The following is a 72,089-nucleotide window of genomic DNA, read 5'->3' on the forward strand; positions in this document are numbered from 1 at the left end:
CAGCTGAAATATTGACAATTTAAGTCATGCTATGCAACAATGGGTTAGAGGACAACGATTGGCAAATCACCCTAGTTCGAACACTTTGGGTGCAAATTTTTTATTGATTGATGAATAAAAACTGTTAAGATACTTATCTTTCAAATTTTATTTTTACAGGTTGACAGAAGGAGCAAAAATTCCAAATCTGGCCCACGGCTTCTTGATGGAAGAAAACAGATGCGGCCAAGGAGTCAATCCACCGAAAAATCTTCGGCGCAAGCAATTCATTGAGTGTAATTTCGAGATAATTGCTGGACGATGCTGAGTGAAAATAGTCGGAAAATATTGTTTTTGGTAGCATGGAAGTATTTAAACAAGAATAGAGCAGGCCGAGCATTCAAATTTAGGTATATTTGAAGCACTATTAAATGGGATTAGGACTGTCATTTTTCATAAACGCCAAAAACAACGAAACGTTAGTGACAGAAGAAGAGAAGCTTCTCTGTTAAAGGAATAACATGAAAAAAACATGAAAAAAGACAGTAATGCTGAGCAACTCGGTCGTGACAGATTCAAATTGAAAGGCAAGGATTCAGGACTTCTAACTAAGTATTTATTACCAAGCAAATAATTTGAATCCGATGGATAGCTTTAATTATTGCTGTTTTGATACCTACAAATAAGTAACAATATTGTACAGTTATTGATTGTATTCTTTTTGTGGCATTCTTCCCTACTCTTGATTGTCTTCGTGAATTATGTGCAAATAAAAATAAACATTGAAAAAATAAAATTCTATATGTTTTTGGAGGAGAACTTAAAAACTAAAAAAATGGCAATCATGCAAATGACCAGATCCAGAAATGGTTTGAAAATCCATTTGGTGTCGGCCCGAAAACGAGTTGTTTTGGCATAAAAAATGCTCGATTCGTACGATTCCAATAATATGATTGATTTATTCTAATAGATCTTGCGAACCAATAGCTTTCGTTTGTGGGAAACGGCTCATTCCGAGGATAGTTTGTTCTATAAAAATCCAGGAAAATCGACAATTTGTATCATTCAGAATCGATAAAAATTCAAATTCAAGTATAAACAACCAGAAGAAAAGATGAGCACCTTTTTATATGATGTCTCTTTTTACATTGCATTGGTTCAATAAATCAATATATCTTGAAAAGTACCTATGGGTCCCCCCATTTTTTTGATGGAAAATTAAAATAAATTTTAAAGAAATATTTCTTATTTGTTAACCATTTTTAAGTTCTTTTGAATTAAAAGTTTTATGTCTTACAAAGAAAATTTTGAAATTTTATATCTCAAATTGAGCTCAGAATCCCGAAAAAAACGCTTCTTAATGCCAAACAATGTATTTTAAAGTTTTTATCCCAATGCTGAAATGTAAAAAACTATTTCTAAATATAGATTCCAGATCAATAATTCGAATATTTCGATATGAGCCAAGAATTGAAATTTGTTTCAGAGTCCTCCATCATCAATCTAGTTTTTATTTTATATTTGATAACTTGCGTTTCAATCTAGATTCATTATTTCTAGAGATGTACCGAATATTTGGCGCCGAATAGCGCCAAAAACCGTTAAACCAAATATTTGGCTCACCGAAAGTCGAGCTAAGTAATCGGCCGGGTTTTTATTTTTCAAATTAATGCAATAATATTATTGTCAAATTTTTCAAACGATTTAGAATAATTTGGAAAATAACCAAAAGTAATATTGAAAATGCTGCACAATCATCAAAAATTGTGGTTTGAGTAAACCATTTAAGGCGTATCCGTGTTTCTTTCTAGAGTGAATGCTGACAAGTATCGCTTTATACTTTGATTATCGTTTATTCGAGATAAATCAAATCTGTCCGGGATGCCCAGTTATTGTTCAAAACCTTCCGGATTTGGCCCGACTTAAGGGAGGAGTAGGGTCTAACATTTTCAAAAAATCGATTTAATTTTTTTTTATTTTCTTATTGTAAAACATTTCAAGAATGTTGTGTCAAATTTTCAAGTCAAGCAAAGCAAAACTGTAGAAATTATAGGCCTTTATCTTCTCTTATCTAATACTGGACTGCAAGTATCCAGCAAGCAGAAACTTCAAACGCGTTTTTCTCGAAAGCACATTTTTAAAGTCAGTGGACATCGTCATTTGAAAGCTACTTCACCGATTTTTTTCAAATTTGTAACATCTTTTCTACATATAAAATACCAAACCCCAACGTTTTTCATTTCTATTTTTTTTTTTACTTTGGGGTGATTTTACAGATAAAAATGGCAGATGTCTTCGTGAAAAATCGTTGATTTTACTTCAAACAGCCACAAAAATTTCATAAATTTTTATAAAGTTAAATAATATCGTTGAGGTCCAGAAAAACATCTATTAAAAATATTTTGCTCTGGTTTTTTGACTTCGGATAATTCTGTGCTGAGATACAGTGTCCACCGCAAATCTTGTTTTCTAAAAGGCATCCTCGAAAGTGCTCCGTAACCGGCCAGGGGCGGTCCTAGAGTTGGCCCTTGGGGGGGGGGTGATTTTTCCAAATTTTCAAAAATCAGTCAATGATAAGGATCGTAAATATCTGGCGAAAAAACGTTTATTTTAAGAAACAGAGTGAAGGAGGGGGAAGGATTTGGTTCCAGTTGCAACTAAGACTTGTATATTGTAGGTTTGTATAGCTATAGGTTTGTCATTTGAAAAATTTTAAGTTATAGAAAAATAGTGGATAATTTTAACAAATTTTCTCAATACATTAAATGTCTTTCATAAAACAATCTGCGAATCTTAGATGTTCACTGCGAAAAAGTGTTGATAAAAAGATATTTTTTCAATTGGTAGGTTATAAATTATAACTTTAAGAATAATTTAGAGAATTTTACCATATAAATGACATTTCACAAATGAAAATTAAACACACATTTTCGTAGAAGAAAATGTAAAAAAAATCTTCAAGTTATCTACAATATTTCAATGGTCATCTTCATATCAGCGTAAGAGCCTCACAAAATTTTTCATGATTCTCATTTTGCAACAATTCCAAAACAATAATGTGAGAAAAGTGTTTGTTAATTTTTGCTATGAGTTAAAATCTGAATAATTAATTATTTTTCTGAAGTATTTTGCTAAATCGTTGTTCGAAAGTATCGAATAATTATCTATTCTTGTTCCAATTCTTCAATTTTTTAATATAAATTAAATTTTACATGAGGTCATCAAAATCAACATTTATATTTATTTTTTTTTCTTGAATTTCAAGCTAACCATTTCTCACTTAATGAACTTAATGTTGAAAGTTTTAAATCAAAGAATGGATTTTTTTATAAAAACTTTTGATCAATATTAAATTGTTTAATTGTGATAACGGCTAAAAATGTATGAGGCTCTTCAAGTCAAAGTGCATAAAAGCTAATGAAAGACGTAAAATATCACAATAAACGAGCCTTCGAAAAAAGGGTAATTTAAAAAAAACTTATTTCGAGAAAACACATTTTTAATTTGATGTGCTTGGCCATTTTCCATTTGTTTATCTAAAATTTGTTTTTCTTTTTCAAACGTAAAAGTATGTAAACTTAAATTCTAAAAATTTGGAAAATTATCAAATAAAGCTTCTATAAAATACAAAGAAAGTCTTGTTTTACATCAAGTTTATTGAATTTCTCATTTTCTAGATTAATTTGAAGGATTTGGATAGTTTGTATAATTTGGACGGTTCCTACGGTTCGAACGGTTCGAACGGTTCAGATGGTTCCTACGGTTCGGAGGCTCCAGAAAATTAACCAAGACACAATTTTTCATCTGAGCTTCAGTGAAATGCAAAGAAAGTATTGTTTTACATAAAATTTATTGAATTTCTTAGTTTCAATATTAATTTGAAGGATTTGGATAGTTAATATAATTTGGACGGTTCCTACGGTTCGAACGGTTCGAACGGTTCAGATGGTTCCTACGGTTCGGAGGCTCCAGAACATTAACTCAAACACAATTTTTCATCTAAGCATCCATAAAATGCAAAAAAAGTATTGTTCTACCTTAAGTTTATTGAATTTCTTAGTTTTTACTGTCTGGACCAGAGGGGGCCAAACCTAAGCCCTCGAGTCCCTGGTCGTTCCTCTGGAGACTCAGTGGAGTGTGGGCACACAAGGCCTTTTTTTGTGGCTAGCTCAATCTTGAGCAGGAACGGAGCTCCTCAAGTTCGGCTTTTACAAGTTGCTGCTGATCAAGGACCCGTCGGATATGGTTAAACACGCTACCGCTGTAAAAATTAGATTTAATGTTTTTTATTTGGATACTGTAGGGACTGGACGTTTTCCGTGTTTAGCTGCACAACCTTTTGTGTCAAAATTCGTTTCTAAACTGACTGGACCTTTCCGACTTCGTTAAGCTACATTTTTCTCTTTTTCGCTCGTGCGGAATTCATCATCGTTTTTTCTCTCTCTCGTTCTCACATAAACGAAACCCGAAAGCGAAGACGTGTGTGTATATACAGTTTCTACCTACCGTTCTGCAGATCTTACCAACACTTCTGCATTTACTTTTACCTGACTGTTGCACCGTGCCAAATACGCAAGTTATATTTTCATAAATTTTCTTTTAATTATCTTTCTTTGCCTTATACTCTACATCCTTCCTCTCCCCTACTCTTGTGAATTGGAACTCAGTCACTTAACAGTGACATAAAATTTGGCTCTAGGCTCACAATTTTAATATTTAATAATCTTATATTTCCAGAATAAACCATCGAAAATCACGCACTCTCTACCAGATTTGTCTCTCGGAGCAAAATATTTTTCTTATTTTACTTGAATTACCCGTGATTCATTCAATTTTGCCTCTGAGAGTAAACGATATTTTCCAAAATTGACTGCTCGAGGTTTATTAGAATCACTCGGGAATTTGTTAAATTGGCCTATCAGAGCAATATATATGTTTCATGGCCGCTCGAGGCCTACTAAAATCATTCCCAACTCTTTCAATTCAGCCTCTCAAATACATTTTATAATTTTCTTTCCTTTCTCTAAAATGGCCTATTTAGCCCTATCATAGTCACCCAACCAAATTTGCCTCCCGGAGCAAAATACTTTTATATAAGCATCCACTCGAGACCTATAGAATCACATGAGATTCTCCACCCGAGGAAATCATTATTTTTTGAAATTACCGCTCAAGGCCTATCAAATCTCTCTATATTCTATGAATTCGCCTCTAGGAGCAACATTTAATGGCCGCTCCAGCATTTTAGGATAAGAATTCTTTCAATGTTGCCTCTCGGAGCAAACAAATTTAATGGCCGCTCGAATCCAATCAGAGTCACTCGAGATTCTTTTTGAATTTTGCCACTCGGAGCATAACTAAAAATTTAGTTTTTATGCATGAATCACTCAAAATTTTTGGTACTTGCCACTCGAAGCAAGTACTTGGCCACTCGAAGCCAATTAGAATCACTCGAGATTCTTTCAATGTTGCCTCTCGGAGCAAACATATTTTCAAAATAGTCGCTCAAGGCCATTGAGAATCACTCGAGATTCTTTTTAATTCTGCCACTCGAAGCAAAATTATTCATTTCTTATTCAAGAATCACTCAAAATTCTTGGTACTTGCCACACAAAGCAAGTATTCGGCCACTCGAAGCCAATTAGAATCACTCGAGATTCTTTCAATGTTGCCTCTCGGAGCAAACATAATTTCAAAATGGCCGCTCGAGGCCAGTACCAATAGTACACAGATTTGTGAGAAATTTAACAAACATTTTTCCACAATTGGAAAGAACCTGGCTAAAGAGATTCCAATAGACACTGAAAATGATCATTTGTCTCATATCGCACAGGTAGAAAATACAATCTTCTTACGACCCGCTAATGTAAACGAGGTTCGATTAGTTATTTTTTCACTTAAAAATAAAAAGGGTCATGGACCAGATGGCTTCCCTGTTAATGTCCTAAAAAACAACCATGAAACATTCTCGTACATACTCACACAATATTTTAACCTAATATTAGAGTCAGGAGTTTTCCCGAACTGTCTAAAAATTGCGAAAGTTATCCCTGTTTTTAAGGCTGGCGATTCGCTTGACGTCAATAACTATCGTCCTATCTCGACCTTAAGCGTTTTTAGTAAAGTGTTCGAGAAGCTTCTTGTTAATAGGATTGTAGACTTTCTAAATCAGAACAATATACTCTATAAACTGCAATATGGATTTAGATCAGGCTCGAGCACTCAAATTGCCATCTCAGAATTAGTGGAATCTATCATATGTAAAATAGAGTCAAAAAATGTTGTTGGGGCATTGTTTTTGGATCTCAAAAAAGCTTTCGACACTCTAAATCATGACATATTATTGTCCAAATTGCATAAATACGGGATAAGAGGAACAGCAAATAATATCCTTCGTAGCTACCTAGAAGATCGCAAGCAGTTTGTGGCTATTGAAAATACAAGAAGCGAATTAAGAAATATTGATATCGGTGTACCACAAGGGAGTAATATCGGGCCATTACTTTTCCTCTTATATGTAAATGATTTATGTAACCTTCAACTTAAAGGCACAGCACGTTTATTTGCCGATGATACAGCAATTTTTTATTCAGAAACTTCACCTGATATTATAATTCAGCACATTGAAGACGACCTAAAACTGCTTTCAAAATATTTCAATTCAAACCTACTTTCACTTAATTATACAAAAACCAAATACATGTTGTTTCGTTCTTCACATAAAAAACTGCCTCGTACTAATGACCCAGCTATGAATGGTAATACGATTGAGAGAGTTAGTTGTTTCAAATACTTAGGAATTTACTTAGATGAAACTCTTTCATGGAATCGTCAAATTGAACACCTGGAAAAAAAAATTACTCCTCTTTGCGGTGTTCTTTGGAAACTGAGAAATTTTGTTCCCCAACATGTTCTCTTTAAATTTTATTTTGCGTTTATTCACTCTCATTTGAACTACCTTGTTATGATATGGGGAAGAGCTTCTTTGTCTCACTTACAGAAACTTCAAACGCTCCAGAATAGATGCTTGAAAAACATCTTAAAACTCCCTTTGTTATTCCCTACCTTTCAGCTATACTCTTTAAGAACGCATAACGTTCTTCCAATATCTGAACTCTGTGATTTGCAAACTGTTATATATATCTATGATAATCTACACTCAACTGAAAATATTCAAAACCTCCATTTTACTACGGGGTTGCGAACTCATAACACTCGCCAGTCAGATTTCTTGCAACGAAGCCGATCCACAACATCATTAGGGCAAAAAAGAATTTCGTTTATTGGACCTACTAAATACAACACCTTACCAACTGATATTAAAAACATAACCAATCGTTCCATGTTCAAAACCAAAGTGATACAGCTTTTGAAAGAAAAATTGAACCATTAAAACAGTCGATCATCAACCAGTCTTTGTTTTGCTTACCTTTTGCATATTTGTAGCGTTAATTTCTAATATTATTATTCTTTAAAAAATTGTAGTTTGTATTTTTATCTTATTGAATTATTGAACATAACTTGATAAAATTAGTAAATATAATTAGTATAATAGTAAATATAGTATAATGAATCTCTTCAAAGGAAATTATTTTCCATTGAGATTCATATTGTTGTCAATTTAGTTAAATAATACATTTCCTCGCACGACATTAAACAATTTTGTGTTCTCAGCATGATTAAAATTTGCTCGCGTTAACTTTTATTATTCATTGCTGCCAGACATGCTGAGAACAGTAGCGTCCATTACCAGGGGGCTCAAAAAAAAAAAAAAAAAAAAAAAAAAAAAAAAAAAAAAAAAAAAAAAAAAAAATCACTCGAGATTCTTTTAATTTTGCCACTCGGAGCAAAATTATTCATTTCTTATCCAAGAATCACTCAAAATTCTTGGTACTTGCCACTCGAAGCAAGTATTTGGCCACTCGAAGCCAATTAGAATCGCTCAAGATTCTCTTTTATTTTGCCACTCGGAGCAAAACCTGTGTTCTTTCTTACCTCTATTCGAACCTACCAACTGTGCCATTGTAGTGACTGGACGTTTTCCGTGTTTAGCTGCACAACCTTTTGTGTCAAAATTCGTTTCTAAACTGACTGGACCTTTCCGACTTCGTTAAGCTACATTTTTCTCTTTTTCGCTCGTGCGGAATTCATCATCGTTTTTTCTCTCTCTCGTTCTCACATAAACGAAACCCGAAAGCGAAGACGTGTGTGTATATACAGTTTCTACCTACCGTTCTGCAGATCTTACCAACACTTCTGCATTTACTTTTACCTGACTGTTGCACCGTGCCAAATACGCAAGTTATATTTTCATAAATTTTCTTTTAATTATCTTTCTTTGCCTTATACTCTACAGATACCTGTGTGTGGTGTGTTTTCGTTGGGCCGGCCTTTGCTGCTGCTGCTCCTCGGGACGCTCTGGGATGTGGATATGTCGTGGCTAGGCAGTTGACGAGAATTGGCGATTACGATGCCAATTCCTCATCAGCTCCTCAGGCCAGAACAGAGAAAGGGCTCCGTTCAGCCTACCAATCCGTGGACTCCTATTGGGATGTCTCCTTCTACTCGGGCGGATCTTGGCTTACCAATCTGGTCCGAAGAGCAGACGCGTGGTACCAGATTGGAATTTGACCGAAGCGAATCAGTCCTAGATGGCATAAAACCTACGCACTGAACTTTTGGGTCCAGGAGGGATAAAGCAAGGCACATGTTTCCTTAGAGGACTACCATTTTCTCAAAAGGTTATTCAATTCCGCGCTTTTACCTGATCCGTTTATCGTGTTCGTAACTTCAATTCTTTTCCGTTGATTTTTACAATTACTGACACACTCTTTAACGGCTTAGTATACCACTATTTTGACGACTATTTTTGTAACACTCGATTGAGGTGTAGTAATCCTCGATCTTTACGTGCCAGCGAATCAAGCGAAAAAAACCCTTTTTTTTGTATTTCTGGTAGCTTACCTCCAAAATTTGTGCTTTATACCAGATTTTAAGCGACTAGACTAATCAGCTGTTTTAATTTGTGCGTTCTCAGTTAGCTCGTTCTAGTAATGCATTTTGTGTGATTGTTTCAGTGTACCTGTGTTAACATGTTGTGTTCTTGTGAGTCCTGTATTTTATTTAATTAAATCTATCTTGCTATGATGAACTAATAATTAAAATAATGAAGTAACATAGAACAATAAACAAATAATTTAAGTAAAAAAACAAATAACTAATAACGTTAGGAAAACTTTGCCGAGTTGAATTTCGCCACGGTAACAGTTTCTAGATTAATTTGAAGGATTTGGATAGTTTGTATAATTTGGACGGTTCTAACGGTTCGAACGGTTCAGATGGTTCCTACGGTTCGGAGGCTCCAGAAAATTAACCAAGACACAATTTTTCATCTAAGCTTCTATGAAATGCAAAGAAAGTCTTGTTTTACATCAAGTTTATTGAATTTCTTAGTTTCTAGATTGATTTGAACGATTTGGACGAGTGTGTTTTAATGATATTTTCAATCAATTACTGCATTTGTTATATTGCTAAAGTTTTTCTCATTCTTCATACTTAAAATTTTGTAATCCAGATAACCTTTTTATGAATCTTTATAAAAGTTGGTGATAATAATAATGATTGTTATGTCAGACCTTTCCGGGAATACATAAAACACTTCTTGTTCGGTGAACAGTCAATAGAAAAAAATGAATTTTATTTCGTCTGTATTTGAAATTTTTAATTTTCCCGCGAATGAAAACATCACACACACACACACACACACACACACACACACACACACACACACACACACACACACACACACACACACACACACACACACACACACACACACACACGCACACACACACACACACACACCCACACACACACACACACACACACACACACACACACACACACACACACACACACTTTTGAATAGAAGAAAAGAAACTTGGCAACATTATGGCAGTGGTTTAATAGTTCCGTTGCAGAGTATACTTTAGGGCGTTTAAGCATCACATTAGGGTGACCAATAGTACCAAGATCGATCAATGATGATAATTTCAGTGATAATACAGATTCAGATTGTTTTAAACTTTTCTTGTCAAACTTGTTTTTTGAATCATTTTAAATCATTTTGAGAAAAAGGTGTTTAAGATAACGGTAAATTAACAAAACCAGAAACAGAAAGTTTTTCGATATGTTTTTTTTTTATATTTCTCAGCAAATTGATTTTTTTGTTATAAACTCTCTGAACAAATTCCAGGGAAATAATACTATTCAGCTATTATTTTGCACAAAAAAAAAATCTAAAACCGTTGCAGTTTAAAAATCAAGTCAGCTTACCTCTTTTTTTTCGTGAAATTGTTCAATTTTCTAAGGAAAACAAACTGCGAATTAAGTTGGATTTTCAATCTCCGAAAAGATTAACTATCGTCAAACGGGGCATCATGCAACATCAGGGTTAGATGTAACATTTGTATACCACAACACTTATTCAATTCTAATTTTTATATAAGGCCTAAACATATTTTAAATCTTTCTTTTGACACTCGGAGTTGGAACATTTCGAGGGGGGAGGGGGAAGTAATAAATAAAACGAAAAACAAATAAATTGTTATAAATTGCACAAAAACTTGTATGCAACAACATTGCATACTATATCATTGCACAAAACATATGAATCAAGTAATTTTAAATCTAAAAATTCAATTAAATCAAAATTACAAATGGTTAAATAACTCCCAGCTTCTACAATTTATTTTTTGGTCTTGTCATCTATCGGATATTTGATTTTGTGTTTCGAAATTTAAAAATTTATATAAAATATTTGAAACTTTATTTATTCCCCCCTTTGTGATTTTTGGAAATTTAGAAGGGGGGGGGGGGTTGTTGCCAAAAGAAAAAAAAGAAATTTGTTCCAGCCTTATGTAATCAAGTTATCATAAAATGATAACAAAATGAGTTTCTAACATCGTGAGATAGTTTTTTTATAGTTTGTGATTCTCATGGAAAATTTTAAATATCGAGAACTATTTAGATGTACGAATTTTTATATTTTTCTATGCTTAAACAAACTTACTCAGTATGACGAATACACTTTTTTAATTGATTTTTTATCCTATACCTAACATCACTGATGGTGTAAAAATTTCAATTCAGATAACAGTCTGGGCTAAAATGTATCAAAATGTAAATTAAAGATTCACCTTTTAAATCTCGTTTCCACATGCTGGAATTTGATTGTTTTACATCACGCGTTTGTTAATTTCAAAATTTCATCCATCCAAACATTAATTTTCATGATTTCACTTGGTAGAATTTTTTGTAGTTTTTTTACCCCTGAATGTATGTAGCACCCTTTGGGTTTTTCTTTAAAAATAAAATTCAATTCGATCAAAACTAAAAATTGCTGCAAATGGTGTATGACACCACAAATATATCAAAAATTTAATATTTTCGTTTTTATTCGATTTTCTGATGTCCTTTTTAGTAAGAACATCTAATGACTATGAAAGTTCATAGACGGATAGAAAGTTAGAAGAATTGAAAGATGATGAAAATGAGCGGGTAGAATTAATGTTAAGCTTCCGTATGGGGTGAAAAAATAAAAATAAGCCGGAAGGAACATATTTCCGAGAAAAATGTCAATTTCGCTTCAGAATCAATGCAAATGCAACATTTTTAAGCTGATTTAACCAAAACTTGTCAGATTGCCCGATTTTACCCGGAGCTTGCTCGGATGTTTGATAAAAAGTCCGGATTTTTTCCAGATTTATTCACTGACAAATCTGATCCATCTAACAAAAATCTCAAATTGAGTCAATTTATTTTTGCGTAATAAAACGATTTTTTTTTTAGCAAATTTAAACCTAATCATTATGAACTGTTTTTGGATGCTTAAAAAATGTGCTAAAAATGAGTTCGAGTGTTTTTTTTTTTTTGCTGAATAGTTTCTAAACTTAGCCCATATTTCCTCGGTATTGTCTGAACTTTCTATTGGAAATTTTGAAATCAAATGCCCGGATATTGTTGAGTTTTTGGATAAAATTAAACCGGATTTGTATGGCCTGGGTACGTGCGGGAATAATTCTGATAACATCAATTTACCTCGTTATTTTGCTTTGTAAATTTTCCGACTTTATTACAGAACGTCATCTTAATCAAGAAAATATAATTATGTATGATATGTCTGTAAAAGTTTTGACATATCCAAAACAACTGAAGAGGTTGCAATGAAATATTCCATTATAAAATATTATTTTTATTTTTACCAGGAGAACGTCTTATTTTTAACTAATTAGTACCGTGAAAGGGGATTACATTGATCACCGGAATAACTGTGACCATCATGAAATTTTCCACATAAACATCAATAACTAAGTCTAAGCTTAAAAAATTTCAAAACTTTCCTCTACGTTAAAAACCTATAAGTTGAGCTTCAAACTGGGAAAAACTTGGTTCATTTTTGAAAATTTCAATTGTAGGTAAAAATTTTATTTCAAAATTTTGATTTATCTGCTTTTTCGAAGGCTCCCAAACTAACTCCCTTCCCGATAAAATCAAAGTGTTTAGAAGCAGCAGGTTGATTTATGTGAGGTTCTACTTTCTTCCTTAGTAAATGTACAGTTTTGGTGTAGTTTTCGTTGTAGTTTGTGGTAAATTTTTGATATTGAAAAAATAGGGACATTTTCCAAGAGTAAGCCAGTCTAGGACAAAAGGATAGAAACCCCTTTCAAATGGTAAATTTTTAAAGAAAAAATAAAAAGAGATAAGTGCAAGGGCTTAGGAAACTGATTGAAGGCTAAATTTCATTTGTGTTTGTGTTATAATTTTCTAAGTTATCTTATAAAATTTAGCCTCTTAATTTATGCAGCGTCATTTACCATCATTCAATTCAAATTGCACATGAAGGACCGCAGTTTTTATATTTTTTTTTGGACCGTGAATGAATCTAAACCTAGAACAACCGAAATTCAGCATTGTATATTTCAGAATTCACAGGACAAAAAGTTTCTAATTTATTATCTTTGAGCCACCGAAAGTGTCGTGTTCAATTTTGTACAGTTTCATGAATAAATTAATATCATTTGAGTTTATTCCGAACTGCCATAGCAATTGATAGACTTGCATTTGCAAATATAATAAAGTTGTTTTGTATCCTTTATGATCAAGAAAACTCCTTAAAATCGTCAAAATGAAGACTAATCAATGCTACTCCAAAGCATCAAATTCTAAACATTTTTTTAATCCAATTTTTAGTAGTTGAATGATTTTCTGTAAATATGTTTAACGTTAATAGACGTTCAGTACTGGTTTTAAAAAAAATTAAATATGCCACATTTCCCAGATCAGAAAACTTATCGAAAAATATTTTTAAAAAACGATCAATCTCACCCCGGATTACAGTATAAGACAACCATAAGTTCATTTAATTGTTTTTATTTATCGTTTAGAATGTATTGAGTTAGTTTCAGATTAGAATGATATAAACTTTGTAATTCCATGAGGATTTCAAAAATATAAAAAAAAGCAATTGGAAAATTTGGAAACGTTAGATATTCTGCTCTTCTTCCTTCCATACGTAGATGCTTAAAAACTGAACGAAATTCAGGGTAAAAATAAGGTCAACTTCGTCAAACTAAAACTCATAATTTGATCCAACTCTCAGAATCAGAAATCAGATATAGATATTTGATTCCATAACATCTTCGAACATAAGAACAAAGAAAATGTAAAATAATTAAAATTAATCATTTTTTTGAATTTCTTATCTGATTTTGAATGCAAGATCACAATGTTAAAAAATCCATAACCATTTGATTTGAAATAGCTGTGAGCAAAAATTCGATGAATATATTTTTTGTACTCAATTCCTTTGCTCATTTCTTAAGTATCCATATCTTGATAAATATGATAAAGATAAAATTGTTATAAAATGGATGATCATAAGGTCTGATCAGATAGCAAAATTTGTTCAAAAAATTAAAAAAATATATAAATATTTGCACCATTAAAAACGGGAAATTTCATACAATAAGAAGTATTGTTTGGAAACACTGTAAATAGTGTTCGCAAATTTGGCATACGATGAAAGACACTTCCAACATTATTTTAGCGAAAAAAGAAAGACAATTGATTGAAATTACTTAAAATGGCGACACTTTTCAACAAAAATTTGTTTGGGCACATCTAGGATCCTCTGTGAATGGAAAAATAATGTGAAACGGTAGGAAATTCATTTTTAAGTCAATCCCAGAAGATATTCGCTTTAAATTTTCTTCGATAATTTTTGCCCCTGAAGGTAGGCAATACCATTGACAATTTTTGGGTTTAATTAGCTTACGAAAATGGTTAAAACGGAGAATTGGAATAAACAAAATATTAAGAGAAAGCTTAACTTTGATTGGTTTAATTTCAATAACAGATTTGCAAAGCAAAAAACAACGCACTGATCCATGTTCAAGATGATGTTCTTAGAGTCCTCATACATGGTATGACAGAAATATTACGAAAAAAGTACAAAAACTGTTCCGATTCACTCCATTTACGGTACCATTTAAGTACCGTGTACCCAGATGATTATTAGCCTTTTTTCTGCTTACCTACTTGTAGCAACATTATTTTTGTAAAGTTCAAAGGCTCAACAAAGTTTGCATATCAGACATTTTATAATTGAAATTTCGGAGAAGAATCAGAAACTTTTATTTTTATTAATTTTTTTTTATTATTAGTTGAGTTCACAATTGATCAATCTCTCTTTCTAAAAAACTTACAATAGAATAATGTAGTTCCCATTATCATTCTCAGAATGGAAAACACACCGATTGACAGTGCTACGATTCGCATACGGGTGCGCTTAGGCGAGTACATACTTTGCGACAAGGAAGGTGCCCGATCATGCGAAGCTTGGAGTATCTTCAAGAATGTGAGTTTGAGCACTACAAGGGAGTGTGTTGGCTTTGTGCAGTGCGTGAACTGCGGATCCCTTTTCCGATTCCCGAAGGGCAACAGTACCTCGAACCTGAATCGCCACTTCGAGAGATGCAGAGCAGGTGCTTCTGAATCCGATCCTGAGTCTTCGGCTTCTGAAGTGGAACAGGAGAGTATTCCGGAAGGCCAAGCTTCTGCCCAAAGCGTACAACAGCACGTCAAGGACCAAATTTTTAACGCTTGCATGAAGTGGAAAGCCTTAGATCTGCGTCTATTTTGTGTGCTTAACAGACCAGGTTTTAGGAATTGGGCGCAGAAGCTTATCGAAGTTGGTGCGGAATTCAGGAATGTGGACCTCGAAAGTGTTCTGCCAGACCCATCAATAGTTTCGGGAAAGCGTGCGTCGTTGCAGAGAAGGTCAGAACGAAACAGTTGCCAGAAGTGAGGGAGGCTTTGAGAGCTAAATGCTGTGCTTGCGATGCTGATCTGTGGTCGGATCGGTATTCGGAATCAGCATACCTCACGACTACGGCCAAATACATAACGGAGGAGTTCGAGCTCAAATCGCTGGTGCTATTTACGACTGACCTCCCAGCGGATCAATCCGAAATCGCTGCGAATGTAAGGAGTTTTTCACATGCTGCAATTGAAAAACTCCAGATTTCCCAAGAGGACATTGCTGAAGTGACTCACATAACGGACCAGCGCTCAAATATTGCCAAAGCATTCGCCAATCGGAACTTTGTGTCCTGCATGGCCAATAATCTGGACACCTTTTTGAAACATGCATTGGATGGAAATTTTTTGAGAGACCATGCTCCATCGATCATGACATGCCTGCAAGTAGCAAGAAACGCTGTGAACTACTTGAACTAGTCAGGCTTTTTCAGTTTGCTGCCTTACACTGTGAAAGCAAAGTTTGAAGTCCGCTGGAATGCAGATGTCGATATGCTAGTTGATGTCGTTGATGTAATTTCAAAAATTAAGGATGTTCTTGGCCAGAAGGGAGAGCAACAGAGGTTGAATGGTTCAACACTATTCTATTTTGTTGGAATTAATTGTTGTCTCCGAGAAGACCACTTCATTGGAGCTGTACTGTGTCCAAACGTTCGTAAATTAACGAAATGCCCAAGAGAGGCACACCCAATTTCCTTGGTCCTATCCAGGATCTAAGATATCCGATGCTCTGAAAGAAAGATAAACTTAAATAATTATTCATATTCACAATTGGCGATAGGCAGCAAGACGATTAAATATGCGGCTTAATCTGGAAATCAACTATTTTTCAACTCAGCAATGATCAGATATTCGAGAAAATTACATGCAGGGCAATACAAAACAAAGTACAGGAATAATAAAATGGATATTAATTCAGGAATCAACCAAATCATCTGAAATTTTACACTGATGATTGGTGACTCAAAATGCATCGAAAAACGTATGGGAGCAAAAAGAGGAACTATATTTAATGTTATAAGACATAAATCACCGTTTTGTATGTTTGTTATCTAACCTATTGGCTTTATCGGTGAAAAGTGATGTCCTTTTTAGTAGAGGCATCTCAAAATTATGAAATTTAATAAATGGTTAAACGTCAGAAGAAATCAAAGATGGTGAAAATAAGCGGGTAAACTTTATTTAGAAGCATTATCATCACATACTAAATTTTAGTTCAGCACGGGCCAACTACTACGCACTGCCATATTTTTGCTTGTGGGGCGAACCGCACTTGGCCTACTTAAATGCAACTCTATCACTATCTACCATTTCATAATAGTTGGCCCGTGCTAAACAAAAATTTGATATGTGATGATATTGCTTCGAAATAAATTTCACTCGCTCATTTTCACCATCTTTGATTTCTTCTAACTTTCAATCCATCTATGAAATTCCATAATCTATAAATGTCCCTACTAAAAAAAAAACATCACTTTTCATCGATAAGTTAAATAATATTGATTTAATGTTCAATAATAATTACCTTCTCGACTGCTGAATGACAACCCAGAATGGAAAACACACCAGTAGATAGTGCTATTCGGGTGCGCTCAGGAGAGTACATCGTATGCGATGATAAGCAAGGTGCCGATCATCCGAAGCTTGGAGCATTTTCAAGAAGGTGTGTTTGAGCAGCACAAGGGAGAGTGTTGGGTTTGTGCAGTGTGCAAAGTATCAATCTCTTTTCCGGTTCCCAAAGGGCAATAGCACGTCGAATCTTAATCGCCACTTTGAAAGTTACAGGGCAGGGTTGTCAGTTCTGCTTTTAGGACGCAGGAATTAGTTCCTCGTCTTCTGGTTGCGAAGCTGGATTTGAAATACATGATCAGGAAAGAACTATGGAAGGCCAATCTTTGTCCAAAGTATACCGTGTGAAATGAGAAGCCTTTTAGTTGAGTCTACATTTGATCAATCTCTCTTTCTACTGAGCTTACAATAAAACCAAATTCTCCCATTATGGAAAACGCACCGGTTAACGCTGCTACCGTTCGCATCCGGGTTCGCTCAGGCGAGTACATCCTTTGCGACAAGGAAGGTGCCCGATCATGCGAAGCTTGGAGTATATTCAAGAACGTGTGTTTGAGCACCACAAGGGAGTGTGTCGGCTTTGTGCAGTGCGTGAACTGCGGATCCCTTTTCCGATTCCCGAAAGGCAACAGTACCTCGAACCTGAATTAACACTTCGAGAGAACCAGGTAAGGCGCTTCCGATTCCGATCCTGAGTCTTCGGCTTCTGAAGAGGAACAGGAGAGTATCCCGGAAGTGGCTTCTGAAGTGGAACAGGAGAGTATCCCGAAAGTGGTACAAGAGAGTATTCCGAGAGGCCAAGCTTCTGCCCAAAGCGTACCACAGCACGTCAAAGACCGGATTTTTTGATGCTTGCGTGAAGTGGGAAGCCTTGGATCTGCGTCCATTTAGCGTGCTTAATGGACCAGGTTTTAGGAATTTGGCGCAGAAGCTTATCGAAGTTGGTGCGGAATTCGGGAATGTGGACCTCGAAAGTGTGCTGCCGGACCCATCAATAGTTTCGAGGAAAGCGTGCGTCGTTGCAGAGAAGGTCAGAGCGAAACAGTTGCCAGAAGTGAGGGAGGCTTTGAGAGCTAAATGCTGTGCTTGCGATGCTGATCTGTGGTCGGATTGGTATTCGGAAACAGCATACCTCACGACTACGGCCTAATACATCACGGAGAAGTTTGAGCTCAAATCACTGGTGTTATTTACGACTGATTTTTCATCGGATCAATCTGAAATCTCTGCAAATGTAAGGAGTTGTTTTCTGCATGGTCAATTATCCAGACACCGTTTTGAAGCATGCATTGGATGGCAATTATTTGAGAGACCATGCTCCATTGATCATGACATGCCTACAAGTAGCAAGAAACGCTGTGAACTACATGAACCGGTCAGTCTTTTTCAGTTTGCTGCCTCACACTGTGAAAGCAAAGATCTTAGTCCGCTGAGATTCCAAAAGATATCGATTTGGGTCGTGAATGGATGAAAGTAGCAGTGGTATTCTAGCGCCGTAGGCAGAGCCGGAGCTGTACTTGCAATACGGTAGAAGGAATGACGACGCACCCGAAACACTGTTGAGCTTCCCTGTTTCCGAGACTGGCCACTCTGGCGAAACGCATCCTCACAATACCCGCTGCGGGTGATAACAGCGAGCAAAACATTAGCCTAGCGGGTGTTGTATTGAGCGACAAAAGGAGTCGAGTCTGTCCAGAAACTGTAGATCGGTTCCTAGTAATTCAAAACTATTTCTTAGGTCGAACTTTAGCAGTCCGTACAAATTTTCACTATTCATTTACTTTTTTTTCAGAGCCAGCCTGATAGCCAAATTTAAAATTATTGCCGCTGGCTGCTAATATCGTACTGCAGTTGTGAGCCTTTGACAGTGCTGCAGCTGTGCAGGATTACCCAGTAGACGCGTTCCTCCGGGTGAAGACAAAGTCAAGGCCAATGGAGTGACTGCCAGAAATTCTTCGTCAGATGAATTCAATGGTTGATTGATAACCAACAGTTGGCGCATTCATTCCAGCAGATGAAGTGTTGAGGCCATGCTTCTTTTTTATTTTCGAGAGTTTTTCCCATACAACTTTTTCTTGGGTCGTGCCTTCGAAGCGCAGTTTGTGCATATATTCGACGAAATCTGAAATTAAAAAAAAAAAAAGAAATGTAAAAATTTAAACACAAATTTCCTTTTAATGAAGGGGCAGGCAGCTGGGTAACCTCACTCAATAAAAAAGGAATTCAATATGCATTGGCTAAAAATAAAGAATAATAACTTTCGGCTTTATGCCCTAAGATCTTTATTTTCAATTTAAAATTATTTTATCATGCCTTTGACTTTGAACACTTAAATCAGATGATAGAACCTCGAAATACAACAGTACGAATATCGATCTCCAATGTGGCATGTGTCATATTTTTAAAACCAGAAATGGACTCCTATGAACGTAAAACACGGTTGCATACATATATAAGACTACTTTAATTTCGATTTAGAAATCGATTTAATCTCTGGTTAGAATTTGATGCTTTGAGGTAACATTGATCGGTCTTTATTTTGACGATTGTAACAAGTTTTCTTCATCATATAGAATACAAAACAACTTCTGAATTTCTGTTTTTCTTGGTTTTGATTTCTTTGGAGTCCAGAAAAAAAAACAACAACGTGGTCCTTAATTTGTTTAAGCCGAACAACAATTAAAAACGAAAGATAGACAATGATGCTGCATAAATTAAGGCGCTAAACTTTTCAACATTACTTATAAAATTTTAACTACCAAAACAAATGAAAATTAGCCTTCATTCAATTTCATATGCCCTCGCACTATTCCTTCAAAATGTACAATTTGATAGGGTTTCTAACCTTTTTTGTCCAAGACTGGATTACTCTTGGTAAATGTCCGTATCTTTGAAATATCGAAATTTACCGCAAACTACAACAAAATCTTCATCAAAACTAAACATTTACTGAGAAAAAAAAAGTTGACCTATCACATCAATAAACCTGTTTGCTTCTGAACGCTTTGATTTCATCAGGAAGGGTGCTCGTTGGCGAGCCTTCGAAAAATAGGTATTTCAAGATTTTTAAATTACATTTTTACATACATTTGAAGTCTTCGAAAACCAAACCAAGTTTTTTTTCCCAATTCGAAACTCAACTTATAGGTTTTCCATCTTAGAAAAAAATTTTGAGATATTTTAACTTTAGACTTAGTTATTTATCTGGAAAAATTACATGTTGATTAAAGCTACCCCAATGATCAATGTTATTATAAACACCAAGCACTTTGTTTGCACGAGAAAAAGATACATTATGCCTAATATTTTTTTATTTTCTACTTATACTTTTTTTAAATTTTTTTTAATTCATAACTTCAAAATCATATCACCATGTTTTACCATGTTTTACACTTCTGTAATAAATTTTAGTTTCTTGATGAAAAATTGATATAATTCAAAACGCTGGATAAAGCGCATATAAAAAGTGCTATAATTGTCCTGAAAAGACCGCTAAGCCGATACGTAACCTAGAAATTATTTCCGGTCGAACAACAAATTGATCAAAAAGGTGTTTTGAAATTGTTTTTCAAATTAGGATCTGCATTTTATTCAAAAAATTTTCCATAATTTTTGAGTCCCATATGCATTAAAAAAATATATATATTCCGAATATGGAAAAAAACACAATATTAACGCTATACTCATTCAAAATCCGGGAGGTTTTAAAAACTAATCGTTTGATCGAAAAGGATGAGCATTCTAGTGATGTTCCTTTAACTTATCATATGGTTGCAAGATTATCCGGTTATATCCGGAGTTTCCCTGATATTGAATACAAAATTCATTACACTGAAAAAATGCCTGGATTTAACCTGGATTTATTAACTTAATTCAGAAAATCAAACAAAAAAAAATGGTGATGTAATTTTTTTTTATTAACGCCTCCAAACGGGATGTTTTAACACATTAGTGAGTTAAAATTTTCAAGATTACTATTTCGTTGAGGAATCCAATTGTAAGAGAGCAGGCTTATAGTTTCGATTGTTATTTCAATTCGAATTTTCAAATTGGTTACCAAAGTCCATAGTATTTGATTTAAGGAATTCATTTTAACGAAATGTATGTACGGATAAGGAGATATGTAATATCCCGTAAATAAAATTAAAAATATCAAAATTGCAGTATAATCAAGAGCCAAATTTCAAACTTAATCTTGAATTTTGATCAAGATTGCAAACATCAGGTTTGAACTGAAAAACTTTAATCAATTAATTTTACTTTTAAAACTTATTTTATTTTCTTTAGTTGCTTAAATCTTTGACTTTGCTCGAGTGTTTGGTAGATTGCGCTCATTTGATTCAAGCATAGAATAAGTTTTTTTAACCATCGCACACAGGAGTTTTCGACCCAAAAACCTGGCCAAAACTAAAAATTTAAATTTCATTGGTTATTTTAATGTCAATGTTTATTTGATTCTTGAATTAATTTAGCACCATGTGCCGGTCGTTTTTTGACATCTTATTTGTTTATAAGCTGTAGCACCTGTCGAAACTTTAGTATTTTTATAAGATACAATTTTTCTACAAATCGTTGAATCAGCGCGACTAAGTCAAATCTATGAAATAAAGTTTCTTAAGTAACTAAAAATAAAAATTTGATATGGAGAACTTCAATGGAGGGATGTTAAATAATTTTGAGTATAATAGATAAAAATCGATGATAATAGGGCCACTGATAACTGCTTTGAAAATTCTTCTATTTATTTTTTATTTTAAACGTTGTTTTTTTTACAAAATTGTGTTTTTGTTAATGTTCCCAGCAAGTCCCGGCAAAACGTTTCATGTAACCTGGAAATTGATAACTTCAATAATCATGTGCAAAAGAAAAAAAATCGCGCAAACTCGCGCATTTTTTGATATTTTTAAGTTTGAAGTTTAAAAATATTGATAGATTACTTCCACAAAAAAGTCACCTAGAGCTTCGTTTATTTTAAACTAATGCTCGGTAAAATTTATGTTCTTTTTCGAATATTTTCAAATGTTTTGTAACTTTCAAAAACAAATAAAAAAAAATCTAGATTTTTTTAATTTTACAACTTTTTCAACCAGGGTTATCTACCATGTCATATAATTGTTAGAAAATTTCTAATGGAAAATTATGAAAAATTACGAAAACGGTGAAAAATATGTTAAATGATCTTAAAATCGTTTGATAAGTCAAAATAAACGTTTTTATTGATTTCAAACCACTAAATACTTTTGGCCAACTTTTCCTTCTACGTACTCCTGTGTGCATCGATGAAAGTAAGTTCTCTTATTTGTTGCAATGGGATTTCTTATAAAAATGTAGTTGACCATTTTACAGATTTTTGGATGTATTTTAAATTTTTTTGTCATGTAACTCTTAATAATGCACGAATGAAAGAAAAAAATATCAAATTATGTTTTTAACTGTATGATTATTTATTTTTGAGTACTTTTACATTAAATAAAAGTTTTCATTTTGAATCGTAAATTAAGAAAATAAGCAATGAAACTAAAAAAAAACTAAATGTTTATAAATAAACATTAAGTAACAAAATGTGGAATTCGCATTCATCAATGGTTAAAAAAATCTTTGAATTTGTTTGAAAGTATTGTGGATCAAACTTATTTGATTTGATCCTAAAATAAGTTATTTTAGGAGTGCTTTCGAATTCTTTGAAAAAAAACTTCTTCTAGGCTCAAAGCTATCAAGCTCAATCTTCCCAACTTATTTGCAAATTCAAATATTTTAACCCTTGAATGAAAAAGATCAAATTTTCAAAAATAAAAGTGATAAATAAATTTTGGATCAATTTTTTTTTTGATGCAAAATTGAGCCATAATAATAATCATTGCAATATTAATAATGTTAAGCAAAACACCGATTTTTTCAATGAAGATCAGGTACTGTCGATTTTTTTTCATTCAAATTTGGGATTTTTTTTTCATAAAACAAAACTTAGAAAACTAACTGAAATTCTAGTCTATAATAATGATTTTCAGCTGAATTGTGTGTACAACTCATTTTGAATGAAAAAATAAAACCTGAAAATTGAATTGACAAACCAACTCCTCAACAATTTTATGTTGATTGTAAAACCCACTTCCAAGCTTAATCTTTTTCTTTATTTTGAATCTGTATTCTGAATCTTAATTCAGAATCTGAATTCAAAAATTGAACTTCGAATCTTTTTTCGAGTTTCAATACGATCTATACGACCTATACGAATTTCTATACGATTTCTGAAATGTAAATGAAAATCAATTTCGGGATCTTAATTCTAGATCACAATTTTAAATATGAATTTCAAATAATTCCTCTATATCTTCATTCATCTTCATATAAGTTTTCAATTTTTTATCGTAATATTTGAATTTTGTTTAATCCAAGGTTTCACTTATCTGACTACTGCGGATTAGCGGGGTTTTACTGCATTTATTTCGAATCAAGAACAGAGAACTCGGAACTGCTTTTGTTGCTTTTCCATTTTATTAAGATCAACAAAAATGAAAAGACCCGGTGGTCAAAAGGTGTCAAATAAATTGTAATTATAGAAATAAAAATGGAAAAGCAATATTTTAACTAAAGCAGAACTATTCCGCTATATGATAGCTCCATACAATTTGTTCAAGACCATCAAATTCGAACATATATAAAAAAAATTTATGTTTTTCTATATTCGAAAACTATTATGAAAATATTGAAAATGCATATGAATTTAGAAAAATTTGATTCAAGTTTGATATGAAATTCAAAACCAAATTTCAATTTTTTTATTATTATTATTATTATTTTATTAAAGACACAATTTTTTTTTATGATTATTAAAAGTTCAACTCAAGAATTTAATATTCAGGCCTGAATTTCTATGAACAAGTGAGGAAATTTTGAAAAATTGTAGAAGAATTCTGAGCTTTGGATGGGTTTTCGAGATTTTATTGTTAGTTTCAGGTCTAGTTTGTTATTCTTAAATAATCTATCTCTATTAAAAAAAATTGATTATAAATTAAAAAAATTTGGGTGAAGAGTAGAAAACCTCGCTAGATTTTAAAGACCCTCATGGGGGGGGGGGTAGGTTTAACCCCCAAAACCGCCCCATTCCTACGGCCATGAACTGCATGTTTACAAAGTTCCTCACAAGTAATGTAAGTTATCAGTTATCTTGTAATTTTACATGACTTTTGTACTAAATGATAATGAGATTTTTTTTAATTTCACACTTTCTCTTTCTAAAAACTAACAAAAACTGTTATTTAATTAAATTTTGACGAAGTTAAGAAAATGTGACTCCAGTCACCGCAGAATCCGTAACATTTGTTTAATGAGAAGAAAATCTATCAAAATCAAAGCTTACGTTTGATTAGCTAGGACCCAATAAAATATATTTTTGATTCATAATCGGGAGAAATCGATTTATTGCAGAAGAAGCATGCCAGATCCCTCGGATGTTTTTGGACATGCCCAGGTTTTTAAAGTAAAGTGGACAAGTAAAGCAATCAACGGTTGGCAGAATAATGTTGAAAAAAAATTCGTATAACTTTACAAAAATTTGAAAAATAAAGATTATAAACAATCATTAATTTTCTAGAAGCACGCTGAGATGAAAGAAAAGAAGTATACATTTTTTTTTCTTTTACCTACTCTGTTAATAATGAGAGAATTAACGATATTTTTAAGTAAATGTAAATCAAATTGAATTTTGGATATCATTAAAACAGAAGTTAAATCGATTTTCAGTCTTCAACAAATTTGTTAATTATGATAAAACTTAAGAAATTAAGTAATGTTAGAAATACTTGATAAATTGAAATAATGATATCTTTTCGAATTTGTAAAAATTCTAAAATTCAACTTTTTAAATCAATTTTCCCTCTGCAGTTAAGCAAAATATTTGATTGAATGGACGAAAACAAACAAATTCTAAACCAATTTTTGACTCTCATATGGTTTGGTTGATTCATTCTTTATCAATGATTGATTTCAATAAGATCTGATTAATTTCAAACTAATAAAAACACCACAACAAGATTTGAAAAGCAAAATCTGACAAAAGCATCGAGTTCAGGAAGTTTTAATATTTCAAACTATAATCAGTAAAAAATAGGCACATAAAATTCTGTTAAATTTTATGATTTAGATTTAAAAAGGGTAAGACACTTTTATTAAAAAAAAAATTCTTCCAAAAACTAATCTTCTCCATCTACATTATGTTTATGAATTTCAAAACAAATTTTACCAAATCAGTCGTACCACTTTTAAAATTTCTGGATTTTTTAGATAAATTTATCTTTGTTTCTCAATTTTAAATATTTGTGTTCTGAGAACATAATTTTTTTAGAAATCATTCGAACTAACTTTTGAAAATAGAAAAATCATTGTATGTACTATTTGTACTTGACCTATTATTGAAATTGACAGCGACAACACATTCAAAACTTTATTTTTTTTTAAATTTTTATAAGTTAAATTTTTTGGTTATGGTGATCATTTTTTTTTCTATGACATTTCTGCTCAAAAATGCATGAATTGAAAAAATTAAAAATGCTTATAATTTTTTAAATACTATTTGATTATTCATTTTTAAGCTTGTATGTCTAGTTAAATAGGAACTAGTTTTTCGTGATAAATACTTCCTTAAATCTTTTAAATGATTTATATCAAGAATTCTTTAGCACCAAAATAGGAAACTTGCTTTCATCGGTGGTTGCAATCTTAAGATTGCATCAAAATTTAGTGAACTTAGCTTAAGATTATTTAAAACCTGGCAAAAATCGGACAATCAATTTTCAAGTTTTCAAATTACTCGGTCAATACTCGAGATCATTGTAAAAAAATCCAAAAAATATTCAACATAAATCAAGGAAAAAATCGACTAATTTTTTTTATTGAAAAATAAAACCAGATTTTGAATCGTATTTCAGTCTCTCGAAAAATCGTTTATGTTTATTTCAACAAAAAAGCTTATAAAATTTGATTTTAAGGCGACAAAATTGAAAGTTATGATAAAGCTTTTATTTTTTCTATTGCGCGATAAAAAGTGATAAAATGCGGAGTAAAAAAAATTTTTTTACAAAATCTGGGTGTCTCGACCTCTTTCTATTTTTTTTAAATTTAATATCCGGACCAGTCCGGGTAAAACCGGGTAGTCCGGCCAGCTTAATTCTGCTTATTTTTTTGTAAGCAAGCCTTCAATTTTCGAATGAAAATTCTAAAATAAATCCAATTTTCAAAGGTAAAAATTAAAGACTTAAATTTCAAAATACAAATCGGATTTATGCAAACTCGATTAAATTTTATTATTTTAGTTTGAAACTTGGTTCTTGAAAACACTGCAATATAAATAATGCTGAACAATACGCCAAAACATATGGAATTCCCAGAAATTTCTTGAAGAGAAGATACATGTTTCTTTATCATCAATCAATTTTCAATGAAAATCAATTCCTACGGAAGGAATTTTTACAAAATAAGTTATGATTCTACTAAATTCTACTGTCATTTTCAGTTGATTTGTGCAAGCGAACTGACTTTGGTTAAATTTTTAAATCGAAGTAACAAAAAAAATATCATCCTGCAATCTTTTGCAATTTGAATCCTTACCGAAATAGTCATCTTGATAATTTGATTTCGATTGTGGAACTCATTTGTGAGAATCTGAATTGAACTTGAATTAAAAATTTGAATGATCAATCTGTTTCGAAATTTCAATACGTTTTCTGAAATGTACAAAAAAAGGGTTTCTGATTTTAGAAATATGAGCCAAGAATTGAAATCAGTTTCATAGCCCTCAATCATGAATTTCTAATGTAAATACGGATTATTTGGGTTTCAATGATTATTCTTCATTTCTAAAATGTATTATTTATCCGATTTGCAAATCTAAATAAAAAAATCGCTATTTTGAGGCTTTGTTGTGTTTGCATTTATGCATATAAATGATGTTTATGAGCTTAGAATCTGACATAAAAAACAATTTTTTTCGTATGGGGAAAAACATTTGCTAAATGTAAATAAAGGGAATGAGTTTCGAAAATCATGAATCAAATTTTGTAGGAAATGTTAAACCAAATTTAAACGACGATTGAAAACACAGCGTTTTATTTAATTTTTTTTTTTTGATGATTCGAACCGATAAAAAGTTTCCTAAACCATAATTAAATTTAGTATTAAGAAATGAATTACTATCCATAAGTGAGAAAATTTTTGAATTTTTGAAAATTTTCAAAATCTGTAGCTGATTTCTGAACCTGGGATTAGTTTCGAGGTTTTGAAGTCAGTTTTGAGTCAAGATTATTACTATCTAATAACCTTACTCCATCATCAAGTTTGATTAAAAATTTATAATTTTGAGTGTAAAGTAGAATACCTCGCATGCTTTTGATGAACCCTCATGGGTTCCAACCAACCCCCCCCCCCCCCACCATTCCCTCGGCCATGTCAGTACATATAAGATTTCAATGATGAATTGAAAACAAGTTTCATTATAAATATATAACGTCAATATAGTGAATTGCAAAGACAAACGATTTTATTTTGATAAATGGAAGAATTAAATATTAAAAACGTTCAAAGACAGAGCGTTGAGCACTGATTTGTTCAAATAATTTTTTTTATTTTTATCGTTTCAAATTTTTATAAATAAGCTACTGTGTTTTGAGTCATCTCTCTAAAATTCAATTTGGATTTAATTTCTTTTTAAATCTGGTTTAATTTTTAATGTTATCTTTATCTAAATGGATTTGCATGTGCGAAGATTAAAATTCTTGTTATATTTAAATTTAAATTCGTGTTCGATTTCTAATGTTTCGCAAATTTTGAATTCAAGTTTGTTAACAAGACTGCTTAAAAAAATTTCAAATTAATTTCTAATTCAGAATAACGAACATCTATTTCAACAATTTATTAATGACTTCCGGAAAAAAGAATTGATTTGAATATGTGACTCTGTTTCATTTTGGATTATTACAAAAAAAAATTATTTACTTAAGTTTGTGTCATGGTCATAAGAATAGTTTGAGAAACCAATTTTCTTATTCGTTGTACATTTTTGATATTGTTATTATTTCTAGCTAAATTTGAATTTCATTTGATCTCAAAGATCTCATAATAACCGTTCCGTAATAAAAATCAGCTTTTTTTACCACAAGTTGACTGAGCCTTGAAAGGTTTTTCAAATGCGCAACCATTGGTAAAAATCGGACAACGTTAGGCATAACATAAAATTAGTCTGTGCAATAGAGAAGAATGACCATGGCAGTAAAAACCCCTTAAAAAACAAGCTGTTTATAATGATTTTATAAATTTTTGAGGTCACTTTTTCGATCACTATTAGATCGTGTTGACGAATCCTGTGAGCGCAAATACGGTATAAAAACCAAAATGATGTGCTTATCTGTGCAACGATTGGCAAATCACCCGATGTACATCTCGTGATGAAGGCAAAAAAACCTTCTCAGTTGCTCAAAATAAAAAAAAAATTCTAAATTAAGAATCACACAAAGATGTAAAAACGTTATCAACCAACAAACAGAAAAAAGAAAAAATGAATCAAAACAACATAAAATATTGAAAATCTCTTAATGTTTGACATACCTGACAAAAGCAATTTTATCACAGTTTGGTCCATGTGCCTCGCCGGACTTGTGAGCTTAACTGGACAAAGCAAAACGAGAGACATGGAAGTACAAATTAAAAAACCATTTCAGCTTTACGAGAGAGTTGACCAAAAATACACCACCAATCCATTGAAGCGAAAAGTGAGAAGTAAACCAATCACTATTTCTTTTAGTACTCACTCAAGAAGTGATCTTAACCCAGTGGTCGGCAACCTGCGGCTCATTGAGTCTTGGGTTTTTTATGTTTGACATCGCCAAAAAGACAAATTCTGGATTTTTTTAAGAGTTTTTTTCTTTTTGCTTGATGCTGTACTAGAAACATCTGAATAAAGATAAATATAAGATACCAATTTATTCTATTCCCTAAATCCGTGCAAAGCCAAATTTAGGTGAAACAATAGTCTCAGAAAATGCAGATTGATAGAATTACACTAAATTTTGTGATTCAAATCAGATTCTTGCAATTTCATTGAAAGTTTTAGATTTTAATTTGAAATTTGGCTTTTAAAAACGGCAACTTAAAATGTATATCAATTTACACAAAATATGGAATTCCCTGCAGTTCGTTTTACAAGAAGATAACAGAAAACAAAATTCATCAAAAATCAATTCTATAATCAAAAGAAGAAATTGATGTTTGTTCCAGCCTTATAATATTTAGAAAATTTTAATTTTAACACATTGCGAACCAAACACGAGATGTCTAGTTTTTCTTCCCGCCACTAGTGTGCTATATTAAGAAGCATAACTAAAATACTATAAATTCAATAATGAAACTATATTCGACAAAGTTCATCACTACACTTTCGGTGACTCAAATGTACTAATTTAACAACATTTGGTTCACCGATTTCTGAGATATCGAATTTGTTAATATTGTTAATATAATCATGTATCCAATTTTAAATAATATAAAAAAAAAGTTAAAAAAATTAAAAATTACAAAAAAAAAATTAAGAAAAAATTAAAAAAAAATTTAAAAAAATTTAAGATAATTTGAAAAAATTAAAAAAAATTTAAAAAAATAAAAAAATTAGAAGAAAAAAAAAATCGAAAAAAAATTCAAAAAAATGAAATTCGAATTCAAATTAGAGCGATAACAAAACAGCGTTTATTCTTTTTTTTTTTTAATGGTAATTGAAACCGAAAATCAAGAATCCCAATCTGGATACAGAATCCGAAATATGAAATCAGAAATTCAATTGAAATTTTAATAATAATAAACCTCTGGAATGAGTATAATCTCATTTAAAATTTTATCTTCAGAAATGTACTTTGAAAAACCGAAGCAGAATTCGGAACCGGCGATTTGTTTTCGAGGTATAAAAATTATCTCAGAGTTAAGATTGTTACTCATCAGGGACGTAGGAAGAACCTATGGGGGGGGGGGGGGGGGGCTTTTGTGACTGAAGTTAACCTATGATTTTTGTCCCAAAAATGCACGAATAAGTACTTTAACGTTAAAAGTTTTCGTATTAAATCGTAACTTTAGAAAATTTATCCTAAAACCCTTAAAGGAGAGCGAAATTCGCTTTCGTCGATGGCTATAATCTTTTAATTTGTTTATCAAGAGTCTAATAGATCAAACTTAGTTAATTTGATCATTACAAAAAGTGTTTTAGGAGAACCTCCCATAATAAAAAAAACTTATTCTTTGTTCAAATCAAACAAACCCAATCTTTCAAACTATTTTGCAAATTCATAGATTCTAACCTTTGATGAAAAGAGATCAATTTAAAAAAAAAAAAAAAAACAATAAGAGATAAAAATCTACAGATTTTCGGATCAAATTTGCTTGATACAAATTTGAATCAAATTAATTTTTTTTTGTTTCGATTATAGTCGTTTTACCATCTTTATGGCATTCACGACTTTATCAACGTTGCAGTTGGCGGATCGTTATTGAAAAACTTATCCGGTACAACTGTGCTCGATGTTTACTCTTGGGCTCGAACTCGCGGACATCGGCTCAGGATGAATCAAATTAATGATTTAAGTATAAACTATGACTTTAAAAAACTGCAATATACACATTGCGGATTAAATACGAGATATCTCGTTTTTTGCTTGCCGCTAGTATGGTCCATTAAAAAGCATAATTCAAAAAGTTATGAATGTAATAATGAAACCTTCTACAACAGGAGTGAGCAACCTTTTGAACCAACGGGCCAATTGAAATTTAAAATCTCATCGGTGGGCCGCACTTAAAATAGCTTTTTTTTTTCAATTATAAGCAGAGCTTCACGTCATTTTTTATAACTTCAAACTTTTGGCAAAACAAATATGAAAAAAAGAGAGATAAAACGAATTTACGTGTTTAAAAAACAGAAGTTGAACACGATTTTATAAATATCCGATACACCGCTAAATCTTTGTCATGTTTAAAATCTTTAACATTTTTAATAGAACTTCTTGGCGAACATTCGATTTTACAACATTCTTGTTAAAACCGATCGTACTATTCGTTATCAATTCTATTTGAAAATTTTCCGGAGGTTACCACAGTGATAACTAAGAGTGTGAAAAATATATATTCAAAGAAATCACCGTCTTCTTAACGTTGGACGTTGAATAGCTAATTGATTTTCTCTGATTATTTTTCCACAATTAATACTTGTCTTCAATGCCTAGATTTATTCTCCTACACACGGTAAGAACTCCGTTTTTTTTAATTAAAGATCATTGCTTTGAGAGGTCGAACAAGGTTGTCGAAATCACAGAAAGATACACAATTTTACACACATTTATGCAACTATCTTCAAAAATATCATCTTGATTTTAAAATTTTTATCCAGATTTTTATAATTTTTAATATTATTTTGATATCATTGGGATAGGATTTTCAAAGCTATTTTATGGCTTTGGTAATATGCAATACAAATGATAAGTGAAATAACTCAATTTATCGATGTTTGTTACAAATATTCTGTCGAACTTCTGAAAAAAGCTTCACAAATAATCGTCAAAGACGTCTTTGGTGGAATCACAGAATTTCAGATATTTATTTTTTTTATCAATAACTAATAAATTTTGTCGGTATCTTTGATGCCGGCTGATTTATGTTGATATAAAGTGAAAAATCGTTCACTCAGGTTTATTAAACTTCCGTAATTTTCGTCAATATTCAGAAACATATAAATTTTCAAACGATTTTGTTTTAAATTTTTTGCCAGTATTTGAATACTAACAGAAAAAAAAACTTTTTGCCGAATTGGATAGAATAATTTTAAAAAAATATCTGCTAAGCATAGTTTTTACAACATTATTTTTGCTTGAAACTAAAATAATGATTCCATTAACGAACTTCGAAATTCACTTGAATGGATTTTGCTTTCCAAAATGGTAGGAGTTAAAAAATGAAGAAAAATTAAGAAAAAAGAATCCTGAATAAAAAAAACTCTGACCAATCTCGTCACCTTAAATTCAAATCACCTTAAATGTAAATCTTGTCATTACTATGGGCTCGTGGGAGGAGAGGACAGTAAATGGTCTTCACAACCGTGTGCAACCTGGTGTGGGATCTTTAAAAACTATTCTTCCCATTCGCATCCTAACCCTAATCTTCTACCACTTTCCACCATCAGTTCCAATCCTTTACTTCCTATCCTTTCCTTCATCCTCAAAGGCAGCATCGAAACCCAAAGTTCTAAAGTTAGATAGCAGCTAAGTTAATTCAAACACACAATCACTGAAATTGTAACACCGTATAGGGACCGTCAACAGTTTTTATAAAACTTCTTCGGTTTGTCAATTAAATAAAGTAAAAAAAAATAATAATAATAATTTTTAAAAATTTCTTCAGAACTCTCGATATTTTAACATAATTTGATTGAAAAGTTTTGCCATTTTATCATAATTTGTGAAATAATATGAAGAATAATATGGAGAATCAGAACGCCAAAAACTGTTATGTTCAGCATAAATAAAATGAAATGTCTCTATCTATTTTGGACGTCGACAAGATAAGTCTTTTTTACCATCCGAAATGATTTGCCTAAACAAACTCCAATATAACGTTATGCCAATAAACAATATTGCATTTATAACTTGAACAGAACACAATAAATGCTTAAAATGCCAGGAAAAAGTTAACAATCTGAATATGTGGCGAATGCAGACAAGTGTTTTTTTGATCAAGTCGTTTAAATTTTCTAACAATCCATTGTAGAAAAATTTTAAGGCAAAAAAAATTTAAAAACCACTTTGCGGCCGCACTAAAGGGTCTTGCAGGGCCACATGCGGCCCGCGGGCCGCGAGTTGCTCATCCCTGTTCTACAAAATTTAACACATCACATTCCGTTACTCAATTATATAAAGTTTGCAGAATTTTGTCTATTGATTTCTAAAACATAAATTGTCGAATTTTGAAGGCCTTAATGTGTTAATAATGTTAAACAACTCAACAGGAAAATGTAGAATTTTGTGCCGATTTTTTAGGTGAAGATTTTACTTTAACAGAGAATGTTTTTCCTAAAAAAAAATTCCATAATGAAATTTCTGCGGATATTTTTTTTAAATACAATTTGGTTTTAACGGATAAAACAAAAAACTCAAATTCTACCTTATTTGTGATTTTCAACTGAATTGTGATTACAAACTAATTTTGATTAGGAATTTGAAATCTGGAAATAGAATTGACATGCAATCTTAACACATTAAGGACCGCAAACATCGAAATTTGGCTTTCGATATCTTAAAAATCTATGAACTAAATTCTAAAAATTATGTTCGGAATCGGAACAACTGAACCGATCATCTTGAAATATGGTATGTACCCGTTATCAAGACCTGGAATGGTTTTTAATATATTTTCAAACCCCTCTGAACCAAAAAGGGGGTGGGGGCTTCCATGCAAAACCAATAAATGAATGTCAAAATTTCAACAATCTTCTATAGATTTTTGTTAAAAAAATGATATACGTGAGCGTTCTGACATAGTGAGATGTATTGAATTGACAAACAAGTTTTTACAAATTCAGATGATATATTGTTTTGATAGACGCTTCCCATTTTAATGAATTAAGACTCTCATGTTCGATAAAAAGAAAATAAATAATATTATCAAAGCCAAAGTCTTAGAGTTTTCATAAAATTTGGCACAATTTTTGTCACTGTACAAGTTTTCCTATGTCTTAATACTCCTTCCCCTTCAAAAAGTATGTTAAATTGTATTGAACATTCCTCCTATCTTTTTTTTCTCTAAAGAGTGGCTCCTTCAACCTTCAAGTTATGTTGCGACTCAAGACAATCTAGAAGCTCGGATATCATGAAAAATAGTTTGCTTTTTAGAAGTGATGAAATATGATTAAGAAGAAAGATTATTTTAATGATAATAATATTAACGAAATTATTTTTTTTGCCAAAGCACACCGGGTCAGCTAGACAATCTATAATTCATATTCTGTAGTTCAGGTTTAATCGAACTTTACTATTAACCCTCCAAAGCCGTTCGGGTCAATATGACCCGAAGCGCACATTTCAAACATCTTTATCATCATTCCAATATACTGATGAACTGGTAGTTTTGACAGACCAAGTATGTTCTATGAAAATAATGATCAAATTAACGGCAAAAAATTAAAATTTGAGTTTTTGAAATCGGTTCATCGAGAATTGAAATACAGCTAAGCAAAGCCAAAACTGGATGACGTTTTTTTAAAGCAAGACTTTTTTCTACCGGAAGATCTGTCATAGCGGTAAAAACTTTCATTGGACCCCAACATATCTATACATTGTCGGATAGATGGATTCTTGACAATTTCAAACATCAATGAAATAATTAAATACAGAAAAGCTGTCAGAAGTTATGAGTATTTTAAAAATAAAATTTATTTTTTGAACTTTTTACTTTCTGAACCAGTTTCTGATAACCTGGTAATACATATCGACTTTATTTTTAAATGTTGAGTAATTAGAATGAATTACCTACACAATGAATATAATATCATCAAAATTGGTTAACATTTACAGCCATGAGAACGAAATCAAATTACAACTCATATTTCCCCGAAACGGATATTTAGCGAACGGCTTTGGAAGGTTAAAATGATTTAATTTTAATCTGTAATGTGAATCAAAATGAAATCTTGCATGAGCTTTCATTACATCGTACGAAACAAAATGTTTTATTTCGAAAATACAAAAACTGACATGAATTGGTCGCAAATTCTAATCACTTAGAATATTTGTAGCCTAGACAACATATTCTGTACGTGAAATACAAATTATAATGTTGTTTTGATAATCGACGTAATGATAGCTCACGCGAGAAAAATGACTTTACAGTGATATGAAACTGAGTTTTGAATTTTGAATTGCCATTTCGAAGCTTTAAATATTTGAATTTCGCGTAAGAATAAAGTTTAATAACTTCGAATTTGAATTTAAAACAAAATTTCTCATTTTTCATGTTCGTAAAACTACTAACAAAATATTGAAAATGCATATGATCTCGGAAAACATGAGTCAAATTCGATGTGGAATGCAAAACCAAATTTGAACAAAGATTTCAAAGCAGCTTTCATTTCTAATTTCTTATGATTATTCGAACTGAAAATCCAGAATCCTGACCTGGATACAGAATCCGAATCACGAAAGTAGGAACACAATTTGGGTTATGGAACCTATGGAATCAGAACCACAGAAATGGGTTATATTCAATTTAAAATTTAATATTCAGACTTGAATTTCTATGAATAAGTGAGAAATTTTTTTAAAAAGTGTAGAATTTTGGACTTGGGATGCGTTTCTAAGGTTTCAGCATTAGTTTTTAGTCTAGATCGTTTCTCTTGATTGACCTTACTGTAATATCATAATTTGGTTCTGAATTTAAAATTTTGTGTGTATAGTAGAATACCTTGCTTGGATTTTGGATCCTCATGGGGGGGGGGGGAGGGTTTAAACCCCAAAATCTCCCCCGTTCCTACGGCCATGTTACTCATATAACATTACTCAATGATCAAAATTTGATTAGGAATTTCAAAATTTGAGTGTAGTGTAAAATATCTCGCTTGCTTTTCTGGAATCTCAAGGGAGGGGGGTTTTAACCCCCAAATCCCTTCCCCCTGCTATTCCTATGGCCATGTGTACAGACACATCTATAGTATACAGAAATCTTCTTGTTTACTTTTATGTAAAAGCGAATATGAAATAAACTGCATGAAAGCAATCAATATATGCCGTCAGCAGAAAAAAAATGTTTCAAGTATTTCAGTCAAAAAGCCATATTACCCACAATTTTTGGCTTATTCAAATTTTTCAATCCGTTCAAATTCAAAACAATGTCAAGAATTTTAGAAGCCCAGAAGCTTAAGCAAAAACAAAATTCATAACTATTTGCTCGTGTAATTAAGACAATCCAGGATCAGGATATTTTTTTTTAAGAAGCCTCTACATTTCATTATGTATCTCAAATGTATAATAGATAACTGTTCAGCAAATTCGAATGCAACACTCTCTTCGATGAAAATTCGATGAAATTAGGTCCAGGAATTTGCATGTTACAGCTGTATGATTTTGGCGGACCTACTTTTTTCAACCTTAAGCATTCATGTTAGTGATTATTAACACCAGTCAAAATTACTGGTTTGACACTTTGTTTGTTGAATATCTTTTTAACACTTAAAATTCGCAAATATACGACTTTTCATGAATTTTGAATTTCTATAACTCTGTCTATTTTTAATTTCTCCAGTATTTAGGTGACTTTTAAACTTTTATTATTAAGAAACACTCCCACGGAGTGTGAAAGTTTTAAAATGGAAAACAATTTTTGACGCTTGTGGGGGTTTGATCACCCAGATTAAAATACCCCCTCTCTCCTCACCCCCTCCCCCCCCCCCTCACCCTCTGAAGCATCACCCTCATACATACAGTTTTGCCAAACAGAATATTCAACTCACCGACGCCGAAATGCTATTTGCTATCCTGAAGAACTTTCAACGCCCACACAACACTTAATCCTCATTTTCTTCGCCAGTTTTGTATGGTCAAGAATTATATTCAACGGAAATGATGACCACATGGTCAGTCTTTTTATTCTTTCAATTTGTGTCGGACCTGGTAAAAGAAATGATAAAGTTTAAATAGTCTTATTTTTTTATCAGAAGCTTACAACGATTACCTGATGGATCAAATTTTCCGCTGTGCTCAAACTTTCAATTTGAGCAATAATCGACACATCCATGCTGTTTTCCACCCAATATAGCAAGATTCTTCCGACCTGGAAACACCGAAACGAACTCTGCTTGCTCCGATATCCAACCACGTGCCTGGTCACATCGTTGGACAGGAACATCAAGGGCAAGCACTTGGTGGTGAAATCACGGGACTTCCGACTAATTCGATCTTGTTCTTGAAGAGCAGCAATGCCGAATATAACGTCACCTTGCCGCAGTAGAACATGGATGAACACCTTAACATCTCAAAACCAATTCCGGTTTACGTGAGTGTAAATGTGTAAACTTAGAACACACAACCAATCCATTGGAGCAAAGAATGAGAAGTAAACCAATCACTGTTTCTTTTAGTACTCACTCAAGATGTGATCCTTACTCAGTGGTCGGCAACCTGCGGCTTATTGGGTCTTGAGTTTTTTTTATGTTTGACATGACTGATGAAACTAGGTGAAAAGTCAAATTGTTAGATTTTCTTGGAGTTTTTTTCTCAGAAAATACAGATTTTATGAAAATGTCTTGAAACGGCTACCTTCAAATAGTAGTTAAAAAATTCTGTTTTTCGTGTTATATAAATCTAAAGATGCCAAAATGTTACAAATTACGTTAACTTTCCAATTTATTGTCCAAAACATTTCTACTGTGACTTGGACAGCTAAAGTGAACGCAAATTCACGGAAATAAAAAAAATCTTTAATTCCAGAGTCCTGGGAAATGCATAAAAGGCCCAGGAATTCCCGAAGCCTCTAAAAGGTGCTAAACAGAATACTTAAACTTAACATAAATTTAATTGGAAAAATGGATAAGATTGAGCAAGGAAATTGATAGTTCAACCATGATGTGTGGCTTTACATCAAACATTTTTTTAACTGATAAATACTTTAAATTTGATAATAATGTTTTTTTGTTTGGCAACTTGGTGTAAAAGTGAAAAACGACAAAGAATCTATAAAACCAAACAACTCCATAAAAAGAAACGCTGTGACAAGAATCTGAATCAACTTTTTAGTAACACTCATCATTTGGAACTTCTGTTTCGAAAACTGTTGATAGTTGCGATATCACCGGCACAGAAATGGCATATTTTGATCAAAAGAATAACTATCTTAAAATTTATGAAATTTGATGAATAAACCTAAAGTCTAGCTAACCAATATCTATCGATAGTGCAAAACCATTCTTAATTATTTCAAATTCTAGCAGCGAGTATCAGTCAAGTTTGTCGGTTGAGGAATTTTATTTTTGGCTCTTGGGTTTTATAATTGCTGATTGAATTTTTGGGGCAATAAAATAGTTTGAAATGTTTTGCATTACTACTACTTAAAAATTTAAAAATGCCTTATAGGTTAGGTTTTATATGCAGTAGAGTGTAAAAAACTTCATTTTCAGTTTTTACCGGGATCCCAAGAATTCATGGGAAAGGATCGTCAGATTTCCCGATTCTCGGGAATGGACACTATAAGCAAAGCGTTGGTGGTTGATTGATTGAAAAGAACGGTTTTTACACCACTTTTTACATTTTTCGTGGCCATAATCTTAATAAATATAAAAAATCAAAAAAATCATCAGGCATGAAGTGAAAATTGTTTTGAGCACTGAATAACTGACTTACGGCCTTTTCCCAAAGCATGTTTTTAGAAGAATTATTTTTGACTTCGAATAACTTTGAAATGAATCATTAAAGCTGGAAATGGTTTAGGAATAATATTCCATTCCATTCCAAGCTGTTTAAATACCAGTGAATATGATAAGACATGTCATTAAATCATAAATAGTTTAAATGATCAATTTTGAATAATTTGAATTAAAATTTTATTGAAATAACTTTCAAACCTTTCTTTTTCCAAACAGAGACATTGTTTGTTACGCTTTTTTTTATATAACACGGAGAAAAAAGACGACAGTTGTTTCAATTATTTTAGCTTATAATGGATATAGCCAATAACCGAAATGCAGTTGTTTTTTTTGTATTCAACTACTTATAAAATAGGTTCAACAACAAACTTCTAATTGTCTTTACGCAATCAACTATCAATATAGTGCATTCAACTGTATGATTTATTTTATGCATTCAACTATAAATACAATAGATTCAACTACAAACTGCTGATTGACCTTATGCAATGAACTATGAATATAATAGATTCAATTGTAATGGTATAATTGATTCAACTGTAGATATGATAGATTCAACTACAATTGCATGATTGATTTTAGACATTCAACTATAAATATAATAGATTCAACTGTAGTAGTAAAATTGATTCAATTGTAAATATGATAGATTTAACTACAAATGTATGATTGATTCTAGGTATTGAACCATAAATATAGTAATTTAAACTATATTGTAATGATAGATTGTGTGTTACTTGAATACTATAGTGTTCATCAGCAAAAACAAAAAAATAGCAAATGTGGGATTCAATACGTGTTCCCTGTAGCGATCATATCGCTGTTTTTAAAACTCAGCCGATAGTTCCTGACATCAGTGGCAAAACGCAAGCGCTCTCCGGTGATGGGGAAACATTTTCCTCTACCAGTTCCTGGCAGCGATCGTGTAGAAGGCCGACAGTTCCTGGAATTGGGAAAAGTAAAAATAAACCGTTGCAATAAAATTATTCCCAAAAAGTGCTTCAGATATGATAACTTCCAATATACACAGAAATTAAATGAACAATATTTATATTTGATCTCAGTGAACCAATCATAGAAACTAAATTGAATCTATCTAACATCTTAAATCTAAAATTGAATATATCATATTTATAATTAAATCAATTTTATGATTATAGTTGAATCTATCATATTTATAATTAAATTAATCATATAATTATAGTTGATTCTACTATAATTATTGTTGAATGTATGACATCAATCGTGCATTATAGTTGAATCTATTATATTTATAGTTGAACGAACAAAATTAATCATACAACTATAGTTGAATGTATTATATACATTGTTGAATGTACAAAATCAATCAGATTGTCTTTTATACATATTGTTGAAATTTTAATAATTATAGTTAGCCGATAAAAAATAATCAGATATATGATTGAATATATGTGGATTATTGTTGGAAATACTAAACTTTTTTCTCCGTGAAAAAACGAAATTTTTTCAAGACCTTTGAATGGATCATAACAAAATTGGACCGTTTTTAAGAAAAATCGAATCGAATCAATCGAAAACACTCACTGAAGAAGAAGGTAAGTTGCTATCGAAATACCGGTATCTGAGCTTTGAGCTTTTCAACGGAGCACCAGATGGCACCGCTTCCAGTCAATTTTTAACGTTTTTTCTGATAATTTTAATACACTTTTCTGAAGATTTATTATTCGAGCTTGGATGTCTGTTCTCTGTGCCTTCCCTTAAAACGGTGAAAAAACTGTATTTTTTTATTTGATATTCCTTATTAAACCGTTGGTTCAATTCATTTTTTTATAGATCTGTTTTATGAAAATCCTCTGAGATTGGTTATGTGGATTGCAAATTTTCAATAAAAATTACTAATTTCGTCGATTAATGACATGACTTTTTCATGGCTATTATAAAAAAAGCACCACAGACAACCGTTACTGACCTTATAGATCAAATCACAAAATTACAGATATTGTTTTTTCAAGAGCTTAAAATTTTTCTCCGGAGCTTTGATACGGAAATCTAAAATTGCTTACATAAGCTTCATAACAGTTTTAACAGAAACTAGCCTTCCAATCAAATTTAATAAAAAAAAAACAATATTTTCAAAAAAAAAAAAAATTGACTAATATTTATTATATCAGCGAAAAATAAGTCTCCTCCGCTGGATTTAGAAATGCCTATGGTCATCTGTAGCCTTTCGATTTTCGTTTTGCTCTTTTGACCAGCATTTCAGGAGTTCGCATCTCAAAGTGGTAGTTCAAAATTAAAGTAATCTGTATAAGACAAACTTAAATTTATATTACGTTATTCACTGTGATATTGCCTTTAAAATAATACAATTAATGCTAGAAAAATGGTCAACAATTGGAATGATCAAGGAACAAATGTAGACACGCACAAGTAAAGTATCATTTTTTTGTTTAATATCCTCAAGTATTTCATTATAATTGACAACATATCTAAGGAGAAGTCGAAAAATAAATTCATTTTTAGAAAAGCTTCAAATGGGTCTTTTACTCAACCCTGTATTTTAGTTCATCACTAAGGGGAGTGAACGTCACAGAGTAGTGAGTACTAAAAGGTTTCGAAATTATTTTTTTCTAGTAAGCACATTTTTTCCGTTAATCTGAAATCACCTCACATTCTTTTGAATCTGAGCTGATTTTTTTTATCATAATATGCGTGAGTTTCGAAATCCTCTCCCGTATCTCTGGTGCAGCTCTACGATAAGCCGGATAAGCCATTGGGACTTTAAATTCTCTTCAACCATCCAACTTTTTCATTTGTTTTGCGTATACCTATTAGAAGACTCATGCATTACTCCGTGGAGTTTACAATTTTGTCATTCGATAGCATCATTATCATGATAGTGATTTCTTCTTATTATATGTGTGAAGCCCGATTGTTTTTCTTGTGTATATATTCCGAAGAAGTTAACAATTGTTCTGGTTTCTTCGTTGAAGCCTTGAGCTAATTCTGTTTTACGCATAAGTATTTAAAATTTCTTGTTTCGTCCGAAGACATACTTTTTCTTGTGGTTTTGTCCAAAGACCTTTATTTTGTTTTTTATTTGGCTAATTGTAAAGTTTTGGAATTCAACTGCTTCCATACTCGGCTCTTATCTTAGGCAGAGCAGGATTAAGCCATCGGTGGCATGCGCATTCCTATTATTCCTTAAACGGGAAAAAACCGTTTCAAAATACACGAAAGCGCTAAAACTTCTATAAAAAATTAGAATTTTTCTTTGTTGGTAGACTCTTGAATTTTCAAAACTTTCCACTTCGTGGGAATGTTTACCAACCCGAAGAGGTTATTTGAAATAGCGTTTAAGTAAAAAATTTAAATTGCAGGCGAATTTTTCATTGCTGTGATCAATTTCCAATAGGCACATTAAAAGCGTATGACTTCTACTGTAAGTCCCACTTTCTATTCTTTCTATTGATATTGTAATCATTACTTAGTGTTATTCCTCGAAAACCGATTTTTTTTGCTAAAAATTCTAGAAGTTAATTTTTATATAGGGGAGAGTGGGGAATCGTGGGCCACTTTTAATATCTCAGATGTGTGTTGAGATAAAAATCTCAAACCAACTGTCATCGTCGTCGCTTTGCGTTAGCATTTATTTTTATATGTTGTTGACTTCAATACGCATCATATGCTTCTTTTATTAATCAAGCTAAAAAAAGTTGGAAAAATTTACTTACATAATTAAAAAAACACCCGCAAATTGCATCGATGGGGAACCTAAAGTACGTAACAAAATATGCTCATACGCTTCTGATCTAAATTTTTTCATGATCTTTCACGTGGAAAAGGAATTTTTGATGAAACATCAATAAGTCACTCAAACGCAACCAATTTGCAAATCATAGCTTGTGGGGAATCGTGGGCCACACATCTTAAACCACCTATATTTTTATGTTTTTATACACATTCAGAACTTAAAATACGTTTTTCCTGTATGTAAAGTTTTCTTATGCCAAATGAAGAGTTATGAAAAATATTTAGTCCATCCTATATAAGAAATTTTGCAAAAACGTTCGCGAGTCAGGTTTTGGAATCTATGCGATCATACACGGCTCTCTTTTTGTTTCATCATCTGAAATTGCTTTAAAATAACGAAATGAATTAGGAAATCACAGTTTTGGGTCAACTCATAAATTTTGCATGTTATTTGGTCAATTTGGATTTGGTGGCCCACGATTCCCCACCATTTTTCAAAATCCAAAAAATTTTACTTTTTTTCAAACAGTCAGAATTTGGAGAAAATAACTTATTAAAAATTTTAAAAAATACCTCATGATACCTTGAAAATGTAGAAAACCATAACATTTTTTATTTTCATTTTAGCTTTTATAATAAAGAAGTAATGGAACAACGAAAAAAAGTGGCTCATAATTCCCCACTCTCCCATATATATAAACCATTTGATTTCGACGAAAAACTGTATCGTTCATAAACATAATTTTTTTTTATCAAAATTTGTATAATCACATGGGCTAAAAAGCTTAATTTCAGTACTTTTTTGATTGCAAATATTGCACATATTTATCGTTTTGGTGTCGTTTTTTTCAACCCAAGTTCAAATAACTTCTTTTCTACCTTACATAGGATAATTTAAACAACAAACTGAATGGTGTTTGTTTCAGACCTAGCATCAGGTTTTCAAATTGCTCGGTATTATTCGGGATTGCTCGGATATTTGGTCGGGATTCGACCAGACCGAACTCAACATTTTCATCTAGAGACAGAAGATATAATGTTTATCAATCAGATTCGATAGTTTATAATCGAATGAATTCATTTTAATTAATAGTATTCGCCTTTTCGATCTAGTATATGAATTACACGAGAATTAATTTCTGTTGTTTCACATTTTTCTCATGGCACTCAGTTTGGTTTGGTCGAATCCCAGCCATTTAATGTTAAATTTGGAAAAGTCCGGTCCGACCTCATTGTTTCGGATATCATTGAAAAAGCCTGTATTCTTCCCGGACTTATTCAATTTGGTTGGATATTGCCCGGATTTTTGGTCGAAAATTTTGAAATCCATTGTCCAGCCCAGATACGTGCTATAAAAATTCTATCAACCTTAAAATAACTGTCCATAGCAACTTAGATCGGAAAACTCTGACGCTACCCTAATTATAATTTTTCGAAAATAAGGTGCATTACCAGTTCTCTCATGCTTTGATGCTTGAGGGTAGGTTGATGTAGCTTTTGAAAACTTCTTGTCAAATAGTTGTCATTAGTATGGGATGTTAAAGATAAACATAATTTGAAACATTCTGAAGTGGTTGAAATAACGACTAGAATTTTAGATAGTAAATACAATTATTTTTTTGCTTTCTTTTGTCATAAAGTAACAAATTAAAAACAAACATGTATAACACAGAGAGGCAAAAGATTTTTTATTAATTATTTCTCCGTTTAATTGTATCATTGCCAGTTAAACATGTTATAAATAGAGTATTTTAAAATTTTGAAATGAGGGATTTTCTCTTTTTTTCTTCATTTTAACCTTTGAATCAATATCAATTCTGAATTTATTCATACACTTCTGATTGCAAGTTCCGATTTTAAAAAATGCATCTCAAACCCCCCTTTAAACTTCTTAGTACAATAAAAGTAAAAAATGTCCACAACACAAAAGCCCTTGTTCACATTTTTCACCAACTATTCGATTAATCAAAATTAACACAGATCGAACGTATATGGTTTTAGAAACCAGTAAAAGATACTTCGAGGAACATGCATTTGCTACCGCACACAAAACTAAAAAGTTCCTGGTGAAGCTGTTTATTTTGAAACATTTTCAAATGGAGATAAAGATCTATTTTTCCACTAAGTATCTTTTCTGTAACTTACAATATTTTGAGCAAATCAAACCAATAGTCAGAAAAAAATATCATAGCTGCCAATTCTTATACCTCGTAGTGGCTTATTATGTTTTTTTGTAGTTTAAATATTTTGAAAATCGAAGGAAAATCATGAAATCAGTATCAAATTCAAAATATTCTAACAAAACTATGTTTTCAGTTCAAAATTAGTAATAAGGCGGTGCCAAACACCGAACTTGGCTTAGATAATTTTCAAATACGGCAAACGCATAATTTCTCATCATAACTGACAACCTGTGCAGTATATGAGAAGGAAATGCAAATCTTGCCGTGCTTAAAATGTCCAAATTTGAGTCCAACTACCGTAAGATGAAATGATGGGAATAGAAATAAACCACGAAAATGATAATGATCACATAGGAGAACAATTTCCTTCATTCCAATAGACTTCGACACTCGACCAGTACAACTTTTATACGCCAGGTTGTCTCCTGAAGTGGAATGTTTATACAAGGGCCCCGGAGAGGCGCAAGATGTGGTTTCAAGTCCTATCTATAACAGGCAGACAAGGCCTTTTTTCGCATGTTTTTAAATATCGATTTTCATCTTAACTATTTCCTGAAATTTCATCTATTTAACACAGTTGGATTCATTTCTCTACAAAAAAGTTTCGCTGACTGAATGTTTGAGTCAAGATCCATCTCCATCTCCATCCTCCAGGGTCGCAGTTTGAAAATAGTTAATATTGTTCTTAATGTAAGGTTGTAATCAATTGCAATTGAAATAATCAACTATTTTTTCAGATTTCAAATTGGAATAAAATATGAAATTTCCGTTGTATGAATGATCTATAAACAATATTGACAATTCGATTGGTGTGAATATAAAAACCCATCCGAGTACGGAAGCAATATTGAAAATATATATTTATTAAATTTAAAATATATATGCATTTTGTGAGATAATTCATTTTGGAGTTTTAAAGCTAATTTTTCGATGACGGCTGATAATGAATTCGAAATCAAATTTTAAAATTAAGGTATTTCTTTTTAATCTAAAAAAAAGTTTTGTTAGAATATTTTGAATTTGACACTGACTTCATAATTTTCCTTCGATTTTCTAAATGTTTAAACTACAAAAAACAGCAACCACGAGCTATTAGAATTGGCAGCTACAGTGAGCGAAATTACGAAAACTTCCTTCTACAGTTTGGTTTTGAATTGCTCAACGGATATAATAAGCGTAAGTTTACTTTTTTGGACGTAGCAATTGGCGTTGAGAACCAAAAATGTGAAAAAAGAGGTTCGAAATAAGAATAGTACCACTTCAGTTTTTCAACAAAAACAAAATTAATTTTAAAAATTTACTGTGTTAAAGTGAATAATAATGCTTCTACGAATGATTTGAATAACAACTGCATTTTGAGGAGTTTTCAGGTATTCCAAAGGTTTTCAAAGGTATTAAAAGGGGGTTTTAAGAGATGCTCCTCTAGCGTTAAGGAATGAGGTATTTGAGCTATAAAACTTTCAAAACTGCTGGAAATTTACAAAAATTAAAGAATTGGTTCTGTTGAATTAAAAAGTACTCGTGTGATTTGTGGCTGAAGGTTTTTTTTAATTGTATCTTTCTCGGTCTCTTATGGTTGCTTCTCATGTGAAAATTAAATAAAGTACAACAGAATGGGAAAGAAAGCATAAACTATGTTCATCATGTGCTAAATGATGATTCTTCTATTCTTCTAATCTATTTAAGAAGCATAGTGATTAATGAAACAAAGTTGTGTTGAAATGTGTGCAAGAATTGTAAAAAAATCGGATGCTGAGGCCATTCGATTGCAAGCAAAGCAGAAGCCACCAAAGCGCGCGAGCGACGGAATTCAACGAAACGGAGAATCCGGTGAGCTCGTTCCTTAATATTTTTTTGAAATTTTTCACTTTTCATTTCCTTATTCGAGCTTCTGAAAAAATGTTTTCTAAAGATTTGTGAACTATTTGGTAGAAGATGGACACGAAATATTTTAATGAACTTAGAAGAATACGGAAAGAGCAACCTGCCATTTAAACGCTTCATTTTTTTTTTTCTCTACTCCACTCACACGATGGTTTGATCGCAGCAATCGCTGATTTTTCAAAATTCATCACCAGTTATACCTAGTGTTTTTTTTTTCTTTACTGTTCTTTCCCATTTTATTCTGGTGGGCACTTTGTTTATTTAGCTAAACGTCGGTTGCTAATGTTTTCATGTGCCCGATAGAACGTTGCTGTTAGGAATCATTTCAACTAAATTTGCGTAAAAGACACGTAATAGGTGTAGTAGGATAATTGCTACGACTTCGAATAGATACGGCGAGTTCCAAATTTGACATTCGGATCGAGTAATTGTTCACTTCGTGCTAGGGTGATTCCGCCTGGTATAAAACTTATTTCCACATTATTTTTGTCAATTAATTGCATGTGTATAAACGTATAATAGTTTTAAAGATTCTTCATGAAAAATTACATAATATTATTTATTTTCGTGTGTAAATAATCGATGCAGCAATAAAAAACATCATTTCACATAAAACATAACTTGACTTGTTTACTTTATTCATGTTGAATCAAAAATATTAACTCATGTTTTTTTTTTTTGGAACATAATCTTATCAAGTTTCAAATAGGGTTGAGATATACAAATGTTTTAACCATTGAAAATTTAGCTGGTATGCAAAGGTAAAGTGAGCTATTATGCTCTCCGTATCATAAGAGAAAAATATTTTTTTTAATATTGTAGAGTAAATCGTTACTCAAATATGTTGGTGCTAAGGTAGACAGATTTTTTTCGATATATGTATAACTTAAAATGATTTAAGGAGTTGTTATCCATCCATTGAGTATTTTTAACGTTTGGTCTACCTGCATGTAAATTTCAATAAATTAAAGGCATTCGACTGAAGGAATGAAGCCTTCGGTCATTTTTTTTCTTGTTAACCAGCACAAGTAATCGTAGTAAAAAGGCTTTACCATTCATTTGCATAGCTTGTTAATAATCAATCATTATCATTTACTGAAGGGCGCGAGTGTTGAACAATAATTATGACTAATTTCTCATAACCTAATTTCAGCAGAAATTCACGAAAAAATAACAAAAATTTCTCATGAATTCATTTTCAATTAACATTCGTCTTATATTGCTTCGTCAAATGATATCGATAGCCAGTAACCTGCTGCTTTTGGCTGCGCTACAAACGGAAGACTACCATTTGCTGATCAAAAGCTTACTAACTAATGTTAGATAATTGGTTATCTTCTTACTTTTATCTTGTTTAAATTTATCTATATAATTTGAAATTTCGATCATAAAACATTCTCTAGATTATAGGTTTTCTCTCATGGTTATATCATTAATTAATACTTCATTTCAAAATTTATACTCGAAAATTACTCTTTCAGGTTATTGTCATGAACATACGTGATTGGTTGAAAAAGCATTATTCAATATTTTATTATACATATTCACTTAACCATTTTTTAAATTTCACATGTATAATTTTCTTAGAACCATCCCAATAATAATTTTTCTTGAGTATGCTCAACTTAAGAGCTCATTAAAACCCAAATCTCTGCTTTAACAATTATATTTATATTGATATATAATATTTTTACTATTTTAACGATCAATTCAAGTCCACACTAGGCTTTTTTACATGCAGCGGCAAATTTGTTTTACATACAATATTTTAGGAACATCGGTAAGGATCTTCATTTTTCAAAAATATGGGACGCCAATTTTAGTCCTCCTGATGTGAGTTCGAGCCGCTCATGGTTTTGTATAGCTTGTTGATGGATTTTTTTTTATTTTTCATGATAAAATATGGCGATTAACTCAATTTCCAGCTATCGACTTGGACATCGCCTGAAATATTCACCTCAGCACTGGATTCTTTTATTTTCAGATATTCATGGAATTTACAGCTTCAGTTATGAGTATACTTAGAAATTGTGCAGATTCTCTTTCCTCGCATCTCACTGTTTACTTTTTATTTATATCGCAATTAACGTCTAAATTCCATGTAATTTAATTTTTTATTTCCTATAGCATGTACATTGTACATTAGGGTGTCCCAAAATTGCATAACTTCTGGGAATCTGGGGGCTCAACCTTCAAATGGTAGATTAGGATGTGCAGAACAAACTTCTGTATGGGGCCGACTAAAAAAAATCATGTTTAGAGGTTCCGCAAGCGCGATCTTTGAAAAAAGTCCACTTTCAAAAGATTTGATTTTTAATAAATTCTGGATCCCAAAATTTTCATAAAATTTAAATATTTTATATTTTTTAAATTTTGTTTGAGTTGAATACTACACGTGAAAAATGAAAAATGAATCAAATTTGTATCAAAATGTAAAACAAGCAAGCTATTTCCAAGAAAAAAATTTTTTTGGTTCAAACATCTTGTGTTCAACTGACCAAAATGTGTACCAAGCGTAAAATATTTTTAATACCACTGCCATCAAAAGATGCGGATTTTTGTGCACTTAAACTTTGCTGAACAAAACATGTTGTTTGTATCATCGTGTGAAGAGCTATTCACGGTTTAATCCTCAATTAAAATCGAAATTTAGGATATTTTTTATTTAATTTATTAAATTTGTCTTAATAAATACCTACTTTAAAATCAAAATACTTGCAAAAAAAAGACTTTGATGGTTTAAGGGAGTCATCAGAAGGCCATATGCCAAATTTGAGCGGAATCGGACAACAGGAAGGGGTTGCACTGAATCTCAAGTGTGAAAGGGATTCTGAGACAAAGTGTTCTAAAGAAGCATAAAAAAAAGGTTTTTCATCATACATTTTTTCCTTACCAATGGATTGCTTGATTATGAAAACTTTATTAAAATTTAATTAAGACTAACATTTCACCTGAAGACTACAACTCGATTGGACTTAAATCAAAAAAGTTATGGCTGTTCAAAGATTGTATTTTTGTGGCAAATTGTCGTTGAACACACAATGAGTACATTTTACTCATTACGTTTTACAGGATAATTTGTAACCAAAATACAATCTTTGAACAGCCATAACTTTTTTGTTTTAAGTCCAATCGAGTTGCAGTCTTCAGGTGAAATGTTAGTCTTAATTTAAATTTTAATAAAACTAACATAATCAAGCAATCCATTGGTAAGGAAAAAAAAATGTATGATGAAAAACCAGTTTTTGATGCTTCTTCAGAACACTATGTCTCAGAATCCCTTTTACACTTGAGATTCAGTGCAACACCTCCCTGTTGTCCGATTCCGCTCAAATTTGGCATATGGCCTTCTGATGACTCCCTTAAACCATCAAATTCTTTTTTTGCAAGTATTTTGATTTTAAAGTAGGTATTTATTGAGACAAATTTAATAAATTAAATAACAAATATCCTAAATTTTGATTTTTATTGAGGATTAAACCGTGAATAGTTCTTCACACGATGATACAAACAACATGTTTTGTTCAGCAAAGTTTAAGTGCACAAAAATCCGCATCTTTTGATGGCAGTGGTATCAAAAATATTTTACGCTTGGTGCACATTTTGGTCAGTTGAATACAAGATTTTTGGACCAAAAAAAATTTTTTTTCTTGGAAATAGCTTGCTTGTTTTGCATTTTGATACAAATTTGATTCATTTTTCATTTTTCACATGTAGTATTCAACTCAAACAAAATTTAAAAATATCAAATATATATTTATTTTATGAAAATTTTTGGATCCAGAATTTATTAAAAATCAAATCTTTTGAAAGTGGACTTTTTTCAAAGATCGCGCTTGCGGAACCTCTAAACATGATTTTTTTTAGTCGGCCCCATACAGAAGTTTGTTCTGCACATCCTAATCTACCATTTGGAGGATGAGCCCCCAGATTCCCAGAAGTTATGCAATTTTGGGACATCCTAATGTACATCGCCAACATAATGGAAACATTTATTATAACAATTTGTTTATTCATTTATTTTAACAATACAATTTTCTTGAATTATTATTAGCAGGACGTGGTCATGTTTACTGCTTTTAGTTTTTTGTACTTACAATGAATCTATCATTTTCGATATTTGGTTTCAAATATTTTGCATCGCAATGTTATAATACTTTAAAAAAAAAATATTTTAGAACGGATTGAAAAAAATATGGTTATGATACTGATTAAGGTAGATTTCAGCTAATGGTAAGCTTAGTGTGTCTTGAGGTAAGTTGGGCATTGTAGATTTAGGATAAATGCACTGGTTTGGATAATGGATTTTCGGATGGTTTGGTGACGAGTAAAAAGACGCGCGTGTGATCTTAACGAGAGTTCTATTTCAACTGACTTGGTAACAAAAGTATGTGTGTTGATGGTGTGGATATTATAGCAAATTTATGACACAAAGTGCACTGTAAGAAATGTGGACTGTATCATCACTTTTTTATTTATTCAGGCATAAAGGTGAGGTTCAATCAGTTGCCAGCTGGGCAGGTATCTACACGCATGTGGAATACCTGTCGAAGATACATAACATTGAGAATGTTATGAATTTTACACGGTTGCGAAACTGTTTGCTCGTTCTACAAATAAGACATACACATACACGAAATTCATACATTACATGACAGTTCACACGAAGCCATGGTGTCGGGTATGTGCTAATTTGCATTGAAGATTGGCCGAACTTAAAATCTAAAGAATGCAATTTAGCGCATACGTTGGCGAAACTGCGGTGAATCCGTGCACCCATGGTGGATTATCTACATACATACATACATAGGTACATAAAACTTTATCAAACTGCTTGATTTCTTCATACTTATGCTTGATTTATCCGTTAAGCAATTCAAAACCAAACTGGGAAGAAAAATTTCGTAATTTTCAATCATTCATGTTTTAACAATCAAAACACATAGTGCTGCTATTCTTATTTTGTTCACTGCATGATATTTTTTTTCTGAATATTGGTTTGATTTGCTCAAATTATATGTCAGGTACACCAGAGAAAATAACGACAAGTGGAAAAATAGCTCTTCATCTCCATTTAAAAATGTTTCAAAATAAACAGCTTCACCAGGAACTTTGTTTTTTTTTTGTGCGGTAGCAAATGGCTTTCTGTGCGCTCACTACCGTATTTGCATGTTCCTCGAAGTATCTTTTACCGGTTTTTAATACCACATACGTTCGATTTGTGTTAATTTTAATTAATCGAATAGTTGGTAAAAATTTGAGCAAGGGCTTTTGTGTTGTGGATATTTTTATTACTTCTGTGGTGTCAAATCTAAATGCATCTTCTTTTGAAATTGTTTAAGTACTTTTATTGTACTTAGAAGTTTAATGGGGGTTTGATATGCTTTTTGTCAAAATCGAAACTTGCAAACGAAAGTGTATGAATAAATTCAGAATTGATATTAATTTAAAGGTTATATTGAAAAAAAGAAGCAAAATCCCTCATTTCAAAGTTTAAAACTATTCCATTTAAAACATGTTTAACTGGCAATGATATACTTAAATGGAAAAATAGGTGAAAAAAATGCTTCTGCCTCTTTATGTTATACATGTCTATTTCAAATTTATAACTTTATGAAAAAGAAATCAAAAAATAATTTTATTTACAATTCGAAGTTCTTGTCGTTATTTCAACCATTTTTGTGCAGAGTGTATCAAAATATGTTTATTTATAACATTCCAAACTAATGACAACTTTTTGACAAGAATTTGTTAAAAGCTACATCATCCTACCCTCGAGCTCCAAAGCATGAAAAAACTGGTAATGAACCTAATTTTCGAAAAATTATTATTTGGGTAGCGTCAGAAATTATTGGTCCATATTTTTCGAACTAAATTGCTATGGACAGTTAGGTTAAGGTTGCCAGAATTTTTATAACACGTATCCAGGATTTCAAAATTCTCGACTAAAAATCCGGGCAATATCCAGCCAAATTGAATAAATCCGGGAAAATCCGGGCTGTTTCAATAAAATCCGAACAACCAGGCCGGACCAGGCTTTTTCAAATTTTGTATAAAATATCCACGCAAACCGGGAAAAAACCGAGAAATTTGGCAACCTGAAGTTAGGTCTTAAACTAACACAATTCAGGAGTTATTTTGTTGTTTGAATTATCCTATGTAAGGTAGAAAAGAAAATATTTGAACCCCGACGAAAGGCGGGGTAGGGAAAAACGACAACAAAACGATAAATATGTTAAATTTTTGCTACCGGAAAAGGACTGAAATTAAGCTATTTAGCCCATGTGATTATGCAAATTTTGATAAAAAAAATTATAAAACATGTTTATCTATATATATAAAAATGAATTTCTGTCTGTCTGTCTGTCTTTCTGTCTGTTCCCTATAGACTCAGAAACTACTGAACCGATTTACGTGAAACTTGACAGGTGAGGGTATTGGAGGCCCGGAAAGGTTCCTATTGTGATTTGGGACCCCTCCCCCTGACAGGAAGGGGGGGGGGGCCTTTCAAACAAAAGGCAATTTTTGGCATAACTCGAGAAATAATCAAGCAAATGGTATGAAATTTGGCATGGGGTGGTATTTGGGAACGGGGAATATTTCAATGAATATTAGGTACCCCTCCCTCCTCTCAGTGGGGTGATAGGAAGGGGGAGGGGGGCTACCTTACAATTTTTCATATAACTCGAAAACTAATCAAGATAATGGGACCAAATTTGGCACGGGAAGTTATTTGGATACGAAAAATATTTCAATGATTATTTGAGACCCCTCTCTTTTTCCAGAAGAAACGGGGGGCCTCCTTCATAATTTTTACATAACTCAAAAACTGATAAAGCAAATGGAACCAAATTTGGCATGGGAGGGTATTTGGATACGAACAATATTTCTATGATTATTTGAGACCCCTCCTTCTTTCCAGAAGGGGTGATATAAGGGGGGGGGGGGGGCCTCTTTTATAGTTTTTTACATAACTCAAAAACTAATTAAGCTACTGGAACCAAGTTTGGCATGGGCGGGTATTTGGGAACGTGACATGTTCTAATGAATGTTTGAGACCCCTTCCTTCTTCCAGCGGTGAAAAAGGAAAGAGGGAGGGGAGTTTCATACAATTTTTATTGCATAACTCTAGTACTACAACAGCTAATGGAACCAAATTTGGCAAAGAACGATATTTGGGTACGAGAAATGCTTCTATGAATATTTGGTATCCCTTACTCCTTCAAAGAGGTGGATGAAAAGGGGGAAGAGAGGTCTCCCTTACAATTTTCAGTATAACTGGAAAGTTGATCGAGCAAATTGAACCATATTTGGCATGTGAGGGTATTTGGATATGAGAAATGTTTCTATTATAAATTGAAGCCCCACCTTTTTTTTTTCAGCGGAAAGATATAAAGGGGGAAAGGGGGCTTCCATACAATTTTTTTGCATAACTCGAGAATTAATCGAGCAATGCAACCAAATTTGGCTTCAAAAAGTATTTGAGTACGAAAAATACTTTTTCTATGTGAAACAATTCCTTTCTTGCAGTAGGATGATAGAATTGGGAATACAGGAAAGGAAGAAGAGGCTTACATTCAACTTTATTTTTTACAAAATCTGAGAAATGGACAAATCTTAACATCGTAAATCATTTTTGTATCATTATATAGTTATCTGACACACCATCCTCCTTTCAGTGAGTAAGTACATAGGAGGAGGGAGGTGAGTCCAATACAATTTTTTTAGCATAAGTTCTCAATTTATGCTGACGAAGCCAACAAATGGAAACAAATATGGCATGGAAAGTTACTAGGTTACGAGATATGTTTCAACGATTGTTATAGACCCTTACGCTTTAAAGTATAGAAAGGGGGAGGAAAGCAGGAGGCTCCATATACATTTTGTTGTAAAGCTTAAAAACTTATCAACCCATGGAGCTATATTTGATATAGGAGGATTTTTGGGAACGAAATGGGTATGATTATCAGAAAGATGAGGCTCTCTTATCAGTTTTTAGCATAAATCCAGAACATATCAAGCTAAAACAACCGTATTTTATATGTTAGATTGTTTGCGTACAATTAATTTGAGACCAACCAGACAGATTAAATTTATCAGATCTTTAACACAAATTTATAGAGCAAGATTCAGAATATAAGTTTAAGTTATCTTTGAGTTACAATTCGAAACTCCAGCTGCAGCTCTCCTTTTTTATCGGTTGCTTATGAATTATGTTATAATTTGATTTAAAATAATGCAAAGAAAACAATATAAATTTGAATAATTTCTGAAAATATCATTTGATTTTGAAAGGTGTAGCAAAGCACACCGGGTCAGCTAGTGAACGATAAAGTTTTTTGTCGAACTGACGTGGTATATAACTATAAAAATAACTTCCATGAGTTTTGAAGCGAAAAACACCGGTTTTAGTGGAATAACGCTAAGTTATGATTACAATGTTAAAAAGAAGAATAGAAAGTGAGACTGCCAGTAGAAGTCGTACGCTTTTAAAGTGCCTATCGGAAAATTGATTACACCAAAGATGAAATTGCCTAAATTTTGAATTTCTTACTTCAACTCTATTTCGAATAACCTCTTCGGTTTGGTTACCATTCCCACGAAGTGAAAAATTTTGAAAATTCAAGAGTCTACCGGCAAGGAAAAATTCTAAATTTTCGCTTTCGTGTATTTTGTAACGGTTTTTTCCCGTTTGGGTGGGAGGGATTGATCGGGATTATAATAGGAATGCGCATGCCCCCGATGGCTTAATCCTGCCCTGCCTAGGATAAGAGCCGAGCCGAGATGTAAGCAGTTTAACCACAAAACATCACAATAGACCAAATAAAAATAAGAATAAAGGTCTTCGGGCAAAACCACATGAATAATTTTGTCTTCGGACGAAACAAGAAATTAAAAATTCTTATGCGTAATACAGAATTAGATAAAGGTTTCGACCAAAAAACCAAAAAAATTGTGAACTCCCTCGGAGTATAAACACAAGAAAAACAATCGGGCCTCACCCATATGATAAGAAGAAATCACAATCATGATAATGATGCTATCGAATGACAAAATTGTAAACTCCACGGAGTTATCAGAAGAAGATAGGGCACATAGCCAAATAGACTACAAATAATAGCTACCGATAAAGTAGACTCGAGTTCTAAAAATAGATTGATTACAGCAAACAATACCACAATACAATGCCATTGTTCTATAGAACACATCCAAAAAAGTAAGATCTCATTATTGGGCTTAGGCATGAGTCGTGTAGTATGTATATACGCAATACAAATAAAAAAAAAGTCGGTTGGTTTAAAAGAATTCAAATTCCCAATCATCGTAGGACTGCACCAGAGATACGGGAGAGGATTTCAAAACTCACGCATATTATGATAAAAAAAATCAGCTCAGATTGAAATTTAAAGTGAGATGAATTCAGATAAAATAAACCAGTAGATATACACTAGAAAAAATAATCTGGAAACCTTCTAGTACTCACTCTGTGACGTTCACTTCGCTTAGTGATGATATTATCTAAAATACAGGGATGAGTAAAAGACCCATTTGTGTGACCGCGAAGCTTTTCTCAAATTGAATTTATTTTTCGACTTTTCCTAAGATATGTTGTAAATGGTAATGAAATATGAGTGCATATTAAACAAACAAATAAAAATATATTGGTGATTTCATCAAGCACTTTACATGTGCGTATTAACATTTATCCCTTGATTATACAGATTGTTTGCCTTTTTTCCAGCATTTTAGCATTTAAATATTGTAAATATTGTAAATTTTAAACTACCACTTTGAAATGCGTATTCCATTAATGCTGGCCGGAAGAGCAAAAACGAAAATCGGAAGGCAAAATTTGATCATATGCATTTCTAAATCCAGTGGAGGCATCTCATCAGCAGGTTTTTTTTTTAATTTATAATTTTATCAAATTCGGTTGAAGGCTAGTTCATTTTAAAACTGTTATGAAGCCTTTGTGAACGAAAGAAACATTTTGGTGAAAAAAGTTATGTGGTTTTATGTTAAATATTCCGACATTTTGTACATACTTATTTATTCAGCCGGGAGTCTAATGACTCCTAACTCTTTTTCCGCTAAAGCTGTCTTGTTTCTCAACCGATTTTTACAAAATTTATAGTTTTAAATATCTATATCTATCTATATATATAAAAAGCTATTTCTGTGGGTTTGTTTGTTTGTTTGTCCTCTATAGGCTCAGCCGTCTTGAGCTAGAGAGCTGAAATTTGACTTGGATGCTCATTAGGACCAGGAATGATGAAAAATGTTTTCAGAATTTCGGTTGACCCCTTCTGAAGGGGGTCGTCCATACATGGCAAATATTGTTTTCACGTTTTTCACATTATTTTTCGTCGGATCAGGATGAAAATTTGCACATGGGAGTTTTGAGAGATGGGAAATCGATTCCAGGAATTGAATTTTGGGTCAGGGGTCGGCAAAAACCTTTTCAATATTCGTGTGATATTGACGTTAGTGTACATCGGATTGAGATAAAAATTTGCACTCGGATGGTTTTATGAACGGGCCATCGATTACCGGTATCAAATTTTGTGTAAGGGGCCCACCAAAGGGGTCGTCCATATTCACTGTTCGCTATTTTGGTGATACTGACATTATTATACATCGGATTCAGATGAAAATTGGTACACGAGAGTTTCAAATGACAAGCAATCGATGCCAGGTATCGAATTCAGTGTAGGGGTCGGCAAAAGGGGTCGTCCTTATCAACTTTTAATATTTTTGTGATATTGACGTTATTATTCATCGGATTGAGAAGAAAATTTGCGCTCGGATATTTTTAGGGATACGCAATCGATTTCCGGTATCAAATTTTGTATAAGGGACCATATTAACTGCTTTTTTTTGCGATATTGACGTTATTATACATCGGATTCAGATGAAAATTGATACACGAGAATTTTGAATGATGTGAAAACGATTCCAGGTATCAAATTTTGTGTAAGGGACCGGCAAAAGGGGTCATCCATATTACGTTATCAATTTTTTGTGATATTGACGTTATCATACATCGGATTGATATGAAAATTTGCACATAGAAATTATTAAGGACGAACAATTGATTCCAATTATCTATCGGGTTAGGGGTCGGCCAAAGAAGACGTCCATATTAACTATTTACTGTTTTTTTTGTCATATTGACGTTATAATGCAATGGATTGGTTTGGAAATTTGCACACGGGAGTTTTGAAGGAAGGGCAATCGATTCCAGAGATCAAAGTTCGGAACAGAGGCCACCGATCTGCAACGATCGAGTCGAAATTTATACACGGTTTATTAGGGTTGGAACGGTCAATTGATTTCTGATTTCAATTTTTGTATAAAACGACAAAAAAGGGGGTCGTATTAACTGTTGAATTTGCTTTGCAATGATTACGTGAGTTTGTATCGCATCGAAACCATAATTCATAAACGTAGGTGTTTTGGCACGGTCAATTGATTCCTGATATTGAATTTAGTAGTAAACGACAGAAAAAGTTATCGTACATATAACGTGTTCAACATTTTTGCAATTATTGCTTAAAAATGTATTCGGAATTGCATCTGGAAAATGCCTGTGAATTGACATTCATTCAAACTATTTATGATATATTCCAAATTGAAAGCGAAACGGAGTTCGTATGGGATAAGCTAGTGATTTATAAACAATAGTGCTTTATTGATTAATTTCAAAGTTATTCAAAGTAAATTTTTTTTTAACATGCTTTGGGAAAAGGACGTAAGGCAGTTATCAAGTGCTCGAAACAATTTTCACTTAATGCTTAAGAAAGCTGAAGTTAGAAGCAATCTATTGCTCATATGATTTTTTTTTTTATTTCTTAAGATCGTGGCCACGAAAAATGTAAAAAAAAGTTGGTGTAAAAACCGTACTTTTCAATCAATCAACTGCCAAAGCTGTCCTTAGAGTGTCCATTGCCCAGCCATTTTTGCGTTCCCGGGGAACCTGACGATCCTTTTCACGGGAATTCTTGGAATCCCGGCAGGGCCGGATTAAGCCATCGGGGGGCCCGGGGCAATTTTTCTCGGGGGGCCCCTATGATTCGATTTTTTTTTCAAATGCTATCCCAGAGAATACAAAACATTTCGTGTAAAAGAAATGGAGATGAGTTCAGTATAAAGTTTTCAAATAGCCATGTTGTCAGCCTAGAAGATAGTTTTTGGTACCTTCAAATGAAAATTGTTAATTAATGACGTGCAAGCATCGCGGAAAAGTGTAGAAATTGAAAAAAATAAATGCTCTGATATGAGCTGAAAAATGCAAAATTTTTTTCTCATTTTCGTTTTATCGGGAAATATTAACCTCCTGACAATTGGAAATTATAATGAAGATTTAAAACATAGAAGACAAAATTAAAAAAAAAATAAACAAAATAATTAAACTCAGAGATACAGATATAAGAGTTTTAGAATTCAAGAATAAATATCAGGTTATATTCCGAACTAAAATTCAATGTCTAAAATCTAAATAATAATTTCAAATCAAGTTTTGAGAAAAAACAAGATTCAAAGTTACAATCAGACCCAAAGCAAAAATTTCCCCACATGTGAACTTCAATTTAGTATCTTCGAAACACAAAAAAAAACGTTTATGAGTATGTTTATGAATATGACTCTCATCAGATAAAAAAACATGGTTATCAAATTGTTATTATGTGACAAAAAAATAATTGGATGCTCTCAAAGCTCAAGGGGTATAAGTGCAAAAATGATTGATTGAAAATCAAATCGGACTAGAGATTAAATGTTTAAATCGTATAATCAGTTATAGGTAATTGAAAAAAGAATCCAAATGAGTTAATTACCTTAAACAAAGACCCTGAGTTTTCAAAATTTGGAAAAACCATGAAAATGAACTACATTAACAGAAGAAACACCACAAGACTTGAAAATCTCAATGAATAGAATCTGGATAAAGATAAGATTCAAATCATAAAAATATTCATGTTAAGAAAATTACTCAATCATATTGGCAATTCAACTATTAGATCGTTTTTATGATAACTTGAGAATGATCATTTGGAAAATGATATACTGAATTCAGGGTATTTACTTCAGTAGCTGATAAAATTTTGGGTTAAATCAGTTGAAAATTTTCCAATACGAATTATAAGTCTAAGGCAGAATTTGGGATGGAAATTCAATAAAGAAAGTCTGTACTGTCGATCGGTCCAATTTAAGCAACTACAGTTTTTTAAGCATTTATTTTCAATAAAAAGGAAGGGAAAACGGTTTAGAATTTATAAACCAACGGAAAGTTCAATAATAATGATTGAAAAATGAAAATTTATAATGATACCCGGTATTAACCCGGATACTGCCCGGGTAAAATTCTGAAATGTTTATCATAAAGCTTTTCTGTTCTCTCTTAGCACTGTGAGCTAGCATGTTTCGGTAAAAAAAAAATGAAAATTGGAGGTGTTTTGCCTCATATTCTTCTTTATTTTTTTCAAATTAGGTTTACAATATTTTTTTCCAGATTTAGAATTGAAAATTCTGAAATACAATACCAAAATTTCGACATTTTCATCCCGCAAAATGCGGTAGAACTTCTTCACTACTTATTCTAGGGAGCCTCTTTAACTCGAAAAACTTTTGTTATGTTTCAAGTTTTAATTCCGATTTTCTAGTTTTGATTTCTTTCCATAGATTTGTAGAAATTGAAGTAGTATGATTCAAGTAATGTAAAACTTTTTTCCCTCGGGGGGGGGGGGCTCTGAGCCGGGGGGTCCGGGGCAATTGCCCCTTTTGCCCCCCCCCCCTTTAATCCGGCCTTGAAACCCGGTAAAAATGAAAAATAAAGTTTTAAACACTCTACTGAATACAGAACCTTACCCTATATGACTTTAATTTTTTAATTTTAGGTAGTAGTGATGCAAAACATTTCAAACTTTTTTAATGCCTCAAAAATTTAATTAGCAATTATAAAATCCAAGACCTGAAAATAAAACTCTTTAACCGACAAACTTAACTGATACTCGCTGCTAGAATTTGAAACAATTGAGAATTAAATCAAATCTTATGTTTTGAATTCGTCTTGGTATATCTTTGTACCTGAAAATAATCACATTTTCAAAGGTGATGGCGTGTATTAGCGAAACATGGAATATCAAAGAATAAAAGACCATAAGTCGAAAATATCATAAATTTCTCTAAATTTGCGGGTTCAAATCCCTGCCGGTGAGCCATTGTATCTTTTTCAAGAAATTTATTATATTTACGGATTATGTTCTTGCATTCTTTGATATCACATGTTTCTCTAATGCTTCCAATCAGTTTTGGCCGCAAAAAGGGGTCTTGAGGGCCGCATTTTACTCATCCCTGTATTTTAGACGATATCATCACTAAGGGGAGTGAACGTCACAGGGTGAGTACTAAAAGGTTTCGAGCGTATTTTTTCTATTAGATATCTACTGGTTTCTCTTATCTGAATTCACCTCACTTTCTATTCGAATCTGAGCTTATTTTTTTTATCATAATATGTGTGAATTATTGAAATAATCTCCCGAATCTCTGATGCAGCCCTACGAAACGCCATTTCTACTGTGAAGTTTCGTGGCACAGCAGTTTTTATCCACCGAAGGATTTTTGTTCCGAAAAGGTAAGATTTTTAATGTTTAATTGGAAATTTATGGATGGATGGAGGATACAAAATAGTTTCGAAATCTGTTTTTTATATAGGGTTGTCGGTTTATTAGTTAGCAATAATGTATTTTACTTAAAACTTGGTAATTTTTAAAATTTCAAGATCGAATTTCACTAGAACTAGATTTGACATAATCTGACAAATAGTTCAAATTCAGGACGGCACAATCGATTTGTGAAACAAAGGCTTTACAGATTTGAAAACATGTGTACATATAATGTTTTTACTGTAGGTATTCTGCATTTAAGTCTCTTAGTAGTTGAGTCTCTTTGATTTTTAAAACCTTATTTGTTCACATTTTTACTTGTTTTTGCATAAATGATTGGAATAGTTTAAGCTTAGCATGTGTTTGAAGAAATTTAGAAGATTTGTTTTCCTGCTACAGGGGGTGTTCCAAGCAAACAATTAAAAATACATTATAACTCTATTATTAACCGGAACAGTTATCTAATTGTCATTATCTTACCCCGAGAAATTAACTCAACATAAAAATATTTGTTGAATAAATAACTGTTACTTTTTGCACTGGAATCAAGTCCACATTTTTCTGCATAACAACGCTTATCCTCTACTGAATAAAAAATGAAAACGTTGAGATTTGTTTTTGATGGAAATATTTTGTTTGCCCAAAAAATTTATCTGTTTTTTAGTAATTTTAATGTTTAATAATGTACGAAATCAGTTTTTTTTTTCAAATTATAAGTGTTTGTAGTTTGCAATATTTGACAGTACTGAATCATGCTAAAAATATTTAAAAAAAAGTTCGAAACCAAATATAAAGTCGTTTGCAGTAGAGGATTTTGATATATTTTTTTTTTTTATTTTTATGACAACAACAAAAGATTACATTGTTCCTTTTTAAATTTCTTTAAAAACTTGCAATTTCAATGTATCAAAATGTTGAACTCAAAATCGATGAGATTTGAAATTCAGATTTTTGAATAGTATAGATAGTTTAATTCGAGTATCAACCAATTCAAACTGCAAAATATAATTTTGCTACGCTTTGAAAATCAAAAATATTTTTTTTTGTTTTTGTTGATTTTCGTTACTTTTGATTTTATCATTATAAATTAAGGAATCATAATTTTAAATTCCTTCTGCAATTTGTATATTTATCCATTTCCATACTGAAATTCCCTAGTATAAAATAAAAAAAAACAATGAGTGAATCTCAATTGAATAAATGTTTTAAATTTTGTCTATATCTCAAACTTTAATATGCTGTCGAATTATCCTCAAAACTGTTCAATAAAGACTCTGTAACATGTTGCCCATATTTTTTTTAAACATTCGAAATAAGAATTCAAGATGCAAAACAATGTTTGGTGAATAACCATTTGGTGAAAAACCTTTTCTAATTATTAATTCATTACAACACGTTGCAGAAAGTTTATTTTTAGCACGAGTGATAAATTTATCCAACGGGGCTTGCCGAGGTGTCAAGTGCTGAAAAAATCGAGATTTGCTACGAGTGGCATACACAATTTTATGCAAACTTGGAAAATCCATTAATTGACCCAAGCGAATCTTGCGAATAACCACATGTCAATGACTACGCCAAATGACTGAAAATGTGTGATGAAGTTGATCGTAGACTGATTTTTTCGCAGGATAAAAAAGCAGTTTGAATTAAAAATTATCGCTTTTCTATAATGTTTTTAGTGTCTAAAAGTTAACTTTTTGCCACTGATTTGCGTTAAATACAATTAAAATATCGATTCAAAAATTGAATAAATTTTTTTTGTAGCAAATATTTAGATTTTTTAAATATAAAAAATCTGTACTGAATGCTGAAGAATTTTGTTTTAAATTTAGCTTGAACAGAAGACAAGTTTTTCGGAAAATGGTATGGGAGAGTGGGGAATCATGGGCCACTTTTTTTCGTTGTTCCTTAACTTCTTGATGATAAAAGATAAAATAAAAATAAAAAATGGTATGGTTTTCTACATTTTCAATGTATCATAGGGTATTTTTTTTTTCATTTTTAATAAGTCATTCTCCCCAAATTCTGACTGTTTGAAAAAAAGCAATATTTTTTGGATTTTGAAAAATGGTGGGGAATCGTGGGTCACCAATTCCAAATTGACCAAACAACATGCAAAGTTTATGAGTTGACCCAAACCTGTGATTTTTTAATTCATTTCGTTATTTTAAAGCAATTTCAGATGATGAAATGAAAAAGAAAGCTGTGTATGATCGAATAGATTCCAAAACCTGGCTCACGAACGTTTTGGCAAAAATTTTTATATAGGATGGACAAAATATTTTTCATAACTCTTCATTTGGCATGAGAAAACTTTACAGATAGGAAAAACTTATTTTAAGCTATGAATGTGTATAAAAACATAAAAATATAGGTGATTCAAGATGCGTGGCCCACGATTCCCCACAAGCTATGATTTGCAAATTGGTTGTGTTTGTGTGACTTATTGATGTTTCATCAAAAATTCCTTTTCCACGTGAAAGATCATGACAAAACTAAGATCATAAACGTATGAGCAAATTTTTGTTATGCACTTTAGGTTCCCCATCGATGAAATTAGCGGGTGTTTTTTATTTATGTAAGTTAATTTTTCTAACTTTTTTTAGCTTGATAAATAAAAGAAGCATATGATGCGTATTTCAGTCAACAACATATAGGAATATATGCTCAGGCAAAGCGACGACGATGATAGTTGGTTTGAGAATTTTATCTCAATACACATCTGAGATATTAAAAGTGGCCCACGTTTCCCCATGGCCCACGATACCCCACTCTCCCCTACGGTTAACTAAAGTTATCATGAATTAAAATAATTCTTTTTTATTCTTATATCTGTTCATAATTACCAAGATTAATATGGGGTAGTAATGAACACTGTTCACGACGATTCTTGCTACGTAACATTTTTTATTAGCGGCAAAATTTCTACAGGAATCTAAACACTGCATCTGGATACGATTTGTGGTTTTTAAAAATTTCAAAATGTTTCCCCATAATCATGGGGAATTTTTGTATTCACAAAGGAACAAGGAATCTTGTCCATACAATCACATATCCACTGATATAAGGAACTGATCAAGTTATGTATAACAGTTTATTTTCAAGATTTTGATGGTTATTGGTATTTTAAACATTGAAGATAAGTTTAGAAAATCAAACAATGCCTAAAAATGGTGATAATAACTGCCCCGTGTTTAGAATATCATCGGCAATACTAAACAATCCTTTGTGAATCAGTATGATAAATGATTAGCAAAAATTTATATCACACTTAAAACCGAGAATTTCAAAATGAAAAAGTTGTGGCCACCCTGATTATTGTGAAGAGTTATCAATGAAAAATTACTTAGATAACTTATCATTCGTTTGAATTCGAATTACTTAACGGTTTAAGTATTTTCATAATTGAATGCTAATTTTGAACACATTGATGACCAACAATAACTCGAGAGTTAAAAATTGACCAATGAAATTGAATTGTATAAAACTTTATCCCTCATATTTCATTACTAAAAAGTTTCATGCGTTGGATATGAAATTACCAGATAATGCACGTTCAATTTTATAATCCCCCGTTACAATTCCCCGACGGCTATCAAAGGTTTGAAATCGTATCGTTCAACTAATCACTCTGAATTTAATAAATTTATCTAATTAATAGTATATTTATATAGACTTTCAACGCCCCCCAGCGGCGGTAGGAACCATTTTGAAAACCACTGTTCTCATTCATATATTCCTCACAGGCTAGTTGTATTTTTCATTCCTAAATGAAGACTCATTATTGCAATCAAATACTTCGAACCGGTATCACGTGCTTCGCACAGTAGAATTGGAAGAAAGTACACAAAAACTCGCCTAATATTTCGCTATCAAATTTAAAAACATTCACAGGCTTTGATTTGCTTTCAAGTACGCATGGTGAACTCTGGCTGGATGGTCTATTTTAATGCCCGGCCCATGGTGATGGTCAAAGTAAGATTAAAAGGGGGGGGGGGCATTGCCCAGGGCCCTCCCAGCTCGGCCCCCCTCCCGGGGTAGAAATGTACAACATTGTAGTGATTTATTCATTATTTTTCCTTTGCTTATTTCTGTTACTAAACAGAGCATTGCAGATTTTTTTTTCCGTATTTATGTAAGGTGTGCAAATCAGGACAAACTTTTTGAAACCTTGAAAAATATAGACATTCGATTTCGATTTTTTTACACAAAATCCAAAGAAGCGATTCAGCGATTTTTCGAAAAAAAAAGTGAAGAAAATGAAAAAAAAAATACTTAGAATATCTATTGATTTTTCATCAAAACAAGTCAGCTGCGTTCATTTTTTTTTCTGAATATAGTAAAACAATTTAGATAAAGCTAGCTCAAAACGTTGAGCCCTATTTGAGCTTTCTGTTTTTTTTTAATAATGGGAACAAATCCAGAAATATACGTACTGGTTATTTCTTATATTCTGGTAAGCGGGTCAGCCGTAGTTTGCTTTACTTGTCCATTTTACTTTGATGACCCAGGCATGTCCAAAAATTCCTGGAAGTTTTTAACGCTTCCTACAATAAATAGCACTAGCCAATAAAATAACAATTTTTTCGATGTGCAAAGAATCAAAAAGCTTATTTTGAATAATTTTAGGACGCTGATTCTAAATCTGCAATATTATATCAAATTCTTGCGGATTTTCACGTAAACGAAAATATTTAGAAAAAGGTAAAAATTCAATAAAGAAATTCGTGCACTTTTGCCTAATCTTCCAAAATCAGATTATCAAACGTAGGCACCAAAAATTTTCTGGAAAATTTCATGTTGGTCAATTTTGCATTTGAATTTAATTTGTTATTTTTTTCTCAATCTTGATTTTAATCTATGATTTTAATTAAATGAGAGACACTGAATTGTGGTTCTGAGCAAATCTGATTTTAGGTTTCAAATCATGCTCTTTTACTTTTATAGCTGTATCTCTATGGAATTGAAATTGATTTCTTTAGAATTTATTTTTTTGATTTTGGATATTTTTTTTTTTATTTAAAATATGTTTATTAGGCCGTTTACTTTTTAACTAAAGTGTTTGTTGGCTGAGGGTCAGGGGTTTCCTTATGGCTAGGTGGAGGTTGGAAGGGGTAAGGAGAGGGAAGAGGGCGATGAGAGGGAATTGGAGATTTTAATATTAACTGTTCCCTCGATCGGGAACTGGGGGATCCATTAGTTTTGTGCGATCATTTGCCTCATCCGACGATTGTGCTGGTGAGGGTTGAGGGGTAATCCTTTTCCGAGGGGGAGATGCTGGTTTTAGATGTGCAGTTTGTTGATTTGTTCGCTTCTGTTGTGTTGGCTGCTGCTGTAGTATTTTGTCTTCGTTCTGTTTAGGTTTGGTTGGTGGTTGCGGTTTTCTGTTGTCCATTAATTCGGTTGGTGCTCGTCCGTCGTCTTAACAATGCTGGCGAACGTTGGTTGTTTGCTGTTGGTTTGCTGGATCAGTTTTCGGGCGGCTGCAATTGGCATGTACTGTTCGGTGCTGATTTTTATTGCTGCTGTTTCTACTAACCAAGTTGGGCATGCGCGATTGATGGGTGAGTGGCCTTCTTTTTCGCAGTTTCCGCAGTACGGGTGATTTTTATAATTCGCACTATCATGGCTAGTCGAGTTGCACTTGCTGCACGAGAGGGGGCTGGTACACTTCTTCTTCGTGTGTCCGTACTTCAAACAATTCCTACACAGTAGGGGCAGCGGGTAGTACAAACGAGTTCGTACTTTGAGAAATCCAAAGTGGATGAACTCTGGAATAACGGTACTGCTGATAGTAAGTATCAGCGTGGGTGTATCAATAATTCCTGCGGGCGTTGTTTTGGTGATTCTACGAACGTCTATCACTTTTTGGGGCGACAATTCAGCTAAGAACTCTTTTTCTTCCATTCCTTCAGCTTCCTGACAGGTAACGACACATTTGCGTTGGTTTAAACTTGGGTGACGTCCGACAATTATAGGAGTACCATCGGTGAGACAAGTTAACTTTGCCAGTTCTCTAACTTGATCTTTACTCCTACATTTCAGTACGTACCATTCATTCTTCTTTTCGAAAAACGCGCCATCAATTTTTCCTCCGGCTTTCTGTTCCGCGGATCGTCCAATTAAGAACGGGTTCTGTGGAAGTTTATGTCCATCTGCTGCTTTCAGGGTCAAGTAGTACACAGCAAAAATTATTTCCTGTAAAATTACGCAAATGTCCTGTAACAAAAAGGAGCAGGACATTTACCGTAATTTTACAGGTCGAAAAACAAATTACGTGACATTTAATTTTAAGTGTACAACTTTTTTACAGGACATTTGCTGTAATAATAAATGAATCTTTTTTAACTTTTAAGAGAAACAATTTAAAATTACAGGTTTTGTTAATTACAGGTTGATTTATTTTAAAGGTTGTAGTTTCAGTGACACGTAATAGTCAAAAAAATTTTCTGTGTACAGTCTTCCGTGCAGGTTTTGTGGATCCATCCATGAAGGTATTGTCCTATCAGGAGGTTCACCCGGCGATGGGCTCATCGCGCCGCTACAACTTCTCACTTTTTAGTTCAAAAAACAATAGCCTTTGTCGAGGACGAGGACCGAACACAAAAGGCGACCGGTCTCGTTCGAGGCTGAAGAGGAACTGGACGTGATTTGTATGGGAACGTAAAGTTGCCAAAGGGTTGGGTGAGATCTGGATCATCACTTTTTCTTGGCTTTTGGAAACATTTTACATACATTCGACGAAAGTGAACAGTTAACGGCCCACTACCTTCAGAGTATGAACAATTGAACATACACGAAGTGGGCACGGATCGGCGATCAGTGCGGCAGGTTCCCAGCTGGCCGGACGTATGACTGGCCGTGGATGTTAGTTGGAGTGGATGGCATAGTTAATCGGTAGGACAATTCGACGTTCCAGCACAAAGGTTGTTTGTCTCGGGACTGGGTGAAATTGGACTCCGGCTCATCTGAGACCTAGGATTGAGAGATCCCTGGATGCATATTTACTCAGACGAACCATTCGTAGCGTAATACCTACGGGTGGCTGGTATTGGACCTGAATACCAGTACAACCCTCCCGGGTTACTGGGGCTGGATCAGTGTATAAAGGGCTGGAGACATTTTTGAGCCGGAATCGGTTCGTTACAGCAGGCTCTTGTCGGGTTGCGGTGGATTGCCAAACGGGTCATCTGTGGTTGAGATACGGTAGTGTTTAATGATCGATATTAACGGCGGCTTACTGTCGATTGTAGTAGACCAAGCGTGATCGAGGGTAAGTTATGTTACAGGTTACAGGTCGGGGTAGCTTAACGCTGCAAGAGTGGCAAACTCCTGGCGAAAGCTTCCAATCCTGGTCACGGAACCAATGTTTTATCCAGGCTATTGCGGATAAAAAATAAAAAACTTTTTTTCTGTGGGACGTCCGAAACTACAAGAGAGATTTTATTTCGTATTCATAATCCATTTCAACTTTTCCCGCGAATTTAAACAATATAAAACAGAAAACTTGGCATCATTCAAGCGGTGTTTGAAGGGTTCAGCTGGACACTATATCTTTAGGCGTTTAAGTGGCACAGCAGGGTGATCAATAGTGATGAGATCGATCATCTTCTAATATCAGTTGTTGAAACATACAGTTGCGTTCAAAAAAGAATGAAATCGCATGAAGCTGCGCACCCACTTCCAACTTTGACAAGCTGCCATTTCTCTCTTGGTTTATATTTTTTCATGAAAATTTCACACAATCTAGTTCAACTATTCAACTGACACTCCACAAAATTTGAAGTCTTTTCAATGACGAGAAACAAAGATACAGCTTTTCCCGTAAAAAAGGGAAATTTGGAATTGCTTCACAAAATTTCCGGATCTTTGACAATTTTCATCAAAACATCTTGAAATTTGGTCCAAAGGTGTAAAAATGTTTGACCTAATATCAGGCCAAGTTTCGTCAAAATCGATGAACGTGATCAAAAATGGTGCCGGATTGAAAATGAGGTTCATTATCGCTCAGCAGACGATTTCATTCTTTTTAGGACGGATGTTTGTATGGAAAACATCGTAATCCATGTATTCTTGGTTTTTTCTTTCACAAAACCAAAAGTTATCACAAAGAATGTTGTAAATTGCTAAAAACTCAATTCGTACTTTGTTTCGAAAGAGAAAATGTTTCAATAGGGTTTCAAAATAAGAAAAACAGAGTTTCAGAAATGACCTGCTAATTATACCGATATATAAATTTGATCCACAATTAAAGCGAATATTCAATTTGCTCTTTTGTTTCAATACCAGCCCTGTTGGAACAATTTCTATTTCTTAACAAAGCAAGGATGAAGTTCATATCAATTTACAACATTCTTTGTAATGAATGTTGGTTTTGTGGAAGAACAAACCAAGAATACTTAGATTACGATTGTTCCATGCAAACATCCGTCCAAAAAAGAATGAAATCATCTGCTAGGCGACAATGAACCTCATCTTCAACCCGGCACCATTTTGATCACGTTCATCGATTTTGACGAAACTTGGCTTGATATTAGATCAAACATTTTTACATCTTTGAGCCTAGTTTCAAGATTTTTCGATGAAAATTGTCAAAGATACAGCAAATTTAGTGAAGCAATTCCAAATTTCCCTTTTTTACGGGAAAAGCTGTATCTTTGTTTCTCGTCATTAAAAAGACTTCAAATTTTGTGGAGTGTCAGTTGAATAGTTGAACTAGATTGTGTGAAATTTTCAAGAAAAAATATAAACCGAGAGAGAAATGGCAGCTTGTCAAAGTTGGAAGTGGGTGCGCAGCTTCATGCGATTTCATTCTTTTTTGAACGCAACTGTACGTACCATCAATAGTGTTCTCCTGTGTAATCATACATACTTTATTTATGTTCATAATGAACATATATACCCGTTTCAAAATTCAAACACTTTTTAGTCGGGCTTCTACCAGACTGAACCACGAGAAAAAAATTATGAAACAACAGAATATGAACCTCATGCAATTGAGATGCGAGAAGAAACAGGGAATATTTTTGACCACAATGGATAGCTGGTTTTTAATAATTTTGCTTTTTAGTTCAGAATATTTATTGATTTGAATATAAAATATTTGTAAACAAAAGTTCTGTGACTTCACTCTTAAAACACACATGATTTTTCACTTAAAAACAAGGATCCAGTGATTTTCTTCCATTCAAGTGCGACATATACATTTCACTTGGCAGTCACTTAAATTTCAAGTGAATTCATCCACGTTCACTTCAGTCGCCACTTGAATTTGAAGTGAGAAAAAATTTTCACTTCCCCTTCACTTGAATTTCAAGTGAATGTCGGGTTGTAATTGTGTTTATTTTCAGAGTTCAAAATGGCAAATTCTAAAGAACAGCGTCTAAAGCTTATGCTGGATTTGGATTTTCCCAATTCTTTACTAGGCGATTTTGGCAGAAGTTTGTGTGAAACGTGATGTAAGAAAAAGTTATTTAAAGGTGTTATCATGTTTCAGCTTGTGGGTTGAACTGGACAGATTTTCTGGTTTGCAGCAGGGAAGATTTAGAAGTCGCACTATCCGCAGTAACCGATCTTTCTTGGGATTACGATGGAATTTTCCAATCAATAAATTCATGGCAAAAGCGTAATGTAAGTATTTGAAATCGAAGTGGTGTTCTATAAATGTTCTTTCATTTAAAAACGCAAGAGATAATTAACTAGAAACTTACTTAGAAATTCAGATAAATTTCACTCGAACGTCTTAGTGGAATTCACTTGACCTGTCACTAAAGTGAATTCACTTGATCCATCACTTAAAATTCAAATGAAATTACGTATGGCGAGAATTTACTACAGATGTGCGTTAGACTTGGAGAATGGTGTTAGACCTGGTCGAATTTCTACCATTTGATAAAATTCAATGTTACAGATGAATCCACTTCAGTTCCTCCTCAGCCTCGAACGAAAGCAGTTGCATTTTGTGTTCGGTCCTCGCTCGCTAGACAAAGGCTATTGTTTTCTGAACAAAAAAAGTTTGAAGTGATAGTGGCGCGATGAGTCCATCGCCGGGTCAGCCCCCTGATAGGACGGAACCAACATGGATGGATCCACAAAACCTGCATAGACGATTGTAGATACTGACCCTTATCCTGAAAGCAGCAGATGGACATAAACTTCCACAAAACCAATTTTTAATTGGGCGTTTGTGAATTGCGCTCTTGATAATTTGTGTTCTCGTGTGTTTAGGAGATTGGACATGGATAAAACGCGGAAGAACAAGTTGAAAATCGCATTCGTTGTGTCAACTAAATCATTGGCATATTTGGTCGTTTTTGGATTTGTAGTGAAAGCATTGAACGTTCGTTGTATAAAGATGAAAATGGCCGTTGTTTTCATAATAAATTCATCGAGGAAACAGCTTCTAGTAAATTTACATCAAAATTGGACGCTGAATACCTTTTTGTGTATCACGATGGAACCAGAATTACCATTAAGTTGGATGTGCAAAAACCGTTTCTCGATGTTCGAATTTTTAATTTGCCCCCGGTAATCGACGATAATGTAATCTCAGTAATTTTGAGACAGTTCAGGGTAAAAAAAACAGAACATACCTATAGCAGCAGCACGAAAATTGATCCAACAAACCAACTGAAAGCAACCTACATTCGCCAGTGTTATGAAGACGACGGACTTTTCCTTACCCCTTCCAACGTTCCTCTAGTGTTAAGACTTATGATCCTCGGCCCCTTAAAACCTTAGTTAAAAATGGCCTTAATTAACGATACTTAAATTAAGAAGTAAAAAAGATGAACCAATTTCAATTTATTAGCACTTTAAACTTTTTTTTTGTTTCCAAAAAAAGGCTGGCCTTTTATTATAACAGTTAGTATAGTTAGCAAGCGGTGTATAATATGCACCGTATACACAAGAAACTATTAAGTTAGGAAAGCGTAATCACAAAAATACCACACATTACGTAACAAAATTTGAAAAAAAATCCCACCCCCCGTGTTGTTGCATGACACAGCATAGCCATTTGGAATAGGAATTTGAATATTTTTCTTCCGTAAAGGAGATTGGTATATTTTTGAAAACACATGACGTTTCTTTCAACATTTAAGAAATTGTTGCTCTGTTATTTTTGCATTTTTATGGGTAAGTAGACTTTTCGATATCGATTTTATATGGAATTATAACAGGTTTCCTAGAATTGTTTTATTCTCGACAACGTGTATAACATAACGAATTAACCAAAGAGATTCAGATGGAAGTGTATTGTTGCACTAA

General features: G+C 32.7%; 2 long non-coding RNA genes across 3 annotated transcripts in view; one reads left to right on the top strand and one right to left on the bottom strand.

Moving 5' to 3' along the window:
- The window catches only part of LOC129739203 (uncharacterized), a 13,270-nt gene extending 12,520 nt beyond the window's left edge, over positions 1-750 (top strand). Inside the window, exon 4 of the long non-coding RNA XR_008735768.1 lies at positions 160-750. This is a non-coding gene — a long non-coding RNA (uncharacterized LOC129739203). The remainder of the gene's footprint in view (positions 1-159) is intronic.
- A 13,965-nt stretch (positions 751-14,715) lies between these two features.
- On the bottom strand, positions 14,716-36,769 carry LOC129739127 (uncharacterized). 2 transcript variants are annotated; one of them, XR_008735756.1, is made up of 4 exons: positions 36,670-36,769; positions 36,449-36,605; positions 16,883-19,048; positions 14,716-16,087 (listed from the first exon to the last, which is right to left on the bottom strand). It is a non-coding gene; the product is annotated as an uncharacterized LOC129739127 (long non-coding RNA). The 2 variants fall into 2 exon arrangements; XR_008735755.1 differs by lacking the exons at positions 36,449-36,605; positions 36,670-36,769 and adding an exon at positions 28,525-28,605.
- Between the last annotated feature and the right edge of the window lie 35,320 nt (positions 36,770-72,089).

The sequence above is a fragment of the Uranotaenia lowii genome, chromosome 1, assembly GCF_029784155.1.
Source record: "Uranotaenia lowii strain MFRU-FL chromosome 1, ASM2978415v1, whole genome shotgun sequence".
Lineage (NCBI taxonomy): Eukaryota > Metazoa > Arthropoda > Insecta > Diptera > Culicidae > Uranotaenia > Uranotaenia lowii.